The sequence below is a fragment of the Aotus nancymaae genome, unplaced genomic scaffold, assembly GCF_030222135.1.
Source record: "Aotus nancymaae isolate 86718 unplaced genomic scaffold, 86718_ANA_hifiasm-v0.15.2.pri h1tg000048l, whole genome shotgun sequence".
Classification (NCBI taxonomy): Eukaryota; Metazoa; Chordata; class Mammalia; order Primates; family Aotidae; genus Aotus; species Aotus nancymaae.
Window position 1 is genome coordinate 15,734,446 of NW_026988462.1, and position 72,089 is coordinate 15,806,534.

At 34.5% G+C, this 72,089-nt stretch overlaps 1 long non-coding RNA gene across 1 annotated transcript; it reads right to left on the reverse strand.

Annotated features, from left to right (window-relative positions):
- Positions 1-11,039: 11,039 nt before the first annotated feature.
- LOC135268968 (uncharacterized) lies at positions 11,040-40,259 on the reverse strand. The gene is made up of 3 exons (XR_010337299.1): positions 40,174-40,259; positions 33,063-33,268; positions 11,040-11,114 (listed from the first exon to the last, which is right to left on the reverse strand). It is a non-coding gene; the product is annotated as an uncharacterized LOC135268968 (long non-coding RNA).
- Positions 40,260-72,089: the final 31,830 nt, after the last annotated feature.

A 72,089-nucleotide genomic window follows, 5' to 3' on the forward strand; every position in this document is an offset into this window, starting at 1 on the left:
AATCTAACATTTCTTTAAACCGAAAAGTGCCAATAATTTTAGAATGCCTTGCAAAAAAATCTGACATTAAAGACATTGATACTGTGCATTTTAAGTACAACTGCAATTAGGAATTCTTAGAGTTAGATACATACATTTTGAGATTGAATATTTATTATGGAAAATTAGAATAGATGCATTATTTTACAAATAAACCAAGGCCGAGTACAATTTGTAAGATGTAAAATTGCATTTTTTTTGTATCATCTGTGTGCCTATGAACCTACACTAAATATATTTCTTTTTTAACTTTTATTTTAGGTTCAAGACTACATGCTTGGGCTTGTTATACATGTAAATTATGTGATGTGGGGGTATGGAGTATAAATTATTTTGTCACATAGGTAATAAACATGGTACCAATAGGTAGTTTTGCAATCCTCACCTTTCTCCCAGCCTCCACCATCAAATAGGCCCTGGTGTCTATTTTTTATCCATGTGTATTAAATGTTTAGCTCCCACTTATAAGTTAGAACATGCAATATTTGTTTTTCTGTTTCTGCATTAGTTTGCTTAGGTTAATGACCCCCAGCCCTATCCATGTCACTGCAAAGGACATGAGCTCATTCTTTTTTTATGGGTACATAGCACACCATGGTGTACATAACCTACATTCTCTTTATCCAGCCTACCACTGGTGGGCATCTAGGTTGATTCCATGTCTTTGCTATTGTGAATGGGGCTGCAGTGAACATACACATGTATGTGTCTTTACGGTGGTATCATTTATATTTCCTTGGTTATTTACCCAAATAATGGGATTGCTGGGTCAAATGGTAGTTCTAACTTCTTCGAAAAATCACCACACTGCTTTCCAATATGGCTGAACTAATTCACATTCCCACCACAGTGTATAACTGTTCCCTTTTCTCTGTAACTTCACCATCCTTTGTTACTTGTTGATTTTTTAGTAAAAGCCATTCTGACTAGTGTTAAGACAATATTTGTATTTACAGCATGTAGCCCAGACTCTATATCAAAACAGGTGCGCTCGCTCGCTCTCTCTCTTTCTCTCTCTCTCTCTCTCTCTCTCTCTATATATATATATATATATATACACTTTTTTTTTTTTTACTATTAACTAGCTATGCAACATTTAGCAAATACTTTGGTCTAGTAGTTACTTAATTTAATAATCTCTAAACTTAGGAAATTGGTTGGATAAAAACTCAGGTCTGTTTGATATCAGTAATTATGTGTTTTTATACATAATTTAGTCAAAGTTGTCAAAAAGTACATAAGTTGGTTTTAATGACACAATCTGTAGGGGAATATGGATGAGAGTAAATACAGAAAAATCTTGAAAAATTAGAGGCTGGATTAATTAAATTTCATGTAACATTATAATTTGGGGAGTTAGAATTGATTGATAAAATGTTTCAGATAATCATGTTTAACTTTCTGTTATGTAGTAACTATAATTTAACTGATAAAGATATAGAAGTTTTTAAAGTCATTGGCCTACAGTCATGGGTACATCACAGTGAGCAGAGAAAGCAAATGTACTATGTCCCATGAGCTAATAACAAACAAACAAACAAACCAACAAACAACAACAAAAAAAAAATTAGAGAAAGAAACACTCTTGGACACCCTTGCTCAGTTACAACTTACCTCTGTGGTCCCATTTAGTAGGAAGATAGCTGTGATAGATTGTATTTTCTACAAATGACTATATTCTCCAACTCATATATATTTTGAGAATCTTTCTACCATCTCATCAAGCAAAATCTTTCATGAATCTGAGTGGTCCATTGTGACTACCTCCACTAAAAGGGCAAGACACTGTGTGACTTCTGAGGCTAGATCATAATAAAAGATGCTACAGAAGTTGAGTCCTTTGGACTAATGGTGAATAATAACTGTTCTAAATTTATGATGTCAGCTAAAGTACAGGTCTAATAAAGTCACTAAGTAGAAATTTCAGAGAATTGGTTATGGATATAGAGACCAAAATATTTGATAAATAAGCTAGTGCAAATGCTGATATTTACCAAATTATGGTGTGAATATATGTATACACACACACACACACACACACATATATATATATTTTAAAGGGTCAATTTAAATATTAGTACTAGAAAATAAGAAATGAATATACTCTTCTGCTCTGGAATTTAGATAGCATAATAGATAAAACGTATTAATAGGCATTTCATACCCATAGAAACAAATAGAAATATAAAATGTTTTAAATAAATAGGATCAAAAACCATGGTAATATTTTTAAAGTTTTCTATCTCTTAATTTTAATTACTGTTTTTATATTGTACATATGTTGGTTAATAAAACAATTCAAAGTGTTTCTCACTTTTATGACTTTCTATACAAATACAAACATATTCATCCTTGAGAAACAATTTATGTTAAAAGCAGACTCAAAACCATATCATATCTGATCTTCATTTTTTCTATATTTTTACATGAGATTATTTACTACATAAAAGAAATAACTATGTTTTTAAGTAGGATCTCAATTTCTCAATGTTTGCACTGTTAAAATTGTAATGAAAATGGGAGGAAAATAGTAACCTTGATACTACTCAAAAGTTGAGTAATGGTGAAGTATTTATAAAGACGTATAAGGCTTCCTAAGAGGTACATAACACAAACTTAGATGCAAAACTTACTACACTCATATTTTGTGTTTATCAATTTTAAAGAAACATATTCTTGGGGTTCCAATATGGCCAAATGAAAACAGCTCCAGAATGCAGTTCCCGGTAAAAGAGATGCAGAAGCCAAGTGATCTCCACAGTTACAAATGAGGTACCAGGTTCATTTTATGGGTCTGGGTGGACAGTGGGTATAACCCAAAGAGGGCAAATTGAAGCAGGGCGGGGCACTGCCCCACCTGGGAAGTGTGTGCAACTGACTGGATGATCAGGGGCTCTCTCCCTCTGGAACTCCAGTTCAGATACGGTACTTTACCCAAGCCCTCTACAACCCACAGAACAGGAGATCTTCACCAGGCTGAAAAGCACCCATGAGTTGCCTGAACAGGGCTGAGAAGCAACTCTGGCTAGTGCCAGGGTTGTTGGTACAGATCCAAGTGGACATATTGGATAACACTGAGAAAGCCAGCAGGAAGAGACCCGCCCCCCAGAAAGAAGGAGAACTGAAAACAGGGAATCAGGCCATAGGACTAGGCAGGTCCCTTCCTCACAAAGCCAAGCAAACCGAAGCCCTCTTGTTTGAGTTTTGCAGCCAGCATGTCAGTTCGAGCTTGACCAGGAATGATGGAGCTCGGCCGGGAGGAAGGGCAGCTGCCACTGCAGAGGCAGGCCTAATCTTCCTGAGTAAATAAAGGATGCAGGAAATACCCACAGCAGCTCTACTGAATCTGTGGCAGCCCAGAAGCGTCTCTGCAGGCAGAGAAAGGAAAGGCTGCCTCCCCAAGCAGCTACCTGAGATCAAAGCTAGATAAATCCAAGAAGATGGGAAGAAACCAGCACAAAAAGGATGAAACCACTGAAGACCAGAATGCCACTCCCCCACCAAGGGATCACAACTCCTCAACAGCAAGGGAACAAAACAGGTTGGAGAATGAATTTGACGAATTGGCAGAAGCAGGCTTCAGAAGGTGGGTAATAATAAACTTCTCTGAGCTAAAGAAACATAGTCTAACCCAATGCAAAGAAACCTAAAAACTTGAAAAAAGATGAAATGATAACTAAAATAACCAGCTTAGAGAAGAACATAAACGACTTGATGGAGCTAAAAAACAGCACAAGGACTTCATGAAGCATACAAAAGTTTCAATAGCTGAATCTATCAAGCGGAAGAAAGGATATCAGAGATTGAAGCAACTCAATGAAATCAAAGAAGGTAAGAAAACAGAAAAAAGTGAAAAGAAATGAAGAAAGCCTCCAAGAAATATGGGAATATGTGATAAGACCTAATCTACACTTGATCAGTGTACCAGAAGGTGATGGGGAGAATGAATTTAAGCTGGAAAACACTCTTCCGGATGTTATCCAGGAGAACTTCCCCAACCTAGCAAGGCAGGCCAACAGTCAAATACAAGAAATATAGAGAATGCCACAAAGATACTCCTCAAGAAGAGCAACACCAAGGCACATAATTGTCAGATTTACCATGATCAAAATGAAGGAAAAAATGTTAAGGGCAGCCAGAAAGAAGGATTGGGTTACCCACAAAGGGAAGCACATCAGACTCACAGCAGATATCTCGGCAGAAACCCTACAAACCAGAAGAGAGTGGGGGCCAATATTCAACATCCTTAAAGGAAAGAACTTTCAACTCAGAATTTCATATCCAGCCAAACTAAGCTTCATAAGTGAAGGAGAAATAAAATATTTTATGGACAAGCGATTGTTGAGAGATTTTGTCACCACCAGACCTCCTTACAAGAGCTCCTGAAGGAAGCACTAAACATGGAAAGGAACAACCAGTACCAGCCACTGAAAAGAACCAAATAGTAAAGACCAATGATGCAATGAAGAAACTGCACCAACCAAAGGGCAAAACAACCAACCAGTAACAAAAAGGCAGGATCAAATTCACACATAACAATATTAACATTAAATGTAAATGGACTAAATGCCCCAATCAAAAGACATAGACTGGCAAACTGGATAAAATATCAAGACCCATCGGTATGCTATATTCAGGAGACCCATCTCACATGCGAAGACATACAGACTCAAAATAAACGGATGGAAGAAGATTTACCAGGCAAATTGAGAGAGAAAAAAAAAGCAGGAGTTGCAATCCTAGTCTCTGATAAAACAGATTTTAAACCAACAAAGATCTAAAGAGACAAAGAAGGCATTACATAATGGTAAAAGGATCAATAAACCAGAAGAGCTAACTATTCTAAATATAAATGCACCCAATACAGGAGCACCCAGATACATGAAGCAAGTTCTTAATGACCTACAAAGAGACTTAGACTCCCACACAATAATATTGGGAGCTTCAACACTCAACTGTCAATATTAGACAGATCAATGAGACAGAAAATTAAGAAGGCTATCCAGGACGTGAACTCAGATCTGGACCAAGCAAACCTAATAGACATCTACAGAACTCTCCACCCCAAATCCACAGAAAATATATTTTTCTCAGCACCACATCACACTTATTCTAAAATCAGCCACATAATTGGAAGTAAATAACTCCTCTGCAAATGCAAAAGAACAGAAATCATAACAAACAGTCTCTCAGACCACAGCACAATCAAATTAGAACTCAGGATTAAGAAACTAATTCAAAAACAACTTCGTGGAAACTGAACAACTGGCTCCTGAATGTCAACTGGATAAACAATGAAATGAAGGCAGAAATAAAGATGTTCTTTGAAACCAATAAGAACAAAGACACAACGTATCAGAATCTCTGGGACACATTTAAAGCAGTGTCTGGGGGAAATTTATAGCAATAAATTCCCACATGAGAAGCAAGGAAAGATCTAAAATTGATACCCTATCATCAAAATTAAAAGAGATAGAGGCGCAAGATCAAAAAAAAAAAAAAAAAAAAGACTCAAAAGCTAGCAGAAGACAAGAAGTAACTATGATCAGAGTAGAACTGAAGGAGATAGAGACACAAAAAACACAAAAAATCATTAAATCCACAAGCTGTTTTTTTGAAAAGATCAACAAGATAGACCACTAGCCAGATTAATAAAAAAGAGAGAAGAATCAAATAGATGGAATAAAAAAATGATAAAGGTGATATCACCACAGATACCACAGAAATACAAAGTACCCTGAGATTACTACAGACAACTCTATGCACACAAACCACCAAATCTGGAAGAAATGGATAAATTCCTGGACACTTGCCCTCTCCCAAGACTAACCCAGGAAGAAGTTGAAACCCTGAATAGATCAGTAACAAGGGCTGCAGTTGAGGCAGCAATTAATAGCCTACCAACCAAAAAAAGTCCAGGTCCAGATGGGTTCACAGCTGAATTCTACCAGATGTACAAAGAGAAGCTGGTACCATTCCTTCTGAAACTGTTGCAAACAATACAAAAAGAGAGAATCCTACCTAACTCATCTTAACAAGGATCAACATCATTCTGATACCAAAACCTGAGAGAGACTCATTTAAAAAAGAAAACTTAAGGCCAGTATCCATGATGAACATCGATGCAAAAATCTTCAATAAAATACTGGCAAACCGAATGCAACAGCACATTAAATAGCTTATTCATCATGATCAAGTAGGCTTCATCCCAGGATGCAAGGCTGGTTCAAAATAAGCAAGTCTATAAATGTAATCCACCACATAAACAGAACCAAAGACAAAAACCACATGATTATTTCAATTGATGCAGAGAAGGCCTTCAACAAAATTCAACAGCCCTTTATGCTAAAAACCCTCAATAAACTAGGTATTGATGGCACATATCACAAAATAATAAAAGCTATTTACAACAAACCCACAGCCAATATCATACTGAACGGGCAGAAACTGGGAACATTCGCTTTGAAATCTGGTACTAGACAAGGATTCCCTCTGTCACCACTCCTATTCAATATAGTATTGGAAGTTCTAGCCAGAGCAATCAGGCAAGAAAAATAAATGAAGGATATTCAATTGGGAAAGGAAGAAGTCAAATTGTCTCTATTTGCAGACAACATGATTGTGTATTTAGAAGACTTCATCGTATCAGCTCAAAATCTCCTTAAACTGATAAGCAACTTCAGCAAAGTCTCAGGATACAAAATCAATGTGCAGAAATGAGAAGCATTCATATACACCAATAACAGACAGAGAACCAAATCAAGAGCGAACTACCATTCACAATTGCTACAAAGAGAATAAAATACCTAGGAATACAACTAACAAAGGATGTAAAGGACCTCTTCAAGGAGAACTACAAACTACTGCTCAAGGAAATAAGAGAGGACACAAACAGATGAAAAATCATTCCATGCTCATGGTTAGGAAGAATCAATATCATGAAAATGGCCATACTACCCAAAGTAATTTATAGATTCAACTCTATCCCCATCAAGCTACCAATGACCTTCTTCACAGAACTGGGAAAAAAAAACTACCTTAAACTTCATATGGAACCAAAAGAGAGTCTGCATAGCCAAGACAATCCTAGAAACAGAAATTCCATTTGACCCAGCAATCCCATTACTGCGTATATACCCAAAGGATTATACATCTTTTTATTATAAAGACACATGCACACGTATATTCTTTGCGGCACTGTTTACAATAGCAAAAACCTGGAACCAACCCAAATGCCTATCGATGATAGACTGGACAAGGAAAATGTGGCACATATACACCATGGAATACTGTACAGCCATAAAAAATGATAATTTTGTGTCCTTGTAGGGACATGGATGAATCTGGAAACCATCATTCTCAGCAAACTGACACAAGAACAGAAAATCAAACACCGCATATTCTCACTCACAGGCAGGTGTTGAACAATAACACATGGACACAGGGAGGGGAGCATCACATACGGGGGTCTGTTGGGGGTGCTAAGGGAGGGACAGCGGTGGGTGGGAAGGGTGGGGAGGGATAACATGGGGAGAAATGCCAGATATAGGTGATCGGGAATGGAGGCAGCAAACCACATTGCCATGTATGTACCTATGCAACAATCCTGCATGATCTGCACATGTACCCCAGAAGCTAAAGTACAATTTTTTAAAAAATTATATTCTTTAATATTTAATGGAGATCACAATCACATTTTAAAATTATATAATAGTGACTACTTTGGAAAAAGCAGAGTGAGAAAAATTCAATTGTTTTTCAGGCACAATGTCATCTGTTAGGTTATGTGCTGTTTTCCTTCTTTTTTTTACTGAGTGGTATTTTTTCTTTCTAGACTCATTGTTACAATTTGTAGACTGTACCTGTTTGGGGGTAAAAGAATGAATGTTCTCAAAGTTCTAGTTTGGATGAGTACATTTTAACCCAGATTTGCCTAGTCTGATATTTTAGGAAAATATCAACTCTAGTCAATTCTCATCATTCAAATTAGTTGTATTCTATAAATATGCCACAAAACCTCAGTTGGTATATATTGAACCACTGTTCCTGGGGGAAATACAGAGTTAGTTCCACAGTAATTTCTTGTCACAGCATTTTTGTGAAGCATGCAAAACATAATATCGTTTCATGTTTATCTCTCTTAATATATAGTTGATTCATTAGCATTAAACTCATCATTGTGTTATCACCAAGATACCAAAATAGGAGGTCCCAAGCTTCACACCACCCCCCCCCACCAAACAGATATCAACTAGCAATCTGGCATAAACAGAGACATATCAACTGATGGGAGGAAATAGGGAGCCCAGATATGAACCCCCATATCTGTGATCAATGGATTTTGGGCAAAGGTTCCAGGAATATAGAATGGAAAACAGTCTCTTTAATAAATCGTGTTGGGAAACTAGACACCTATATTTAAAAGCATGAAATTAGTCCCTTATCTTACATCACATACAGAAATCAACTCGAAATAGTTTAGAGGCTTAGACATAAGACTGGAAACTATAAAACCATTAGAAGAAAATATAGGGGAAAAACCATACAATATTGGTCTGGCCAGAGTTTCTAAGTTTGATCACAAAGGTGCAAGAAACAAAAGTAAAAATAGAAAGCTTCTGCACAGGAAAGAACATAATTAACAGAATGAAGAGACTAGGCATTTGGAAAAAAATTTGTAAGCCATACATCTGATTAATATTCAAAATATGTAAGAAACTCAACTATGTAGGAAAAAAATCAAATAATCTGATTAAGAAATAGGTAAGAAACCTGAATAAACATTTTTCATAAAAAAGATATCTGAATGAATAGCAGATATATGAAAAAATGTTCAACTTTACTGATCATTAGGGAGATGCAAATTGAAGCCACAATGAGATATCACCTCACACCTGTTAGAACAACTATTATCTAAACTACATAAGATAACAAGTGTTGGTGAAGATGTGGAGAAAAGGGAGTGCTTGTATCCTGTTGGTGGGAATGTAAATTAGTACACCACTATGAAAAACAGTATGGAGGTTCTTCAAAAAAACTAAAAACAAAATCACCATATAATTCAGAAATCACACTCCTGGGCATTTACTCAAAATATTTGAAATTTCTATGTCAGAGATGTCTGCTTTCCTGTGTTAATTGCAGCACTATTTACAATAGTGAAATTATTGAATCAATATTAGTGGCACTCAACAGGCAAATGGATTTTAAAAAATGGGTAAAAAAATGAGAAAGAATTTCTTTCTTATTTAAGGCTAAATAGTATTTCATTGTGTTATATATACACAATGAAAAATATTTAAGGCTAAATAGTATTTCATTATGTATATGTAACACAGTAGTATTTCATTGTGTTATATATACACAATGAAATACTATTTAGCCTTAAAAAAGAAAGAAATTCTTTCATTTGCAACATGAATAAAATTGGAGCATGTTACACTAAGTGAAGCAAGCTAAACACAGAAAGACAAATATTACATGTTCTCAGTTATATATGAAACCTAAAACAACTGAAGTCATAGAAGCAGAGAGTAGAATGGTGGTTACTGGGAGGCTGGGGGTTGGGAGCAATGGGGAAATGATAGACAAAAAGCACAAAGCCTCAGTTAGATAGGAAGAACAAGTTTGTTTCTTTTTTTAAACAAAATATATTGCACAGCACGATAGATATAGATAATAAGTGAGTATTATACATTCCAAAATCACTGAGATTAACTTTAAAATCTTCTCATAACAAAAATGTTAAATATTTGAAGTAATGGATAAACCATAATATTACTTTGTAACCCATAAATATATGCCTCTATAATTTGTCAATATATAATTTAAAATTTAAACTCATAGTCAATAGCACTATAATTCATGCCTAAACAAATCTTACTGAAAAACTTTTTTTTCTCCAGAAGGCATTTCACGGCCTTCTTGTGCTTAGGGATGCTAGACGGCACTTCAACTCTTTGCTTGGAGGCCATTTTAAACAATGATATCACTAACAAAAAGCACAAAAAAGCAAAAGCATGGTATGAAGTACATAAAAAAGGACACATTTTATTATGAGATCTGGAACAAGAAGACAGAGAACCGCCTTGTGCGAAATTAGCCCACAACACGCATATCAGGTGACTCAAAATGTTGCCACTTTGTGCATATCCTAAAATGACCACAAAAGCACCATGAGTATAATTTGGGGACCCCACAGAAATTTTAGTAAGCATGAGAATTTGTAATTATAGACTCTGTGAAAAATGTGGATCCTCTATACTGATTTTACTTATTTTCCCTAGGGGAAAAAAAAGTTTGTGTCTTTGGAAATTGAAATATTTACTTTATTGAATTGCTCTCTTTTCTGTCCCAACTTGATTTTGATGTGGTTGTGTGCTTTGTGGTGATTTGGCCTAGGGAGAAAGTGTTTAAATGAGACTGTAATGAGAAGTCTGTTTCTTACTTTTAAATAGGCTGAAAAAGGGTACCTCATGAGAAAGCACAAAATAATTTCTCAAAATCACCACCAAATGTCTGTCTCCCATAGAGCCTTGAAGTTCAAGAAATTTTCCTATGTAGTTATTGCAATGTCAGTATTACATAGATATTACCACATCAACAATGATATAAACTCAAGAAAAGAATATTTTGGGCAATTATGTAAACTTGAAATAAAAACAACATTTACTAATCTGTCTTTGGACAATTGGCTTACATGTTTGATACCTCTGATTCTAATTATTAAAAAAGCTTCATATATTGAAGTGATCTCCCTAGGATTTAATGAGATGATTCACTTTAAATCATATCTAATGACTGCCACAGAGTAGTCAGTAAATTAATGTCATACATTCTCATATACAATAACTAAGTCTTATACCTATGAAAAGGCATAATACAGAAAAAACTCTCTTGCCACAAAACAAAGTGCATATTTCTAAATGTTAAAATCTTTAACAAAATGATTTACATCTCTTGAGTAAAATTTAAAGGAAAGAAAGAAAGAAGACTCTTACTGTTTATCACTTGTTTTTCCAAATGCAGTGGTTTTATGAGTGAACTCCGTGGTTGTGAGGGATGCTTAACGCCATCTGAAATACATCAAGAAATAGACCAGCTTCTTAACATAAAATGAAATCAAGATAAAGGGTTATTGCTTTAAAAAATGTAAAATTTTAGCAAACTTCAACTCAACTTGGCATAACATTCTGTTAAATCACTAATAGAGAATTTTGTCGAAGGACTCAGTTGACAGGTGTGGCAAAACAACTTTCTGAAAGTGAGAAAGTATGGCCTTGGGCAAACCACCTTGACATGGAAAATTTCGAAAACATCAAACACAACACGAACGTTTTTCACTTTCTTGAGTCACTTTAGTCGAACTATCTGAGCTCTCATCAAGGAGTGCTTTTTGGAATTAACAAGGGTCGCCATGCCTAAAGCCATGTAATAGCAAGCCAGAAAGACAAAAACAAAATCACCAATAGCAACAACAAGAAAGGAAAAACCCAAGGGAAAATGCAGCATTTTTCCTTTTATCTATTAACAACTAAACAACTATGAGATATAGTAAGATTTTTTTTTTCCATAAGAAGTCCAATGGAAAAAAATGAGATTTTTTCTGATAATTAATATTTGAAAAGAGATTTTTCCAAGACTTCATTGTAATGTCTTATAATGCAGAAACATATTAACAGAGAATAGTTAACAATGGATTGATTAAAATAAAATGAATTTTCTGACCTAATCTTTCAAAAGGCAGTGAAACTGGCATTTACCATAATTCTAGTCTAACATAATTCACTCATTTGGAAGAAACACCAGGAAAGTTTAAGAGATTTTGAGATGTAGCGTATTGTACCTTAACAACAATGAAAGAAACACTGCATCTGTTTTAGTAAGAAGTAACAATTTTATGGGTAGTATACAAATATATTTAATTAAATGAAATGCAAATGAATTATAACAGAAACATTTGTTGTTGTATTTTTGGGAAAAAGAGTTATTAAATTAGAAGCATGAGGTTTATTTTAACTGATTCTTTATCACTGCAAACATCCATCTTCCCTGAAAAAAAATGAAAATTGAAAGTAAATGGTTTGATTAGTTCAGTCAATGCAAGCACCGTCTTTATTATTTTGTATGGTTCAGATCCGAGAAATGATGGGGAAAGAAGGGGTATTTCGGGGCAAGCATAATAATTCCATATATGACAAATGAAAAAAATGTGATGGAAATAGAACAACACCAGTATAATAGAATCTGTGTACTCTTTTATTTTTTTTAAATCCAAGGGAGTAAATTTCAGGAATAATCAAATATTAACTAATTTAAAGATTTATATTCTAGAAGACATTAAACAACAAAGACAGCAATGGCTCTATTTCCATCTCAAACTGGAATGTTTCCTCTTAACCTGCTTTAGCTTTTCAATGCAGCATGGAAAGATTACTTCCAACTCCTGTTCACCTTTTTAAAGTGCACCTGAAAAATGAAGTTTCATAAAGATTTTCTTGGTTCTTTCAAGTTTTACCTTTTCAAGAATCTGTGTTGGACATCACTGCCTTTATGTCAGGTAGCTTGTGGCTACAGCAAAATAGAAACTGCTGATGGAATTGCTGACCTGAGTTAAATTTTTGTTCACTGAGCCTCAGAGAGCTATATTGGCACACATACTGGGTTTTCATATCAGTCTGATATGCTTTACTGAGCCTTTTTGTTTATTTGCTATCCTCTCTCTGACTTACTCTGAACTATGTTTCACTCAGATGATAGAAAGTAGTTTGGAGCTAAGCAGCGATTTCGGTAAAATTGAAATGGTTTCTGTCCTTGGAGCACTTTTTGAAGCTGGGCTAATAATTCATATTGCAAAATTCCTCCATTTGGTGCCACTTTAGTCCCTTGGATCTAGTCAAGAAAGTCAGGCTAAGTGCTTGTGTTAAAATAAATGCTCTGTCGTTTCCCCAATTCCCTTCTGAACCATAGCTATTTGAAGGGACTTCTCAATAGGAGAAATCCACAAAAATCAGAATCCAAGCAGAGGCATCTTTTTTATGATCCTTTAAAGAGGCAGTTCCCATGTTAGAAAATGTGACTGACCCAAGGCTGCCTCCTCTGCTTAACCCTAAGAATGTCTCTGCTACCAAAAATATTATGTAGGAATTGAAATAAACTTACTAGACTAGTAGAAATGGTTTTAATGTTTACTTTTAAGGTGTCCTAAAATGGCAAACAATGTGGCATTTTCTGAGGAAGAAAGTAAATGACATTTTAAAAATCACTAGATTGAAGTATTACTTTCTTAAAATAAAAATATTTCATATTGAAAATTCTTGATGTGTTGGCTATGAAAGCTGATGTAAATGTAAAAAAATGATAAGCATGTAAATGTGGATATTTAGGGACATGGAGGAATAGGCAAGATTTTTAAATTATATCTTTTCCTGTATTATAATTTAAGGATTATAGGATGCCAATATCAGAAGTATAATAAACAATGTTCACATGTTAATGCAAAAAACTTGGACTAATACCTTTTTAAAAAATTTGAATCAAATACAGTTTTAATCATGTTTTCTTAACATATTAGGCTAACAATTTGTTTTCAGGACCTTAAGTTTATCTTTCTGTGAAAAAAGGACAATATATTTTAATATTCTGCCAATTAAAGTCTTGTAGAGACAAAATTGAAGTGACTTCATGTCAATGTACTTTTAAATTATAGATGCATATTAACATAAAAGATGAAATTAGAGTCCTCTCTCTGTTCTCTCTGTCTCTGTTTCTCTCTGTTCTCTGTCTCTCTCTCTGTTTCTTTCTCTCACTCTGTCTCTGTCTTTCCCTCTTTGGTTTCTTTCTTCATAATGATGCTAATGTAGCAGAAGGCCCCATAGAGTAAGCTGGACTATTGTATTAAAAAACACATTTTGGCACTTAAGTGATTTGCAAGTAAAAGAACATAATTTTTTTTTTTTTATTAATGATGCCACTGAAAAGCAAGTTTTGATGCTGTGTAATAATACTCAAATTTTGGTTAGAATAAGAACCCTTACACAGTTACCTAAGGACATGTTGTTTTCAAAATATAAAGTAAATAATTTGCCAACTTAGATTTAACACAGTCAGAACATTTGGTATCAAATTAAAATCTTGAATTCTGCCTAGTCATGAATGCATTAATAGGATTGATTGCCAAAATTAAAGCTAATCTATAAAAAGACAGATAATTAAGGTAATTAATTCTATAACAAAGTGCTCTACAAAGTAGGCTTTAATTTCATTCTCTCAGGAGAAAGCAAGAAAATCACTTGAGAATTCATTTTGAAGGCCCATGTTTGCTACTTGGGAAATAATTTAAAAATATGTTACAGTATTCTTGTTTAAACTATTAGCTTTCATTTTTTTAAATATTTTATTCTTAACATTGATATTTGTGACTGTTTTATCTTGGCTAAAGAGAGTGTAAGACATGTATAAAGTTACCCTAATGTCTGAAAAAAGAGGACAAGGTCATCCGTTTAAGCGTGAAAAATATGTATCAATATATAACACTAACGTCTTTAAACTCAAATTGTAAAATATAACTTTCAACTAACCTGTCATGGACTGGATGTTTATGCCACTCCATAATTCAAATATTAAATCCCTAATCCCAAATGTGATGATAAGTGGAAGTGGTGCCATTGGGAGGTAGGTTTAGAGGAGATCATGAGAGTGGAGCCCATGATGAAAACAGTGGCTTTAAGAGAAGAGCAAGAGACGTGTGTGTGTGTGTGTGTGTGTGTGTGTGTGTGTGTGTGTCTGTCACTCTCTCTCTCTGCCACGTGAAGGCACAGCAAGAAGACAGCCACCTGCAAGCCAGGAAGAGACCTCTCATCAGGTACCAAATCAGCTGGTACCTTAAACCTGGACTCCAGAAATGTCAGAAATACATTTCTGTTGTTTAAGACATCCAGTGTACAGTATTTGGTTATAGCAGCCCAAGGTAACTAAGATACAAGCTAATACTCTTTTTTTTAATAACTTCGTTTTAGAATTCAGGGCAGGAGCTGGGCGCGGTGGCTCATGCCTGTAATCCCAGCACTTTGGGAGGCCGAGGCGGGTGGCTCACGAGGTCAAGAGATCGAGACCATCCTGGTCAACATGGTGAAACCCCGTCTCTACTAAAAATTCAAAAAATTAGCTGGGCATGGTGGCGCGTGCCTGTAATCCCAGCTACTCAGGAGGCTGAGGCAGGAGAATTGCCTGAACCTGGGAGGCGGAGGTTGCGGTGAGCCGAGATCGCGCCATTGCACTCCAGCCTGGGTAACAAGAGCGAAACTCCGTCTCAAAAAAAAAAAGAATTCAGGGCAGGAAATATTTACCTTTTCCTGCTAATAATTAAAAAAAAAACAAAACAAAAACTGTCACTTAAAATTGCAGATACATATTCGGTTTCAATCTGATCTTTCCTAAAATTCCAATAACGTAAGATAAAGGAGGTATTAAAACAGTAGGCTGAGGAGGGGGGCAAAATTTACAAAGGCAAAGAGACAAGAAAAATAAGTATCATAAACAAAATCCTGGAAGCTGGTGATAAATGCACAAATGGTAATTCATTTAAGCTGGCAGGGAAAAAGTCTGCATTGCAGTATCCCAGAAATTCACAGAAATTTCTGCCACCAATAATCTTGAAAATGTGGACATATGTGAATTAAAACTTCCTTGCCTGGTGCATTTAGGTTGGAGGTTTATTCTCCGGAGAATTTGAACAGCAGGTATCCTGCTGAAGACACTAAACACTGCTGATGGCAGCAACGCAGGCTGAAAACAGGGAAATTAGAAAAGAGTCACACCATGAAAGTTGAGGGGCCAAGCATTTTTGTGCTCAGCTCCGTCCAGTACTAGACACCCAACTCTTCACCCACAGGGAGGTCAATGGAGGAATTCTCTTCAGGAAATTAATGAGAGATAATGAATCACAGCTAGTTTTAGTCAGGGTCCAGTCCAGGAAGATTAGTCTTTACAAGTGTTCACCTATACTCACACAGAGTCTCTGGAAAATTTTAGAGTTCTTCATTTGCAACTATGGGCAGAGAACCAGGAATCACTGGCCAATTGAAAAAAGCCTCTAAAATGAAAAAACAATTAACACAAGGAAAGAACACTGAGGAAACAGATAATGTATGAAGCAGAAAAACAAAGGGTAAAAAATACTTAATTTCCTCAAAAAGGAGGGATATTAAAGGCTCTATAGAGTAAAACATTCAGAGAACATTTAAAGATGTCTTTGAAAGTGAAACATGATCGGAGTAATGAAAAAACGTGAAGATAGTGGTTGGCACATAAAGTTGAGAATATATGCCACACTAGAGAATAAAACTACAAAGAAATTTAAAAGAGGAGTGAGGAGACAAGAAAATTAGGGAACAGGTGCAGGAGTTATATCATGTCATTAATAAGAAATCCAGAAAGACAGAGCGAAGAACATGATAGAGAAGGCATTTTCAAGAAATCTTGTTTTATTACTGCAATTAAAAGACATATGTTTTTGAATAAAATTGCCCACCACTAAGTGTCAAGCAAATGAATAAACAAAGAAAAACCTACACTAATGGAAAATGTGACAACATTAGAACAAAACTAAACTCATCCAAGTTTTGAGAGAAATCCCTAAAGTCTGTCAGATTAGGGGTAAAAGTAGCACATTGTGCTACTTCCTACCAACACTAAAAGTAAAGAAACAGTGAAACATATTCTTTAAAATTTCTATGGGCAATTATTTTCAGTCTATAGAGAGGCAATCTATCAATCTAATTTACTGACTCATTTATGCAGTTAGCCAAGTATTCTTGAAAACCTTTTATGCCTCAGGCATTCTTCTATGTACCAAAGAGGTGACAGATTCTAAAATAGAGAAAAAGAAAAACCCCACTTTAAGTAGCTTATATTCTAATAATGGTGACAAAGTAAACAGAAAACATTAAGTGAAAATATCAAATTTTAGATCTTAATAAGTGCCAAGGAGAACAAATAAAGTAGACCAAAGAGACCAGGTGCTAACATTTTAACTTCAAATATTTGATCTGCAATGTGTTTGTAAGCAGTTTCTCTCTGTACAATTATCAAAATTTTTCCCTATTAGGAACCAGCAACTTATTTTTTATGTCTATTTTTCTTTTGAAGTAAGAACTGGACAAGATACTGAGACCTCATCTCAAAAAAAAAAAAAAAGTCGGCCAAAGAAATATAAATTATGTAGGTGAAGGGGCTTGAGGGTTTAGATAGGGTGTCTGAGAGAGTCTTCCCAGAGAGTGGGTTTCTGAGTTAAAAAAATGAAGAAGATAATCTAATAATAGAGTGTTTGGAATAAGAGCATTTCAAGGAGACCTTTTCGTAGGTCTCAACAACCTTGAAGTTGTAACACATTTAGCATATTCAAGGTAGAGTCAGAAGCCAGTATGCTTGAAGCAATTGAATGAATGAGAGAGGATAAAGAAGAAATCAGGAAACTAAGAAGAGGAGGGTGGGTAATGTTCCATATTGAAGATCACAGAAAAAACTTCAAGTAAACTCTAAGTGAAATGGACAGCCAGAAGAAATGTTTTAAGAATTTTTAGACAGAATATGACATAATTACTATGACAAGGACAAAATCAAGAAGATCAGGTAAGAGGCTATGGCAACGATTCAGGCTAGAATAAAGGTGTCATGACTAAGTGGTGGAAATGTGGGCGAAGAGGAATGGATGAATCCTCGCTATTGTAAAGCTAAGGTTTTCAGAATTTGCTTATAAAGTGAATGTAGACTCTGAAAACAAGAAACTTGTCAAGAATAATGCCAAGATTTTTAACCTGAATAACTGAAATAATAGGGTTGCCCTTTAGTGAAATGGAAAACTCAAGAGAGTAGAAGAAAAATAAAATAGTACCTAAAGGAAAAAATAAAATCAGAATAATTATACATATTATATATAACATATGATATGTATAATTATATATTACAGTTTAATATATATTTCATTTATACACACATATATACAGGCATTTATGCACACACATAATTTTGGAAGTAGTTGAATAATCCTTCTATTTATCTTCATGAATTAGTGAAACTTTAGTAGTAGATAACACTGCAATTTATAAAGCCTCTGCTGAATGTAACATACTATGAAACATGATTCAGTGCAGAAAACCCAACAAAGTTAACTAGATAATCATATAATAAAATATAGAACTAATGACTTAAATATAATAGGACTAAATCATACCATATCAAATATAACCAAATTTGACCCACTGATTTTTCCAACATATTTTCAAAAATTTTTCTCAAAAACATACTATTAAAATCATTTAAATCTGAATGTATCTCAGAAAACCAAAACACAAAGCCAGAGTTGTACATTCATAAAGTATATCTCTATTATTACAAAGTTTTTTGATTGTTTATGAAGATATTTTTGATATATCTTTAATGTATTTTCTTTAGCTATAACCATTAACCATAAAAATTCTAGTATCTTATTTAAATGCAAAATGGTAGTAATAGGTTTAAAACAGGTAAAACATTAAGCTTCCTTATCACAGTCAGTTTTGGACTTTGGCATCCAAGTAAAAGTAGAGACATCACTGCTCCCTAATAAGCAGTAGAAGTGTTTAAAATATGTTTTAAAAATTATCTTATAGCCTGTCTGCTCTTCTACTGGGTGGAGGTAAACAATCAAAAGCAGTTTGCAGAGATGATGATACACCCTACTATATGGTGGCTGCCAATCAGGTGAACTGGAAACTAGCTCTTATTAATCCCCACCTAGGTAATGGGAACAATTTAGAGTAGTATGGAGAGTCATATAATCCCTCTGACCTAAAATCAAGACCTCCATTTAGGCCATGTTCTCAATAGGACACAAATTCCAAAAAATCTTGCAGAACTGTGGAAAACAAAACTTGCACATTTGAATTTTTGCTCCTTGTGGAACAGAGCTTATGAGAATATGTACTGAAGGTTTCCTGGAGGATTCAGAATCACAATTCCTCATTTATGTCAGGTATGAAAGCCAAAATTCATACTTCCTGTGTGAGCTGAGACATCCCAGTTCAAAAAGTTATAAATAAACTCTTAATTTGTGAGAGCACAGACACCAGGCAGAAGCAGTCAAACACCCTCCATTCACTTTCATAAAACAACTCTTAAATGATTTTTTAAACTATTGTTTCAAGAAAAATAGTATTAAAAATTATAAAATACCTAAGGAAAAATCCATCATTAATGATTAGCCACTCTGTTAAAAAAATCAATGCAACATTAAAATACTAGAAGAATATCAGAAATGGAATCTATATTTCTGTTATATATATTAAGATTTAAGGATATGTCAAATAAAAACAAATCTGGGCTTAAAGAGAAATCTTATTTGAAAAAGTATTTCAGTAGGGGAAGGAAGGCTCATGTAATAATGAGGCATTTATACTGTAAGCCAGCAATGTCTCAGGGAATGGGTGGGTATGGGCTGAGCTTTTATGAGTAGAGAGCTTGGAAAGATGGTTGTAGAAAGAGTAAGGGAAATGCTGAAGACTATCCAGGGAGCTCCTTGAAACATAAAACAACTGTTAAATATTGCAATCAGAAAAGTGTGTGATTAGGTACAGGGTACTACGCCTGAGATGAAGTCTGTGTCTGAGATGGACCAAACAAATATTAATGTGGCAAGTTCACATGAATTCCAAGGCTCAACTGTCCTACTCAAGCCAGCTGAAAATTATGTCAAGCACAAAGTTTAATCAGGCTAGTCAGAGGAGTTTAAAACTTTGGGGAAATTATAAAAGATTATCAAATTTGATGTGTAAGTTTATAAAGAATTAGAAAGTACTTCTATAAATGAATGACACATTTAAAAATATTTAAAGAGCAGAATAGACACTTCTGAAAAGAGTGTTAACTAGAAAATAGAGAATTAGAAAGAAACAGAAAGCAAAAATATATTAAATGGGTAAGGGTCATGGTGAATAAAGTGAGAAATTTTAACTTACATTTAACTGGTATTCTCTAATGTAAAAATAAAGAGAATGGGTGAGAAACAGAACTTGAAAAGATACTACCTGAGAATTTGACTCAAATGGTAAACAAGACAAATCCTAAATTCCAGAAAACACAAAAAGAAGCAGAATAAAAATATCAATTCCTAGATATATCTCTCTATCTGCTAAACAGTTAATACATCTAGAAAGTCATATAAGAAAGAAATAACAGATTACCTGGAAGGAAATACCAATTAGGTTAGTAGGTAATTCACAACAACAAGAACAGCAGAAAAGCAGAAAATGCTTAATAAAAAATCCATTAGAAAAAAAATCATATTCAACCTGTAGTTCATTAGCTAACTAAATAAAAACAAAGGTAGAGGTAAGATATTTTGAAATTAATGAAAATCTAAGTTTACTACCAATACTCATTTAAAATATGTCTAAACATAAGATTCAAAAATAAGAAAAATACTTACAAAAGAACTTCTGAGATATAATAAATATTTAAGAAAATGAAAATTACAGGTATGTCTAAGTAATTATTGGATATATAAAAAGTGATAAATATCTAAATAAGAGGGTTAAGGATATATACAAACTGATAACAAATATCTAAATAAGAGGATTAATCAAAATAGCCTTAAAAACAATAAAACAAAATAGTCTTAAAATGCTAGATAATAATAGTATACATTTAGTAAAATCTTAACTGTAGAATAAAATATGCATCAAATTTAGGCTTTTAAATATATGTATATTCAATTTCTGGAGGAATCATTAGAAGAGTAGAATGTAAAAATTCAAATAAACTAGCAAAGAATGAACTTTTTGATCCATCTAACAGATAGTAAGAAAAGTAAATGTAATAATGTCATGACAGTTTCATCACCAAAATTTAGCAGATAGCGAGGGAAGTTGCAATGGAAAACTAATGATTCACTGGGCAAAAAACACTAAGCTTTTAAAGTTACAGGAACAAGGATTGTACTTAGCCAAGTACTGAGTCTCAAAGGAAATAAAAACTTGTTAGTGCATCTCTGGTTGCCCTTTTCAGTTCTGTTTTGTGCTCAGATATTATTAGATCATACTTCATCATACTTATCAAGTGACTTCATACAATGTTGATAGCCTTTGAAATTGTTTATCTTCACAAGGTAACACTGTCTCTTTTCCATTAGGGTAAAGCCAATTCTCAATTAAAAAGTCAGACACCATTTGTGTCTTTGCTTGTTTGTTTTGTGCTGTTGTGTTTTCTCAGCTCTTTCTCTTTTTAATTACAATTTAAACTAAGATTAGCTCCTCGTGAGGCTTGTTATGTGGATCTACAATGAAAACAGATGCATAGGAAGATCTTGAACATCAGAAAACAAATTTCATAGACTTACAAATCAATATAAATGTACTAACTTCTTGAAATAAAAGATAAAGATGCCAGCTGAACTCAAAAACTAAGTTTTTCATTGCTTAGAGTGAAGCTACTAAAATTATAAAAACACATAGAGTCAAATAACAATAAGTAAAAGAAAAATTATACCAAGAAAATACTGATACTAACCAAAGAATGCTGGAAAATTAATGATGAAAAATAGGTGTTGGTATAAAAGCATTATTTGAGAGACAATGAGTCATTAGTTTCCTAATAGAACTTTCAAGTTAACAGAAAGATATAGTAATAGCAAATTTGTAAATTCTAATAGCATTGTTTGAAAATATACAAATAAAAAATCCAGAAACATAGATTCCCCAAATATCACTTCATCCAATCTTCAAGATGCTTCTTCATCTAAATAGTTTTCTATGCTATTCTTAATGTATGGACTAATTAACATAAATTGCAACTAAAAGCAGGTTTCTAACAACTAAAAATGAGATGTTGACAGTGGGAGGCAAAATATTTGGTAAAATTATTACCTGTAATAAGCGGATACACATGCCATGTGTCTGCTAAGCTAGAAGCTCTGGGGAAGGTGGTAAAACTGAACCTTAGAGGCCGGGCACTGTGGCTCACGCCTGTAATCCCAGCACTTTGGGAGGCCCAGGAAGGCAGATCACTTGAAGTTGAGAAAAGTTTGAGACTAGCCTGGCCAACATGGTGAAACCCCCTCTCTACTAAAAATACAAAAAATTAGCTGGGCGTGATGATGGGTGCCTGTAATCCCAGCTAATTGGGAGGCTGAGGCAGGAGAATAGCTTTAACCCAGGAAGTGAAGGTTGCAGTGAGCCAAGATCACGTCACTGCACTCCAGCCTGGGAAACAGCAAGACTTTGTCTCAGGGGGAAAAAAAAACCCAAAAAACAAAAATACTGAACCTTAGTGTGATGTATTGGTTGTGTTGATTGCTTTGGTCAATTACAGAGAAAAGATAATTCAGCCAGTTTTTGAGGATAAATAAAAAGAAATTAGTGTTTTGTAACACTATGTGCTGAGAATATGAGTTAACCTGATAAATGATTTAAAGGCTAATTTAAATGATTTAGAAGAGCGTGTGCTGGAAAGAAATGGTGTATGTTCTATCAAATGTTTGTACTATTTAAAGTGAGAATAATAAAGAATTTGACCCTAAATTTATTAAATTTATGAGGTCCTAAAAGAAGTACAACTTTTGGGTAAGAAATACTAAAGGCTAAAGCAACTGAATGACCCTTAACTCTTCCTAACCTTGGAAGGCTCTTTAACTAAAACTAATCTCTATAAGAAATTTCTCTGGATTTCTTTAAATTTTAATTTCTGTGGGTACATAGTATGTGTATATATTTATAGGGTGCATGAGATGTTTTGATACAGTCATGCAATATATAACAATCACATCTTATAAAACGGGGTATCCTTTTTTGGATTTTTAACAGACAAATGCAAGAGAGATTTATATCAGATTTTAATTATTTGTCATTTAACATTTTGAACTTTAACCTGCTTTGGTTTGGACTTCTTTTTTTTTTTTTTTTTTTTTTTTTTGCCATAGAGTATCTCAATATACAGCATGACTGTATGAATGGCATTTTTGCAAAACTGATGATGATGATGTCCTTTGGTCTTACTTGCAGAATGTTATTACAGGCCATAGTGGACAATTTGATAATAATTTGAGGAGGGAATAATTCTGGGTGAATTTTCAATCTTGAGTAATATGTAATTTGGAGTGGATTTAATTAATTCAATCTTCTGACTCATGCAGAGACCTCTAGCACTAAAATCCACACTGTCTACTATAAGATTCTATTTTTTCCCTTGTTTATTACCTCATCAATTTCTCCAACTCATACAAAGGAATTAACTACCATGTGGAGAGAAAGGATGATATCCATTGACTCACATCTCTGAAAACAGCTAATTCAGAAACACACCTGGACATAGGAAATTCAATCAATTATTTTCTCCTTCCTCCAACTAAATAAAAAAAAATGAATTGTGTTTTTTTGCATACTCTGCATTTCCCATTAATGGGGTATTCTGTGTAGACCGTTAGTATGATTAGGGAGATCTCAGGCTCATTTGACATTTATCAAACTGTGTCTTCTGGTCTAGCTTTATCAGTCATAGAAATGATCTCTTGGCATTTTATCTGCAGAATCTGCTATTTTACTTCTCAATTTATTCATAACTTGAATAAGGAAGAGGAAAGTTATTTAATGGTTTCTTAGATAAAGACATATATAATGTGAGCTTTAGGTAATCATGTAAATCTTCTATCTTAAGACCTAATCTTTAGGCTGGTAGTTCTGATTTATATTTTACTTGCCATTTGCTCTCTTCTATGCTCTAACTGCATTTCTATAAGTATTTATGGGACATCATCTACACAGATGTCTCATAAACAGTTCAACCTTAATACTTTCAAAATTAAATTCATTCTTTAATGTTTATCACCGTCTATTCCCTGTCTTGCTCATAATCTTCAAAGCATCTAATTAGAGGTTATAGAAAACAATGAGATCTATTGGAACTAGGGCTATTACAAGCATATTCTGTCATAGACCTAAGAGATTTTAGAATTTCAAAGACATGCAAATTCACAATCCAAGTATGATAGGCTGATATAAAATTATTTGGTAATGAATAAATTTGAAGAGATTTTCTTATCAATGAACACCCTCCTTGCACATGTCTTTAAGTTTTTGCATTTGTCTTTAAATTTTAATTTCCTACTAGAATAAGTACCAAGAAAAAGAGGAGTCTATTATTTCATTTGAGATGTACTTCAAAACCTCATCTTAAGACGCTAACATTGTCAGTAAGGAATGATGTTAAGGGTCAAATGCAAGAGTTTCAAAGGAAGCAGAGTTGTGGAGGATGAGGTGAACAATACAGACACTTTATATTGGGTAGAGAAGTGGAGAAAGGAAAAAATACTCCTTATCACATGAAAAAGTCTGGGTTTAGCACAGACAAACATGTAGCCTATGTTATTGCCTTACCATGGCCTCACATGTGAATGATCAAAATATATTCAATTAAGTAATGAGGGAAATATTCGGGGTCATAACTTCCCTTCCACTTAAAAGAAATTTAAATGGAATTTTTTTATTTCTATAATATACCGATATTTGACTTAATTCCTCAAAGGAATAAGACCTCTACCAACTATCCAATCAAACATGCCGAATTGTCTACATGCAGAGAACCATAGGTAGAAGGTTCTTCAATTTGCTTAAGAACTTCTCCAGTGAAGAAAACTAGATAATATTGTGCTTCAAGTATCTTTCATTTATCTTTCCTAAACGTATGTTTCTCATTTTCTAGAATTAATGTTATTCTCTTGAAGTGGTTCTCTCATTCCAGATATCACAGTAGACTCAATGTTAAAGGTTAGCATTGTTAGAACTTGATCTACTCTCAACAAATTCATGGTTTCTTTTTCCTTTGGCATCCAAAAGGCCATTTAGGTTTCAAGCATTCTCTGTTTTCCCCAAAAGTACAAATAAATGAAGGATAATGCCAACTAGCTCTGAAGATTTGTTTTCATTATAGGCGTACTTTTTCTTCATTGAAAGTCTAGGTAGCATAACGGATGATAGTAGAGGCTCTGCACCCAGACAACCTGGGTTCAAACCTGACTCAGCAACTTCCCTTATGTTCTCCAGGAAGCTCTTAAAACCCTTCTCCTTTCTAACATGTAAAGATAATACCAACATTTATTCCATAGGCTTACTAAATACTAAAAAAAAATCTTTTAATATATTAATATTCTGAATGTAATCAGAATCATATAAGTATTTGTTATTATTATAAAGTATTATACTAGAATTAAATGAACATGCTTGAAAAGCAAATTTGGACCAATATTTTTCTGATGAGCATATATTTTGTGATAACCAATAATTTGAGTTATGTAAATAACTATGGCAAAAATTCACATCTCTCATGGAAGTTATGTGGAAAGTTTACTTATGTCACACTGGTTTTATAGGTTGAGCATTACAAATCTAAAAATCCCAAATCTGAAATGCTCCAAATTTGAAACATTTTGTGCACCGACATGATGCCCAGAGAAAATGCTCATTGGAGTATTTCAGATTTTAGATTTTCAAAAATGGGATGCTCAGTCAGCCTTGTATAATGCAAATATTAAAAAATCTAAAATCTGAAACACTTTTTGGTCCCAAGCATTTTGGAAAAGTGATGCTAAACTTGTAATATATTCTGGGCCAATTTAAGTTTGAGGATGACACCTTCTGTATCTTATCTATGTCTCTCAATTTTTAATGACATTGCTAGAAGGTCAGGACTGCCTGTACAGTTAAAGTCACATCTTTGCTGGAACACTTCAAAACATCCAGACCAAAAAAAAAAAAAAGGCTTTTGTTGTTTTGTTTTGTTTTTCAGGAAAGGGGCAGAGAGGTAGGGAAATGCTTAGCAGGTTTGAAGCTCCTTGGTAAAATAATATAAATTTTCTAGAACAATTCATTGGAAATTTTCTAGTGAGCATTATATATTTATTATATTCTAGTTCTGATAATCAATGCTATTAAAATCATTAAGCAAATATTCATGTAACGAATTATAATAGTGACTAGACACTCTTCTTTCATTTATTGACAGAGCTGGCTAAATACATAATGGAATTATTTAGGATTGTTGACTTTACAGTTTGAACATTTAATTAATCTTTGAATAATATACAGAAGAAAAAGGAGGACCCAAATTCCATCCCACTGCCATCTGGCTTGAGAGGATAAATGTCACATGAAATTGGCATACTCTTGCTTAAGATAAATCTCTACCCTTTTTGTAAATTCTAAACCATGTTGTCTTCATAAGCACAGAGTGAAGAATGATCTTCAAAATATATTTTTAGAACAGAGAATGCCAGACTAGATAAATCACCAGTGTTATACCAAATGACATAGTCTATCTTCCCAAGTAACAGGGTAATAGGTGATATTTTAATGTTCTCACTGAGGGAAATGAGCAAATGCTACCTATCCAGCCTCAAGTGTTTATTATTCTAGAAGGATGAGTCAGAATGTTAGTGGAACAAAACTCACATAAAGGTGATTTTTTAGTTATTTGATATGCCTAAAGTTGTATTTTATTTATATATTTTGAAACATTTTATATTACAATTCAGAATACATTGTTAAATTATGTAATTATATTTTTAGAATCATCCAAACATTTCTATATGTGATTCTATAATACTGTACATAGTATATATACAGTATTATAGAGCATGAAAGTATAATCAAAATTTTAAATTAGCAAAATATCTACCTTTTAATTAATATGTATTTTTATTGCCCATATCAATCTATATCTTTCTTAATATATTTTATAGATAAGATTGCACAGCTCTTTCAAAACCTGAATTTAAAAGAATATTTAATGGATTAAAAAAGTACAATCCACTGATAGTAGCATACTTATAACAATATAAGGATTTATGTACATATATATATAGATATACTCAGAAAATAAAATCACATATAACCCAGGTTTATAGAAGTATCTTGTGAGTTTATCACTCAGAGGTAAGTATAATGTATACTTTTATGTGTTTACATAATATAGGTAAAGAATATCTATAGAATATATTCACATACACACAGTATAAATATATGTATACAAAAATTATAACATACTGTATTTTTTCTCATCAGTTAGCATATTTTGGATTTCTTTTTATTTATTAGTATCTGTAGAATGTTTTCATTATTTTTACTAGTCTTAAAATTTCATTATTTCATCATCATTTGTTGAGTAGGGAATTACATATAATTAATATTATTTTCTTGATATGTAGCCATTTACATATTTAGATATAAAGTGTAAAGTGTTAGTGAAATGTAGCACAAAGTGAGTGCATGAAATAATAAAGATTGTGCTAGGTTATTGCCCTATTTGTAGTGTTCATTGCCTTCAAAGAAAAACAAAGAAGGAATGAAGCCATTATTTTATTGTTCTTTTAATGGCTAAAATATAGCTGTCAGACATAAAACTTTCCACAATGGATACTCTGGTTTCAGGTAGTTTAAAACTCTATATTGTCAATAAACAAAAGTACTTTTTTGACAAGAGAGAAAATATAGAGGAGGAGATAATGGATAAAAGAGTCAGAAAGAAGATAAATAGTTATGCTTACAATGAGGATTGAACTTTAAAAGTCCTAAGGACTAAGAATACATCACATTGATATTTTGGTCATTTTCTTAGGATCTTCCACCATAGTTTTTCTTCTGGGTTGTCCCCAAGCAGCCATAATTTCTGTCTAATTCAGTCCTATTGTCAGCATCTCCATCACTTTACTTCCTTCATTTATCCTTTCATTCCAAAAAAGAACACTCAAAGTCCTGTTAGACTCTCAGTAACATTTCAGAGTGTTCAATATCTTCCCAAATATTACAGTTTTGTGAAAAAAATGGAAAATGGTAACATCAAATAAAGAATTGCAGTTTTCTTGCTAATTCTTCATTGAAAATGAACAGAGTTACATCTGGTTTTTAGCAAATTGTTCCTTCCTTTCAAAGAAAAGTTACTTGTAATGAGTCACAATTTTAGTTAGCTCCAAACGGAGTAAACAAAAACCAAAAAAGAAAAGAAAAAGAAAGCAAAATGGTATTATAGACAACAAAACTCAGCATTCTGACATCTGATTCAAGGCAAAACACTAGTTACCTTCCACCTTCCACATCACTCTCACACACATACAAAAACACACAGAATTTATTACTAATTCCTTTCTAATAGGTGGCCTTAAAATCCCCTGGGCCAAAGAAATTATCAAAATGAGAAACATACTATGCAGCCAGGTTGGCAGTCCAAGGGAGTCAAATAATTGGTCTGGATACTTGAAGTTATCATGTACATTGTTATCCACCTAAAACAGGAAATATTATGTCTTGCACCATTGACCAATCTACTATATTTTTTTCTCTATATAATTTTGATTCTAAACAGAAGCTAAATTTAGGGTATTGTGTAATGATTGTTTCATGATTATTGGGAGTGATCCATATTCAGCAGAATAAAAATGTCATACTTGTATAAAAATGAGAATACACCAATGAAAATCTGGAAGTCACCTTAGTATAACAGACAGAGAAGAGTGGTTTCATATGATGGCCCATGTATGGAACAGCTTGATCAGATTTTATGTGCCCACCCAAAAGTGGAAGGAATGCTCCTGACATTTTACTTGTGATAGTGATATTTCGATAAAATATTTTATTATTAAAATTGCATATTTGGGATATGAGAATGTGCACAGTGGTCAATAAAGAGATGTAATATCATGAAAACTTAGTCCTATTTTTCTGGCAACTGTGCTGTCTACATAGGGAGGTTTCTTCAGCATCACTCTTCACACTGCATGCCTTTCATACCTTTATTCTCTGATGACTGAATGACTGAATGAGAAATGCATCTGATCTAATCCTGAGACAGTCAAGTTTGGGAATTTGAAATGGGATTTACCAGACAGCAATTTGGGCTTAGCACGTGATAAGCAGGAACCAAAATACGCACATTAAAGAAGGTGAGGATATTTACCCAAATGGGAATCAAAAGGCAGAAAAACTATCCAAATAAGGGAAAACCTTAAGCAAATTGTCATCAAAATTTTAGTAAGAAATGTAGCTTTTATATCTATCTATCTGTCTAAATGGAGATATATACTTATGTATAAACCTCTATCTATCCATTCTCTTGGTAGCTCTGTGTGTTAGGCTGTTCTTATGATGCTATAAAGGAATACCTGAGATTGAGTAATGTATAAAGAAAAGAGGTTTAATTGGATTGTTTTTCTGCAGGCTTTATAGGAAGCACAGTCCTGGAATCTACTCGGACATCTAAGAAAGCCTACAATCACACTGGAAGGCAAAGGGGGAGCCAGCGTATCACACGGAGAGAGCAGGAGAAACGGTGTGGGAGAAGTGTCACACACTCTAAACAACCAGATCTCACGGCTAACTCACCCACTATCTCAAGGACAGCACAAAGGGGATGGTGCTAAACCATTCATAAGAAATTCACCCCCATGAGCCAATCACCTTCTAATAGGACCCATCTCCAAAAATGGATATTACATTTTCACACAGGATTTGGAGGGGACATCCAAACTAGATCACTCTGTAATTCCTGGGCCTAATCTATTAAATATCTCTTGTTCTATTATTATTCATGACTCCCAGTATAACATAACACAGTAAGTGATTTTTTTTTTCTAAAGATGCCTTATGTTATTTTGAGCAAGTCACAACTAATTTTCTTTGGTTTCCTCAATTGTGATATAGGTATAATAACTAGTATACACATATTTTTTTACAATGCAGAAGATAACATGTAAAAATGCCTCACAATTTATAACACTATTTCAGGTTGTGTAACAACTGATTAAACATTTAAAATCAAATAATAAATTTTGAGTTCTACGTTGTACCATGGTTACTAACATATAAATAAATATTGGATTAATTTGAGAAAACAATTAAGTATGGCATAATAAAAGCCTAACCATAAACAGGACTATGATTAAAATTTATTGTAGAAAAGGAAAAAGGAAAAACTAAAATTAGGAAATACTGTGGTTAGGAGACTAGTGTCTGGCATCTGATCTCCTTTTTAATTTTTTTTTTTTTAGGTTCAAATTTGGTGACATTGAGCATATAGGTCATTTACTCTTTTTTAAGATTCCATTTTTATCTGTAGAATATGGATGATAACTGAATCTACCTCATAGGACAGGTTATAAGTTTAAGTGAGAATATATATAAAAAGCCTTTAACCAGTTTCTCAGTTAAGTCCTCAATAACTGTATTCAGAATAGAAATACATGACATTCCCATTACACTTGCTATCACCATGATGCATCCTAGCTTTGAGATCATCTGCCACAGGATCATGGCACACAGCAATATGTCTTTATGCCAAGTCAGCAGTTCTATCATCTTTTACTCAAGTAACTAGTATGAGTCAGACCCAGCCACTATGAAGCACTAGTATTTCATATGTAAGTCAAATTGTTGATCCCCACCTGGCTCAGTTGGTTAAGAAAGACAGTTAAATAACAAACTAACAACAAAATCTGTATTTTCTCTTCCCTGTGGTGAATGTAGCTCTCATATTCCACTGTTATATGTATATCCAACCTCTTATAAAATTGTTTTATTTTTCTTTTCCCTCTTTCCCTGGTCTCTATATTTTTCAGACCAGGAACCATGTACTTTTTCCTTTTAGTCTCACCAATATGTGGCAAAAAAAAAGCTTTAAATAATAAGCAATATAATAGAGATAAGTCTAGGGCCATTGTGTAATATAGAGGAATTTAAAAAAATGAAATCAATTTCTGTAAGTAAACAAAAATAATTTAAATTATATGTATATCAAATAAAGTCAGAAAATAGAAACATATCAAAGTTACAATATATAAAAACAATGAAAATCAGTAAATCTGTTTTTCTAATAAATTCTCAATTATAATTTATAACATTAATATAGTACCTTTTCTATTTTAATACAAGAAATATATTTAGAATTTTTCCTTAATAAAATAACTTCACTGAATCTATCTTTCCTCCTTTAGAGTGGCATCTTTAAAAGAATCTCTGTGGTCATTCACAAACCAGAGTGAGTTGCCTGTGTTAGGTTTTTATGCCTCATCAGAGAAATGGACCCATCTACTATATCTATGAAGATCAATGACCTTTCCCTAGCAGCTCTTAGCTGATTTACATGGAGCAGAAAGAAACAAAAATCCTCCTTTTGACTGTAGAACTCAAATGAGCAAGCATTTGAGCTCCAAAGACAGGTCAAACACTGCTGTGAACTGAGATTATCAAGATAAAATACTTCAGTCTCTGTCAATAAGGGAAAAATCTAATGTCTAGTATCTCCTAGGGAAATTAATAAACAAACAAATAACATATCATTTTTCAAAGCCACCCCATGAAAGAACATAGTATATTCTGAGTTCTCTTCTTACAGCTGCTTCTGTAATAAAAGAATCATCACACCCCCACAGAATTCCACGTGCATCCCCCTCCCTAAAAGGTTTTTATGTACAGTCATCAATTTATATACTTTGATGAACATTAAATATCAATTGTGTTTGCAATCATTTTTCATATTATTGTTACATGAGATGATGTAGTTCTAATTCCTCCCTACAATATCCCATTTAGTCAATAATATCTCTGATTATTTTATTGTTCTCATAAAAACATAAATCCAAAAAATTTTACCCAGCAACAATTTTTCAAGTAAGTGTACACAGATCCTGTATTAGAACTTTTCAAATATATCTCTTCTCAATGCAATGGTAACATTGAAGATCATGGACTTTCATATAGAACCGTTAGCTTATGTATATATTCTAGGTTGATGAAAGAGACTGGGAACATAGTGGACACACAAGCACTCAAAATAAAAAGAAATGGAGTATCTCATGGGGTGTATGGCAGAGATAGATAATTAACGGAACGCTTAAGGTCTGTGCACCTTTATACAGAGTAAAATTGCTGGTGAGCAGCTGCTACCTATTTCCATTAATGTGAGGCCAGCTCTGGTGAATGGAAATGTAAAGTTAAAATGATGTGGATTGCAGTGTTCCTTCCTCATACTCTTTCACCTCTCCTTGAGGCATTAAAGCCCCCATGTTAGTGATGATGATATCATAAGTTGGAGGAAGCCTGGATTCCTGAATCACTCCTTGGAGGCCAGCCATGAGCTGCTCAATTGAGTACAACTGAAATGAACTCTTTATAAGAAAGAAATCAACTTTTATTAAGCCACTGGGATTTTTCACTTGTTTGTAATAAATCCTTCTTTAGTTGCCCAAACTAAGGTAATGGTAAAGGAGAAGATATGATTTTAGTCAATCGACAGGCAGGGACTAGAATTAATGAGAATCTTACTTTGCTCTGCTATTTATTCCTCTTTTTACAAGTTACGCCAGGTGTGTCCCATCTTTTCGCCTCCTTGGCCACATTGGAAGAATAATTAACTCGGGCCACATACAGAATACATTAACACTAATGATAGCTGATGAGCCAAAAATAAAAATAAAATCGCAAAAAATAAAACCTCATAATGTTTTAAGAAAGTTTATGAGCTTGTGTTGGGCCAAATTCAAAGCTGTCCAGGGCCTCGTACTTTACACCGTTTCTACGTTTTGCCCTTGTTACCTCCTCTAAAACTTGATGCTCAGGAGAACTAGATAGGATGGGAGTATAGAACAGCATGGCTGTAAGAGGACAAGAAAAGAAAAGATAGAAGAACAATCTCTTCTTTTCACCTTTGCTCATCTTTCTAACATTTAGTATGGGAGGCAAGAGTAAGAAGGAATGAAGGAGAAGGCCTGTGTTTTGTGTGACGGAAAATAGCAATAAAACAGGCTTCCCCCCGTTTCTTTCTCCTTTCATATTTGGCTCTACAGTTACAGACCAGAATCAAAGCTGCAATTTTAAATCTGTTCAGAGAAGAACCAAGCAACATAAGAGTTTTCCTACGGCTCTCAATTTCAGTGGGTGAGAAAAAACACAGCTACAGAGTATCGCAGTATTAAAGCGAAGTCATGAAAGTACTAATAAAGCCATACTCACAGGTATTGTTCATGACGACTGCTTATCCTAACACTGGGAAGTCTTCAAAATTTTCTTAAAATTGGAAAGGCTTCAAGATCGCTGACTAGAGGCGTATGGCACTTGCCTCCTCCTCGAAGAACCAACAGAATGAGTAGGTAATTACACTTTAAATAGGCCATCTAAGAAAGAACACGGGAATTCACGAGAGAAGTGACAGGAAACACCTGGGGCAAACAAGGAGCGAGAGTCAGAATAGCCTGCTGAACTGGGATAGGCTAGTACCCCAGATAAGCCCCCTGGTTTGGGAAAAGGGTAAAGTGAAAAACCCCCAACAATCCACATACGCCTCAGGGACTCCTGCAATCCCACCCATGGGAGAGCCTCTTGACCCTTGCATACGCTGAGATAACATAAACAGCTTCCTGGAGACAGCATGACAGCTCTGTTCCAGAGAAAGGGCTCATGCTGAGTCCCACACACCTGGTGAGTCCTAAGCAGCTGTAGCAAGGAACCATTTTTTAGATACCAGCCTGCATCCTACCTGGAGCCCAACACTGCCTGCATTCACATCCCTGGAGCCCTATTGATAAATCCCACTGGCAGCCACTGCTGTTGTTGGCTGCTGCCACTAGGGCCAAAGTGCAAGCCATTAGCAGTGACCCCACCATCCCCAGCAGTGGGGCTGCAGCTCATCCTCTGCCATTGCCCCAGAGCATTCCACCAGGTGCCTGGGAATCAACTCACTCCTGCCCACAACAGTTCACACCTGCATGTACCACCAGGGGGCTTGAGGACAGATCTCGGGCCTGACAGACCCAGCTTCACTCCTCACCCCTCCCTAGTACCCGAATAAGTGCCTGGGGTTCCCGGGCTCACACAGCCCCATCCATGAATGTTGGCACCTAAGCACTCCTCCTGGGGGCCTGAGGTCAGGCCAACTCAATCTACCAAAACCAGCATAGTTGTACATCCCATTTGCAGACCAGGTGACTGTCCCACCTAGCCCATTGCTGTCACTGCCAACACCAGCATGAACTGCTAGGGAGTCAGAAGCATGTCCCACCACTGCTACTGCTGTCTCTTAAGCCGTACCTGTTGCTGAGAGTCCCGAGTACCTGTCCACCTGCCTAGCCCATCACTGCCACTGTCAGTACTGAGCAAGCTTCATAAAGGCCCATGAATTGGCCCACCTGGACCTGCTAACCCTGGTGCCAGCTATACTTAAATCATATAAAAGAGACTTTAAGTCAAAAACTAAAACATTACATAATGATAAAGGGATAAATTTAGCAAGAGAATATAACAATTTTAAACATGTATACAACCAAAACTGGGGTACCAGATACACAAAACAAATATTATTAGATCTAAAGATAGAGGTAAACTATTAATAATTTGGGATCCTTCCCAGCTACTCAGGAGGCTGAGGCAGGAGAATTGCTTGAACCTGGGAGGTGGAGGTTGCAGTGAGCCGAGATTGTGCCACTGCACTCCAGCCTGGTGCCTGGCAACAGAATGAGACTCTGTCTCAAAAAAAAAAAAAAAAAAAAAAAAAATTTGGGATCTTAACATCTCACTGTCAGCTTCAGACAGATCCTCTAGACAGAAAATTAACAAAGAAATATTGGATCTAAATATTGAACTGTGCTTTAGGTCAAATGGACCTAACAGACAGCTACAGAACATTTCATTCAGCAAGTACACATTCTTCTCATAAGCACATGAAATATTTCCCAGAAGAGACCATATGTTAGGACATAATACAAATCTCAACAAATTTAAAAAATCTGAAATCGGGCCGGGAGTGTGGGCTTATGCCTGTAATCCCACACTTTGGGAAGCCGAGGAGGGCAGATCACCTGACGTCAGGAGTTCAAGACCAGCCTGACTAACATGGTGAAACCCCAACTCTACTAAAAAATACAAAAATTAGCCGGGTGTAGTGGTGGGCACTTGTAATCCCAGCTAGGGAGGCTGAGGCAGGAGAATTGCTTGAACCCAGGAGATGGAGGTTTCAGTGAGCTGACACAGTGCCACTGCACTCCAGCCTGGGTGACAGAATGAGACTCCATCTCAAAAAAAAAAAAAAAAAAAATCTAAAATCATATGAAGTATCTTCTTTGACCACAATACAATAAAACTAGAGATCAATAACAAAACTATGGAAACAGTACAAATACATGGGAAATACTCAACATACTCCTGATGACCATTGTGTCAAGAAATAAATTAAGGAGGATATTAAAAACAAAATTTGAAGGGTGGGTACAGTGGCTCAGCCCTGTAATCCCAGCATATTTGGAGGCAGAGGGGGCCAATGAGTTCAAGACCAGCCTGGCCAACATGGCCAAACCTTGTCTCTATAATAAATACAAAAATTAGCCGGGCATGGCAGCACAGGCCTGTAGACCCAGTTATTTGGGAGACTGAGGCAGGAGGATTGCTTGAGATTGGGAGGTGAGGTTGCAGTGAGCCGAGATCATGTCATTGCACTCCAGCCTGGGTGACAGAGCGACACTGTCAAAAACGAAACAAAACAAAACAAAAAACCTCGGAAACTCAGCAAAAGCAGAGCTACGAAGGAAGTTTATAGCAATAAACATCTACATCAAAAAAAATGTATCTATCGATGTACCTGATGAAAAAGCAAGAACAAACCAAATTCAAAATGAGTAGAAGAAATAATAAAGATGAGAGCAGAACTAAACAAAATAGAGACTAAAAAACAATTTGAAGAATGTACTAAGTGAAAAGTTGGTTTCTGAAAAGATTAAAAAAATTATGAATTGCTAGCTAGACTAATCCAGTTAAAATGACAGAAAACCCAAGTTACAATCAGAAATGAAAAAGGAGACATTGCAACTGATATCAAATAAATACAAAAGATTATCAGAACAACTATAAGCTAACAAACTGGAAAACCTAGAGAAAATAGATAAACTCATGGACACATACAACCTACCAAGAGTGAATCAGGAAGACATAGAAAACCTAAACAGACCAATAGCAAGTCATGAGATTACTTGACTTCAAAATATATTACAAGGCTATAGTAATGAAAAAGAATGGTATTGATGTAAAAACAGACAAAAGCCAATGGAACAGAATGGGGCACCTAGAAATAAATCCATCAATATACAACCAATTGATTTTCAACAAAGGTGCTAAGACTATAATTGGGGAAAGGACGTCCTCTTCTAAAAATGATACTGGGAAAACTGGATACTCGTATTCAGGATAATGAAACTGGACCCCTATCTCTGACCATATAAAAAAATCAATTCCAGATTGATTAAACACTTACATGTAACACTCAAAGTTATAAAACTACTAAAAAAATCATAGAGGAAATGCCTTTGGACATTGGTCCAGGCAAAAATTTTATGGCTAAGACCTCAAAAGCCCAGGCAAAAAAACAAAAATAAACAAATCAGACTTCATCAAATTAAAAACCTTCTACATAGCAAAAGAAACAATGAACAAAGTGAAGAGACAATTGGTTGAATGCGAAGAAATATTTGCAAACTATTCATCCCACAATGCATTAATATTAGGAATATAGAAAGAGCTCAAACAACTCAATAGTAAAAATACAAATAATCCCACTAAAAAGTAGGCAAAGGACATGAACAGATATTTCTCAAAAAAAGTCATACAAATGGCCTACAGATATATTCAGAGATGCCCAACATTACTAATCACCAAGAGAATACAAATTAAATCCACACTGAGATACCATTTTAACCCAAGATGATAATAGAACGACTATCATTAAAAAGACAAAAAGTAACAGATCTTGGCAAGGAGGTGGAGAAAAGGGAACTCTTAAACACTGTCGATGGGAATGTAAATGTATAGCTGCTATGGAAAACAATATGGAAATTTTGCAAAAAAAAAAAAAAAAATGACAAATAGAACTACCATACTATTCAGCAGTCCTATCACTGTGTATCTATCCAAAAGACAGAAAGTCAGTATATCAAATGAATACCTGCACTCCTGTTTATTGCATCCCAATGTTTATTGCAGCACTGTTCACAATAACGAAGAGATGGAATCAAACTAAGCATCCATTGGTGGACAAATGGATAAAGTGTGCTTTATACGTACAGTGGCATACTATTTGGCCATAAAAAAATAAAATCCTGTGATTTTCAGAAACCTGGATCGAACTGTAGATCATTATGTTAAATGAAATAAGTCAAGCATAGAAAGACAAATATCATGTATTCCTATTCATATGTGAAAGCTAAAAAATTCATCTCATAGATGTAAAAAGTAGAATGATAGATACAAGAGGCTGGGAAGGGTGTGTGGGTAGACAGGGTATGGATGGTTAGATAAAGAGGGGATGGTTAATGTGTACAAACATACAGTTAGATTAAAATAATAAATTCTAATGCTAGATAGCAGAGTAGGGTGATTACAGTCAACGACAGTGTATTGTATACTAAAAGATACACTCTTGTTTACCTGTTCTTATACCTATTAATATATCAGCAGGATGAACAGATGAACAAGAATGTACTTATTAATATACAACACACTATTACTTTGTACAATTAACAGGTACAAATTAAAAGGTACAAGAATGGATGAACAAGAATGAAGTCTGTATGTCTCATATAAAAAGTAACAAAAGTAACAAAATAGCTAGAAGAGACATTTTCCAAAATGTTGAAGTAATAAATACTCAAAGGGATTTACACCCTAAATACCTATCATTACAATTTCTATGCATGTAAAAAAAAATCACATGTACTCAATAAATATATAAAAATATTATTTATCCATAAAAAGTTGAAACATTTAAATGATTCAAACCCTTTATGTTTAATTTAATAATGTGTTGAATGTAAATACAGCTGACCCTTGAACAACTTGGGGAGGGAAATTTACTTTATCCTTACAATAAAGTCATCAAGAGAAAAAAGTTGTTAAAAGTCATAATCAAAATATATTTACTATTCATTTATTGGAATTGAATCATCACAAAGGTCTTTATCCTCATCATTTTCATGTTGAGTAGGCTGAGAAAGCAAGGAAGAGGAAGGGTTGGCCTTTCTGCTTCAGAGATGGCAGAAGTCAAAAAAAATCTGCATATAAGTGGACCCACACAGTTAAAACTTGTGTTATCCAAGGGTCAACTGTACTTTGCTTAATCTAAGATGAAGAGGATTGAGTTAATCAAACCTAGTTCTCTCCCTAATGTGTGTGTGTGCACATGTGCATGTGTGTGTGTGTGTATGTTTGTGTTTTGAGTCAAGGTCTCATTCTGTCACCCAGCCTGGAGCACAGTGGTATGATTATAGTTGACTGTAGCCTCGACATTCTGGGCTCAAACAATCCCCTGCCTCAACTTCCCGAGTGGCTGTGAATACAGGTATGTGCCACCACATCTGACTAATTTAGTTTTCTTTTCTTTTTGTGGAGACGGTGTCTCACTATGTTGCTGAGGTTGGTCCGGAACTCCTGGTCTCAATCAATCCTCCCACCTTGGCCTCCCAAAGGGTTGGCATTATAAGCATTGTGAGCCACTGCACCCAGCCCTTAGAATATGTACTTTTTAAATTTTTTCATTTGTATGAGTTTTTTTGGGGATTGTATAAGATTCTATTGGGGAATATGATAGATTTTTCCAGAGTCCAAAAAGCATAATTAGCATCAACATGTAATATTAATTTACGATAGAATTAAAGTGACACACTGTGCCACTTTAAATAGATGTTCTCAAGCATTATTCCTAGAAAATATGTGAATATTGGACCACAAATGCTACCAAATTAAAATCAGGTCATGACAATGTCTCAAAATTTGCAAACATACAAACATAGAATACGCATATATGTATACATGAATGAGTTTGAACTACCATAGAATATACTGCAGACTGTTATTTAAACAACAGAAACTTATTGGGATCTGAAAATTTAATGATCAAGATTCCATCAGGATTCAGTTTCAGATTGGGGCTCTCTCCCTTGCTTGCAATGGTCTCCTGCTTGTGTGCTTACATGGTTGACAAAAACAGAGAGAGAGAAAGAGAGATTAAGATATTTCTCTCTTTCACTTTTTAATAAGGTCAGCAATCCTTTCAGACCAGGGACCCAGGCTTATGACCTCATTTAGGCTTCATTGCTTCCTTAAAGCCCTATCTCTAAATATAAGCACTTGAGGAGTTAGGGCTTCAACATACACATTTTAGGAAGACACAATTAAATCCATAGCAATGTATATGGCACAGATACATAAAGACACACACAAGGCAGATAATTTTCTCAATTTGTAAATTTTTAAATCAGAAAGTTTGTGTCTATTCTCATCTCTCTAGATAATGTAATATCTGATGCCATTCACTAATTAAATCAATAAGGACTTTTTAAAAAACCTACTATACATGAGACACTGTTTCTACAGTGTAATATGTGAAGACAGATGATTAGCAAGAAATAAAAATCAAAAGTAAATAACACAGTATGTTAGAAGCTGAAATATGCTAAAGAAAAATGTAAGAAAGTTAATAGATATCAGAATGGATGAGCAAGAATGAAGGGTCTGTATGCCACACAGAAAAGGAACATTTGGGCAAAATTTAAAGGAGGTTTGACAATAATTGGTCATAAAAATAACTGAGGAAATTATATCCTAGGCAAGGGAACTGTGAGGATAAAATGCCTAAGAGAAGTTATTTAAAGCAGCAACAGGACAGTGTGGCTAGTGAAGGTAATTAAGAAAGAGAGAAATGGAAATGGGTTAGAAGCCAGATTGCATAGAATTGCACAGGCAGTTAGCTGTAAACTCTTTATTAAAACTGTAAGTGAAAATTGGAATCATTAGAGCATTTGAACAGGAGTATTCTAATTTAAGGAAATTTTTTAAAGAATTTATATTGCTGCTATATTGAGAATTGAAGAGGATAGATAACAAAAGAGGAATCAGAGACCAGTTAGGTGGCTATTAAAATAATACAGGTAAGAGGCATCTAACTGTGTTTCTGACCAGGGTGGTAGCACTGGTTAGTAAGGGCTTCTGAATTCCTCTTGAAAGTATTGGTATTAGTCTGTTCTTACATCGCCATGAAGAACTACCTGAGACTGGATAATTCATAAAGAAAAGAGGTTTAACTCACCCACGGTTCTGCAGGCTTAACAGGAAGCATGACTGGGAAGCCTCAGGAAACTTACAATCATAGCAGAAGGTGAAGGGGGAGCAAGCACATCTTACCATGGCAGAGCAGGATAGAGAGAGAGAGATGGGGAGAGAGGGAGAGAGACAGAGAGAGAGAGAGGCAGGGTAAGTACCACACTTTTAAACCATCAGATCTCGTGAGAACTCGCTATTACAGAAACAGCATGGGGAAAATTCACCCCCATGATCCAATTACCTCCCACCAGGTCCTTTCCCTGACACATGGGGATTACAATTTGATGTGAGATTTGGGTAGGGACACAGGCTAAACCATATCAGTAGTGTTCAAGAAAGATACACTTATGGTTTGCATGTAGGTGATTTAACATCAAAGGACATGGTTAATTTATATTCGTTATATTTTTATCACTATATTTTACTGGAAACAGCAACAAGACTTTTATCAAGTCCCAAACCTAGTTCTAAAATTAATATTCTGGAATGCAAAAATGTTTCAACGAAAGTAGGCTATAGATAGATTTAACATAGACTAGCTTGACATATTAAGTACATTAGAAATCACTGGAGCTTAGTGAAAAGCTAAATTTAGAGTAGGTAAAATGGTTATTTATTCAAGCAATGCTATTCCTTTCTTTAGGTATCATAACAACTTAATAAAATCTTCAAATATGTTCAGTTCTATGTAGACAATAGCATGATACATTCTGTTGGCTAAAGGTCCTGAAAATGCCTACTTGTTTATGGTTTCAGGAGTCTCTCTAAAGGCATAGCTGGAAAATTTTAGCCCTGGATGCTGTCACACTTCTGACTTCAGTCTGGTTTGAGGCTGATACTATAGTAGCTGAAGGTCTCTGCTAATTAGAATCAAATCTCTTTATATGCCAGCTATTACTAATTCATTTCTGCTCTCAGATTTCAACATCAGCTTCTGGCTCCATATATGAGATTTGTCTGCATCAAAAGGGAAGTCTGCATATGTCTTAGTTTGTATGTGAACAGCCTAAGAGTCATGAGGTCACAGAAGTACAGAATTGCCTTTCAGAAGTTCTTGGGAGATCAAATTCCAGTTTTCATATTTGGTTATTGTTAAAGACACACAATCCTGGAGTGGCACAGTCCAATGCTACTGGCTCATCCCTGCTAACATGTGGGCTTCTAGGTCCTGTTTCTAATATATGATTGTTTATCTGTGGCACTTTCAGTATAATGCTGGTTCCATAAAATAAACTAACAGTCACTTTAACATCCTTTTGCTAGGTGTAAAAATGTAGGGGCAATTTTATGGATTTTTAATTTTTAAAAAAGTAAAAATTAAATACAATATGCAAGCCAGATGCAGTGGCATGCATCTGTATACCCATCTACTCAGAAGCATGAGGTGGGATAATCGCTTGAGCCCAGGAGTTCAAATTCAGCCTAGCTGACACAAGATCTTGTCTCTAATATATATATATTATTGTGTGTATAAATATATAAATAATAAATATGACATTGTGTATATAAATAAATATATGTATATGTACACACAATATCAAATCAATATTTCTGTAAGAAATGCTTAAGAAAAAAAACTGTGCTTAAGAAAAAAAACTTAATCTAGAGAGCTGTGCCATGCTGGCAGGTGTCTGAATGCTCTTTGCTGAGATAGACAAAGCTTTGTCCTGTTATGCAGGATATATCTTGTATCCTAGCTGTTTATTTCTGAAAACTCAGTCCACAAAGGACAACTGGGCTAAGAAATCTATTTTAACAAGATAGTGCAGAGAATAGAACATCTTAGTAAGTGACTGAAAAGTTATTGCTTCAACCTCTAGACTATGTCCAAAGATTTTACCCCAGTTGTTTTTTGTTACCTGCCTACAAGCAGAGAAGCTTGACATAGGTCAGGACCCCTGTCAGTGTCATAGTAATGCAAGTGCTATTGAGGGTACCAGAACCACGGGAAGTATCAAAAGGAATGCAGAGGGGAGAATGTGCACATCATGAGTGTATCTCTCAATTGCCCGGAGACCCTGATTTCTCAGTTACTAGTTTGAAAAAGAAGACGCCAAAATGGCCACATACAGGGGGACTTCAAAAAGTTCATGGGAAAATAGAATTAAAAGATAAAAATATAAACTTTATTTCTCAACATAAGCTCCAGAAAGTTCAAGACACTTTTGCAAGTGATGATACTAGCCATGTAGTTCATCCCTAAAGAACTGAGGGTCCTTGGAATTTAACCCTGTCAATATAATCTTTTTTTACATTATTACCTGAAGAAAAATTGGTACTCTTTATATTTTTTTTAAGATTAAGTAGCAAAAAGAAGTCAGAAGGAGCCAAATTAGGACTGCAAGGTGGATGTCTAATGATTTCACATTGAGACTCGCACAAAATTGCCTATGTTCGGTGGGAACATTGTTGTGGTAGAGAAGGATCTCTGATAAACGTTTCCCCAGGCAGTATTTTGCCAGAGTTTTGGTTAACTCTCAAAACACTCTCATAAGTGGATATCATCGTTCTTTGGTCTTCCAGAAAGTCAACAGGCAAAATGTATTTAGCATGCTAAAATAACTGTCCCTGCGATCCTTGCTCTCAACGAGTCCACTTTTGTTTTGACTGGACTGCTTTCACCTCTTGACAGTCATTGCTTTGATTGTGTTTTGTCCTCAAGACTGTAGTGGTAAAGTCACTTTTCACCTCCTATTACAATTCTTTTATATTTTTTTATTTTTGAGACAATGTCTTGCTCTCCCACCTAGGCTGGAGTGCAGTGGCACCTTTGTAGCTTACTGCAGCCTTGAAATCCTGGGATCAAGTAATTCTCCTGCCTCAGCCTCACAAGGAGATGGGACTACTGACATACACCACCATACCTGTCTACTTAAAAAAAAAATTAGAGAGATGGGGGTCTTGCTATGTTCCCCAGGCTGGAATTGAACTCCTGGCCTCAGGAGATCCTTCTACATCAGCCTCCCAAAATGCTAGGATTACAGGCATTAGCCACAATCCCTGACCCTTCTGTTACAATCTCTTTAAAAAAATTAAAATTGTAAAAAGCTTCAGAATCTTGATCCCAGTTGTTGGGAATTTTCATTGAAAACTCTGACCTTGTCTGCATCTGATCTGGATACAATGGTTTTGCCACCCCTTGAGAAAAAAGTTTGCTTAACGTTCATTTTTTCAGTCAAAATTGTGTAACCCAAATCAATTTAGATGTCCATGGTGTTGACTATTGTTTCTACTCTCAATTGTTGGTACTCTTCAATTAGTGTATATTAGTCTACTCTCACACTACTATAAAGAACTACCTGAGACTCGGTGATTTTTAAAGAATAGAGATTGAATTGGCTCTCAGTTTTGCAGGCTGTACAGGAAGCATGGCTGGAGAGGCTTCAGGAAACTTTCAATCATGATGGAGGAGGAAGCAGGCACATCCTACATGGCTGGAGCAGGGGGAAGAAAGAGGGAAGGGGGAGGTACTGCACACTTTTAAATGACCAGATGTATGAGAACTCACTATCAGGAGAACAGCAAGGGGGAAATCCACCCCCATGATCCAATCACCTCTCACCAGGCCCCTCCTCCAACATTGGAGATTACAATTCCACAGGAGATTTGGGAAGGGACACAAATCCATGCCGGATCATAGAGGATGAAAATTAATTTTTATATTGCAAACTGACATGAATGGTGTGCTTTTGCGGGTTTCATATTCAACATTTCCTTTGTTCTTCCTGAAATGAATTATCTGTTTGTCAGCTGCTGATTTATTGGGGACATTGTCCCCATATGCTCTTTGTGAAGTGTCAATGATTTTACCATTTGTATTATTAGTCTGTTGCTGCACTGCTATAAAGAACTGCCCAGGACTGGGTAATTTATAAAGAATAGAGGTTTAACTAACTCACAGTTCCTTATGGCTGGGGAGGCCTTAGGAAACTTCCAATCATGGCAGAAGGCAAAGGGGAAGCAAAGACTTCCTTTGCACGGTGGCAGGAAAGAGAGCTAGCAAGGGCAGGAAAAATTGCCTTATAAAACCACCAAATCTCATGAGAACTCACTCACTAGCATGAGAACAGCATCGGGGCAACAGCCTCCATGATCAAATTACCTCCCATTAGATCCTGTCCTTGACACATGGGGATTGTGAGTATCACAATTCAAGATGAGATTTGGGTGGGAACACAAAGCCCATCCACATGAGCATTCTTTCACCCCAGCTTCACCATACATTTGATGTTTGGTCTTGCTTCAATTTTAATAGAACTCATGTTGCTCTAATAGTGGTTTGTTTCAAACTGGTATCTTTCTTAGTGCTTCAAACTAGATCCTGTTCAGACATTTTATAAAATTTTAATGCATTTACTTTGGTGCAGAAACATTTTGAATTCCATGCATAGTTTTTTATAGTATACATTTTCCATGAACATTTGAAGCCCCCACCTGTCTGCCTTATCTCATTATGAAGCACTATTTTACATTTGTATGAAAGGTATCATCAGCTAGTTTACCTTTTACAAGTATCTGTCTCAAGAAGTGAAGAAAGAGCAAAGACTTGCTGAGAAGAATCAAGGCATGGAGTGCACATACATTCTGAGGAGCTAGTTTTTCCATTTTGAAGCAAGCCTTTTTAAAAGGAAAAGTGTGGCTTGATTACCATCCTATTCCACTATCTAACTGTAGGTGCTATGAGCTATAGACTAAAGATTTGGCTACAGTGTAGACTAGTCTACTAAGTATATCCTGCATCTATTTTCTCTCCAAACTCTAACATCAACATATCACTTGGCTGTGAGCATCTCTCTCATAGATTTACTTCTACCCAACTTTAGAAGCAGGTGGCATGATTTACCCAATATAGTCTGTGGATTTTCTTCTTAAATATAACTAAACATTATTTGTTCAAGATAACATCAATTTTGTTATTAAGGTAGTTAGAAAGCAAATCTCTAACGCATTTGCTTGCCTTTTAAAGATATCTAAGCTTTAAAATTGATATGATCATGTCTTTAAAATTGCATTTAGCTGGGCATGGTGGTTCACACCTGTAACCCCAGCACTTTGGGAGGCCGAGGTAGGCAGATCATCTGAGGTCGGGAGTTTGAGATCAGCCTGACCAACATAGAGAAGCCCTGTATCTTAATACACAATTAGCCTGGCCTGGTGGCGCATGCCTGTAGTCCGAGCTACTCAGGAGGCAGAGGCAGGAGAATTGCTTGAACCCAGGAGGCAAAGGTTGCAGTGAGCCGAGACTAAAAAAAAAAAAGAGAAACTGCATTAAAAAGAAGTCCAAATAAAATTCAAAGAAACAGACAAAGTAGATCCAAAACAGATTCCCAAACATTTAAAATGGGATAAAGGATGCTCAGTCTGCTAACAGAGGTTTTAAATAAACCAGGAAATTTCTAATAAATTTAAATTAGATGAATTCTTTTGGTCCAATTTATAAACAAAATTTGGCTCAGCAAAATTTAGTAAACTATGTCAAAAATGTTTTGCAATGAAGTGGAATATGATGTGTCCTCTACAGTAATCTGATAACCATTAATATGTCCTTCAGTCTATCAAACTTGTTTATAGTTTCATTGTTTGAAATAGAGATGATTAACATTTTGGTAGAATAAACAATAAATCAAAGCTAAGTGACAGAAGAGGATTTTGACCTATGCTTCATAATTAGAACTTCATTTATGTTTCATCATCATAAATAAAATCATTTAAAAGAAAAACATGCATTCCATTACAAAGTACTAGAAAATAGATTATGAACCTAAGAATATTTAAAAGATTTAGAAACTTTAGTAGTGTAGATATAAACTATCTATCTTTATATAGGAAAATGCAAGAATACAATAAACCACATTCTGACTGAAGATTTTATGTGTGAAATAAGCAAAAAGAAAGTATGTCGCTGTCTTGATAACAGCATATCAGAAAAGTAAAGCCATTTTGTCATTTTAAATTCCATTTTCTTTAAGTTTAATTGAGCTTCCAAATGCTGAACCAGCAAAAAGTAATGTAAAATTTATATTAGCCAAAAAAAAAAAAAAGAGTTGGCAACAATGTAAATCATTTGGAAACTCTATTTTGGATATGCCTTTAGGCTTTAGAATTAGTCATAACAGCGTCAATTTTTATTCCATAGATAGATATTCCCATTGGTAATCACCTTCTGTCTGGTAAATATAGCACTATTAAGAGAAAGAGAAATTGCTTAAGACTTTGACATGTTTATCAGTCAACAGCGTGCTTGTTATTTATTTTTTTGGAAAGTATATACAATGTATTTTGATTCAACTAGCCCACCCTTATGTGACTGAAATCACTTTAAATATAGTTAGAGTTATCTACTATATAGAGTTATAGCTAGTTACTTGGTGAACCTATTAGAAGGTTATTCTAGTCATGTGTGATGTGACATCAGAATCTCTAATGATACTTCTAATAAAATCAACTTTTTACTATAAAAATTTATTAAATCCTTTATGATTTCTAAAGAACTCTAATGACGATATTAATTATTTATTATAAATATAAAATTTTCTGTCTCCCTATTAGGGTCATGATTTTAGTAGTCACACAAATATTTATAATCCTCGGATCATGTGGCTAGAAATAAATGAGAGGTTCAGGTGAGGTGAGATGGATTCAAAATAATGAACAAGGGACAGAAACAAATATTTATGTCAGAAAACATGGGAACATTGGGGAAAAAACGAAAAGCAGTTCTTAAAATAGAGAAGACAATAAAGAAAAAAGTAGCAGGGTCAAGGAGATAGGTATTTAAGCATTTGGAAGAGAAAAGGAAATGATATTCAAGATATAAAAGAAACTGAGAACATAATTTAACAAGTTTTCCTAACATATGCATTTATATAACCTCGTTGTTTTTGAAATCTACAGTTCATTAAAGAGCACACAGTCAGAGCTAGCTTCCTGTTTGAAGAAAAAGAAAAGAGTCCCTTGTTCAAGTATATAATTCACAAAAATCTCATCATGTTTTTCATTTTTCTCTAGTATAAATTTATGTTAATTGCATGCCGCTTAAATGTGGTTTTACATATTTACTCTCAGCAGCTCACTTTTAGAGCTACATTTATTTTCCCACAAATGAGTCTTTCAAATCTTCAATAAATGCTCTTTCAATATTTGATATGGTGGTATATATGCATTTGCTGTCTTATCCTAAATTAAATGTTTATTTGAGACACTTCATTTAAAGTGTTTTCATTTTCAACTCATTTTAGTTGGAAAAGCAATCATGCAGTCTCATTGAAGCTATCTCTCCTCTGCCATTATTGTTCTTGTTAGTTGTGAAGTAACCTGAAAGGGGGGAAAAATAAAGCAAAATGAGAAACACATGCAAACAAATTGTAGCTTCCATTCTTTACAATGGATATACGGCACACACACTAAAAAAAGGCTTAGCAATAATCTCTAGCTGTGCCAATTCATTTCACAAAAACCTATTCATTCATTCATAACAACAAAATAATACAAAATGAATGTCACTAGGGGGAAAATCCTTTACTTAATAACCACATCAACAGCAGGTACATTTTTTATTTTTGTATATTAGAACATGGGGACAAAAGGCTTGCATTATAAATAAGGAATTTGCGGTTTATATGTGAGAAAATAGCTGAATAGCAAAAAAAACTATTTTTCTTATTGATCACAATTGCAGACAAAATGTCACGAAGTCTGTGAACAAACTATATTACTTCATTTTTTTTCTTTCCACTGATGATTTTCAATATATTAGTATATGCTTCTATTATTTCTAATGCTCACACCATAGGCATAACTTTACCCCTCTTTCTCATGTTAAGGATAAAACCTATGATTCCCTACCTCCTTATTTTCCCCTTGCTATTTAGGAAGTAGATGATTCATCTACTAGGGTGTAAACCAAAAGGTATTGGAGACAGGTCTCAATCAATTTACCCATTTATTTTGTCAAGGTTAAAGACATGCCTACCAGAAGAAATAAACACGAAATCACAGGAACAGTCTGTAGTCTGTTCCTTTTGCCAAAGATAATTTTGAGGGCTTCAATATTTAAAGGGGAAAATTGAGCTGGTGGGGAAATAAGGAAGGTGTGGTAATCCACATGTTGGAAAAGAAAGGAGCAGGTAGGGTAATAATCAATTACGAATTCACCTAGCACTCAATAAGCGGGCACTTTACATAAGATAAGGTGAACTTAGAGTAGCTATCTGGGGACATATTTAATCTTTAAATATTTAATCTGTAGCTATCTGCTTAGGAACAAAAAGAAAGGCAGTTTCTTTCATGACTCAGTTTTCAGCTTAATTTTTTTCATAGTGAATTGAGGTCCAGAGATTTTCTTTTCTTTTCACAAAGGTATAGTCACAGGTTCTGAACCAGTGTATTTATTTCAGCTTGAAGTAAATAGAAAAACATGTATTTAGAACTTAAGGTAAGATCACATAATCTCTTCAGTTGTTGGAATACCAGACTTAGCAAATTAAAATTGTGTGCCCAGTTAAAATTTGAACTTCAGATAAACAACATGTATCTTTTTAGGACGTGAAAGGAAAATAAATCTTGAGGCCATAACTCACCAAGCCAGAGGGAAAAGTCAATCTGGGAACTGGGTCACACAAGTCTGCTGCCCCTTTGGTTCCTCAATAAGATAGTTACAAAGATAAAAAACTACATACCTCCCTCACAATTTGCCCACAAGGAAATTCCTTCTGGGTCCTAAGATTTTACTCTAAAACAGCTATGTTGAATTTATAGCTTATCTTCACAGGTGAGGAACAAAGAATAGAACTCAAAGTCAACCCTTTGCTCACCTGAGAAAAATGCATATCTGATTGCTTCCTCTGCCCTATTCTTTATGTTATCAAATGTAAAAATGCAGATTCATGGAACCAGACTAAGGCATAAATAATTACACCTCTACTCACCTCTTACATGTTATAAGTAAAATTTTGATGCTGCAAAAGAAATAGCACTCAAAGATAAATTCTCTCAGCAAGGCAGTTTACTTCTATAGAAGGATGGAGCAATGGTTGGCTGCATGCTTGGACAAAGGGGGAAGGGGTACTTATGCCTGATGGGTGTCATCCCTACTGCTGTGTCATTCCCTTATTGGCTAGAGTTAGACTACACAAACTAGACTAATCCTGATTGGCTATTTTAAAGAGAGTAGGGGTCCAAGCTGGAGGGGCAGGGTGGGTGTTTTGGCAGGAAGGATGGTTACGGGCGGGTCAGAGCAGGTAGCTAGGGTGACCTAGGTCAAAGAAGGTGACCAGAGCAGGTGACTGGAGAAGGTGACCAGGATGAGTCAGGATGGAACCTGGGGAACACATGTGAACTGATTAGAACAGGTGGAGAAGGTTGTTTACTGAAATTACAAGGAAAATAAACTTTAAAATAGAGAATTAAAGAGTAAGAGAGCTGAACACACTGACATTCTTTGAAGAGAAACATTGGGTTCACTATAACACACATGTATATTGTTTACCTGGTGAAAGGATCAAGGACTCAAAAGAATGCAACAGTTTGTCTCTTATCTACCCACATCTTTTAAAAATTTATTTCTCTTTTGCAAATATCTGCCCTTTCTCTTTAAGTATTAAAGCCCTCAAAATCATCTTTGGCAAAAGGCACAGACCTGTCTCTTGGACATGGATCCTTAACTTTGGCAAATAAACCCCCTAAAACGATGGAGACTCATCTCAGTAATTTTCATTGATTTTGAAGTATTTTTATCAAATACAATGCTTGGGACATACATATATTAAAAAAACCTAATTGTTGTTTATTTGAAATTCAAATTTCATTGAGCTTTCTCTATTTTATCTGGCAACCCTATTTGGGAGAAATATTACGCTCCCAGCTATAGAGCTTTATTCCTTAATTTTTCCTCTGTCGTTCCAGTAGTAAGAAATACTAAATTATACAGTTTCTCCTCCATTATTATGGTAAGTTACTAAAGACTGAAATAAAACAAAAAATTACTTAAATAAAATTCATCAATTTAATCATCCTATTAAATGAAAATATTGAACTTATTCCCTTTATGTTTACTAAGTGAATCTGATTGAAACAATATTCATTCCCTATTCATTAATCCTATTTATTATTTTGTATTAGTTTAAATTTTGTGGTGCTATTTTGTGTACTTCAAGTCACAGATTACTTCACCAGAATACTATGTATATTGCCTGCCTGGCATTTATTTTATAATCTGATAAGAAATTTTTTTGCTGTACATGAGTATTTGAGAAATAGTACTATTTCAACTTTTTGTCTACATTTTCTTCAACGCTCTCTGGAGAAAGATGGAAAAGGAAGACAGAGACAATGAGAGAGAGAATGCAAGGTTCCTTCTTGATAACTTTTAAACTTTCTTTCAATGCATAGCTTTTTTTAAAAAAAAAAAAGAATTTTCAAAGACAATGATCCTATCACCTCTATTTACATAAATCTCAAATAGAAGATTTTGCTAACCAATGTCTTTCACTTTTCTCACAGGTCTAACCCTCCTTAGCAACTTAGTAACAATGAGGTATAGAATGAATATAGAAAGCTTTGAGTTACTGCAGGTGACATTATCTATGGTCTTTAAAAGTAACACATAAATTTGGTGGTTAAATGTTAAAACAAACAAAAAGGTCTGCTCTCTTTGTTGCTGGCTTTTCTTTTTATCTACTTTCTTATCAAATCTTAACTATTTACCTTAGTGCGTTTAAACTCCAGTAAAAGCATCTTTGAAATATAGAAGTTATCTTCAACAAAGATAGAAAAAGTCAATATATACATATATATGCACATATATATTTGATTTTCACCAATTGCATGAGTGTGAATCTCTGTATGCACATTGCTTTAAGTTAATGCTGTCTGGGAGTATGAATTTTTTCCTTTTATCCTATAGAAATAGGTTCTTCTGAACTCCATATGTGAGAAACTGTATGTCACCTTGACTTAATGAGCTCTGTGAGGTCTGACTGCGACGTGGATGGTATGGCGACCCCTGTGACCTGCACGTACAGCTCTGGAGGGCCTTCTGGAGTTAGAAAATCTGAACTAGCTGGAAAATAACGAAAAACGGAAGGACGATCAACCCCTGTGGCACCTAACTGACCTGAGACATTCTTCTATTGTTTCTTATTCCAGCCTCAATTGACAAAGCCATTGGACTTTGTAACTGATGTTGGTCACCCTCGTGACTCCACACCCTACGACCCCCTCTCAGCTTGCAAAAACCTCCCAAACCTATAAAACCAACTCCTATTCCACCGCCCTCTGCTGACTCTTTTCAGACTCAGCTCACCCCCACCTGGGTGAATAAATAGCCATGTTGCTCACACAAAAGCTGTTTGCCGGGGTTGTCTCTTCATTCAGAGCGGGCGTTTTAACAAGCTCCTTCTAATGCTCCTTTCTTTTTTACCAAAATTTCAGCAAGTCCAATGGTAGGCGTCTTCATTTCTAGAGCTGGCATTAGTATTGTTTTGTTGCAAATGCCTAGGAATGCCCTTTTATTATAAGTTACTTAGGATAAAAATCCTTGAAAATTATTGGCCCCCTGCCTATTTGACTTTTAGAAATTTCCCTAGAGTTATGCAAAGAACAGTAACACAAATCACAAAGATATTAATAATTATAATAGTAGAAAAATGTCAAGTTTAACTGCCTAGATAATCACACTATAAAAAGGTAGGATTTAATTAAGAGAAGAATTTATTTGGGAGGCCTAGACTGGTGTATGCCCCTTAAAATGGATTTATTTGTTGTAAGTTTACCAGATGGTTCAAAATTCATAGCACAGCACATCATATGCTTAAAAGAGGAATTTGAGACCTATCCATTTTGCAATGAGTAAACATTTAAAGACTTTTCTAAAGTTTTTGGTTGATACTGTAAGATTTAACTTTACATTAGTAAATAAGAGTGCTAATTTTAGAAACACTTAAGATTAAGCATATTAAATCATCCCCTTATTCATGCTATATCATTCATGACATATGAGATATCATGAATTTTCCTCCACAGTAACAACTTTCAAATGCAGTCTGGAAAAATAGCGATCTCTAACGTGATTTATTATGTTATGTCATCACCTTCAAATAATTTATGTGACTATGTTTATGTGGTGCAACATCCATCACATGTCAGTAATACTATAAATTTGAGCTATCCTTTGCATATTTGCCTTTATTTTTAATTCCTGTTCATGCTTGGAGGGCTTTAAAGTAAAAATTCAAAAAGTTATGACACATAAATACTTTAAAAAAAAATCTCACCCAAGCATGCAGAATCATTTTAATAGTCTAGGCAAATTCATTTAAATGAAGAAATATTTAAAAATGAATAATCTGCTATAGAGCTACTTACATTAATTCTTCTTAAAATGAAGTGTTTAAAAGTTCATTTACTCATAATAATGCAACTGAACAGTTTTCTCTGTTTAATTAGCTGTTATTTCTATCAACTATATAAAAATACCCCACATTCAGCAAATCTTCATTATCTGAGCCTGAGATTGGCCAGGTGTGCCAAAACAAATTTAAGATAAAATGCACCTATATGTAAATTCTAGACCTAAACAAATCAATATGCAAAATATCTTATATCCAATGATCCATTCTGAGAAGAATGAAAAAATGTGTCACTCTCAAGTGGCATGAAAATTAAGTTTGTCTTAGGAAAATAAAATATCTTTGGAAAAATACCAAACATATAATAATATCTGAGTGGATAATTTGACAAAAGTCTATATAATTTTTCATACTTATAAAATGATTTTATAGCATGTACTCGTCTTTTTGAAAAACAAAATAAAGCAACTTTTCTCAGGAGACCCCCTACCATAATAAATATTTGGATAAGAGCCAGAAGAACAGACCTGGTGTTCTAGGCCCACCTTCCCCTTTACTTTTACAGTAATCTTTAACAGGATATGTAACATGCTATGTGTTCAGTGCCATTTTCTATGAAATGAAGTAATTATATTTAAACTCTGTAAAATATATAAAGTCCTACAAATATATAATTTGACAACTTAAAGTTGTCTTCCAGCTTTTCTTTTCTCTTTAACAAAATGAAAGGTCCATATAACCTATGAGATTTTAATATTCTCAAGATTTGATTCTCTGAATATTTTGAAGTTACTGGTTAATGATGTTATTAAATTTATTATATTAAGTAGCTAAGTGTGTTAGGAACTCTTCATCTCATGTTTAAAAAATGTAATCAATTCCAATTTTTAGTCTGATAACAGATCATCACAATCTAAATATAACCCTGTTCATAAGATTAACAAAGATTATTAGTGAATTTTATATCAATGTATTATGCGCCATAAGCATTGAAATGTGGGCTTTCTTTTTTCACTTTGATATCATTAGCGTTAATAATGTGACTCACCCTGAGAATTCTCAGAGATAGGGTATGAAAAGAGGATAAACTAAGGAAAATATAGACGAGGAAGAGGTAGAAATAAGAAAGAATGAAAAAAAAAGCCCATAATGTGTATTAAAAGTAGATTCAAAGCCTGAACCAAAACTAATTACTGTAAAATGGATTGTAAGCTTTCCTTGCCAAGCCAGTTTGAACATTGTGATAAGATTAAAATCCTGGTAGATTTATACTGAATATTGAATATTTTGATGTAAAATAATTACGTAAATGCTCAGCATTATGGCTAGCACATAGGGAATTCAATTACTTTGTTTTTTTACTACAAATCTGATTACAAACCTATGAGTTGCATAACTGTTTAGTTATTATTTTCATTCAATTCACATTAATACTTCCAGTATTAAATTTTTTTCATATTTTCTATTTTTACAGATCATTAACTCCAACAAATTTATTTGTTTGGATATATTAGGTAGGAAAAAGAATAGGGTAGTGAGTAGGACTCTGACTCTATATTATAACCTCTATAAGCTTATAATATAGTATGAGATGGCAAAAAGAGATTAAGGAATAAAACACGGTAGTATATTGTAGGTTAATTTTTTTAAAATATGCAATAATTAAAACAAGAATTAATATATAGCAGCAAGCAGCAAAAAAGAACAGTTCTAACAAATAGGGAAGTAGGAAAAGCTAAAAAATTCATATTTGATTTGGGTCTTTAAAATAAATTTTAATCAGATTTCATGCATTTATTGATAAAGATAACCTATCTAAATTAAATTTGAGTGGCCAGGCCTGGTGGATCATGCTTCTAATCCCAGCACTTTGGGAGGCTGAGGAGGGCCCACCATGAGGTCAGGAGATCGAGACCATCCTGGCTAACACGGTGAAACCTGGTCTCTGCTAAAAATACAAAAATTAGCTGGGTGTGGTGGCACGCATCTGTAGTCCCAGCTACTTGAGAGGCTGAGGCAGGAGAATCGCTTGAAACCAGGAGGTAGAGGTTGCAGTGAGCCAAGATCACACCACTGCACTCCAGCCTGGCAACAGAGTGATACTCCATCTCAATCGATCAATCAATCAATCAATAAATGTGAGTGTATTGAATGGCATCAATTGTGAATTTATTAATACAAAATAATTGTTGAAATAGACTTCAAGCATGGGTTTTGCTTTCAAAACTGATCTGCATTTATTTTGTACCTAAGAAATTTTTAAAAAAATATTGTGTTTAAAATAATATAATTGACTCTTTCTGAATTACCATCGACACATATCTGCTTTTGTGTTTTTAGACAGGACTGTGGGTTAAAAGTACTTTGGGAAATAGCTTCCGTATTGCCAACAAGTGAGATGTCTTCAAGTAGCACTAAGGGAGCTATTGTTCTAAAATTTATGCTCTAAATGTGTATAGAAATTGCTGTTTATCAAAAATTAATATGCTCACAGATCCCTCTAAAATATGTAAAATATTAATGTTTCATATGAAATTTATAGTTGAAACATAAAACTCAGGAGAAAAAGTGCAATATTCACTCATTTCCATATGTAGATCATTATACATGCATTATATTAGGACAATGAAACAGATGCTAAACCAGATTTCCTTCTCACACAAATACACAATATTATTGACTCATTCATCAACAATGTGATCAATATTCCCGACATGGTACTAGGTTCTGGGCTTATTGTTGAAAACATAAAGGACAAGATTCTTAACTTACTCATGCTCAGATTGTTATCTGAGATGGATACATGGCGAAGCCACACTGAATTTTGTCATGAGATAATGATTCCCTACAGTTTAGATCTATGTTTAGTATTTTATCTTTTAAGTAATTCAATGTGATAGCATCTTATATGCATGAATAGGACATTTTAGGCCCCTGAATTTCTGGTATGTTTCTTTCTCTAAAGAATAGAGCCCTTTCTCTAACGATTTAAAGAAAAGGAGATCTTTACAAGTAACAGGCAGACAGAGGTAGTGCCCAAACGCCTCAACCCACTGGTGGAGGGGTAAGGATAGTCTTATCTGTCTCTAAAATAAGCCTTTTTCTCCTTTACCAAGGTATTAAGTAGTAGCCAGGTCAGAGTAGATCCATCTTTTCACATTATTTGAGAGTCTTTTAACTTTAGTACATTTCAGAGTTGCTTTGCTGGCATTTCTTAGGCTTAATTTTGATTAGCCTGAATACGTAAGAAGGAACCTGCAGTGATTTCCCATCACATATACAGTAAAAAAGAGTAATTTTGGCATTGCTCTTTGAGCTCATTTTCCAAAACTTCAGCATCTCATCCCTATCCACACCCCACTGGGGCAGAACATCCCTCTTTACACCTGGAATAGAGGAAAAGACAAGCTAACTACAGATAGACTAGTTTCCAGGAAAGAAAAGGATAGAGAGACACATTACCAGTGCATGCACACCATCTTCTGCTAAACCAATCAATCAGAAGAAGAATTCCTGTTGTTCCTGCCTGCTTAGGTCACAAGGGGCACAGAGCAGAGGGCAGTAGGAAGCCAGGATCTCCCACTGCTGGCAGAAAACAGGAGTGGAAAAGTAGCTCCCCTCCCACCCAGTAATGCCCATTTTGCCCATAGGCAAGGTAGATGATCTGACCTTCTACTATTCTGCCCCTTCAGCTACATTGAACTCCTGATTTTTGCTCTAAGGTTGTAAGCATGTTCCCATTTTAAGGAACTCTAGTCTCACAACTTAAAATGTCCTTTTTTTTTTTCCTGGATTCCCTGTAGTTTGTGACCTTGTTTCATTTGAGTATCTTTTTAAATGGTACCTTATCTGAAAGGCCTGCCCAGACCACCCTTTTTAAGACAGACTAATGCTTTATTTGGTTCATAGACATGGTGACTATTCAACATTACAGAAAATAATTACATTGTAGAAAATCACTACATTATAGAAAATAATTTGTATTATTTTCTATTTCTACAACTGGACCTTAAGTTTTGCAAGGATTCTGTTAAATACATTTCCTGCAGTATCTGCTCCTCCTGTAAAGTGACTAATAAATCGTAGATGTTCAATATTCGTTAAATAAAGAAAAAGACTAAGTGGCCTCTTTATATCTAATGGGGAAATCACAAAATACTGATTTTATTCTCCTTTGGAGCACACATAGATTTAAGATAATTGCAAATCAAATAATTTTCACAAAGCCAAGATTAGCAATGAGATTTAAGCTTTTTTGTTGTATCAAGAAATTAATTTTAGCCATCTTGAATCAATTAAGATAGGCAGTTTTAATTTGCAAGTTATTTATAATACCTCCAGAAAACTTAAGTTTAATCATATGTAAAAAGTTAAGCAGATTGATTAGACAGATTTAGGTTTTTAAGTCAGATAGATTTGGGATAAAATCTCTATTTAATCACACAGTCTATGACCTCAAATAGGACACTTTTTTTTTTTTTCAAATCTTAAGACTTCATTTTAAGACAGGTAATATTGATCCGCAATGAATTGCTTATATATATTATTTATAGTTTACAAAACAATATATGACATAAATTAAATGCTTAATAAATAGTACTTACATAACAACATTACAAAACATTAATTATATGAAAACAATCTAAAATATAATGTTTATATACAATTGTGCAGAAGTATAATAATCCAATTATTGATATAAAAAAAGTACTGCGTCATCTCTGATGATCTACATCAGTTGGAAACTGGAATGTCAATAGGAGTTAGGCAGGTAACCTGCAAATGAAGCTGGATATAGGAGTACTGTGGTAATCTGGAACTCATGCTTCATCTAAAGGCGCAGCTGAAGCTCATCTCTGGCCAATTACTGCCAAGAGATAAAACTGGACCTATTGTAGGTCTATTGTTGTTGCTTTTTCATTTTGTGTGGATTTTTTTTTTTGAGAAATGTATGATTTAAAAATATTGACCATTCTGCATGTCAAACAGCACACATCTTCCTGATGTTTTCCTATTTGTTAACATCTAGAGTAGATATCACATTTCCATGTATGAAGACTGCAATTGAGTGTGTAAAAGTCATTAGGATTTAAACCTATTATAAACTGGATCCACTTGTTACATTGGTATCAACACTGGATCGTATCTCTGTTGTTTCTATTCTACTGTGAGCACAGGCTAAGCAAGGACCATGTCTTGATCATGCATGTATCACAGTACCTGTTGCAATGGTAAGTCCGTGGAAGCCATTATTCTAGTGTTATCACTGAATAACTCCTGATAGAAGGCCTGAACTTCTATACAATTACACCTGAGGTTGCTTGGAATAATTGCAGCCCTCAAAACAGTTAGTGAAATTCTTAGATCAGCACAACCAAGAGAGGGAGGATCATAAGAGACGAAGGATAGAATCATTCAACTGAGAATGTTATGTATCATTTGAGTTTTCCCACGCTACTGGAATTTGAAGGTGAAAATGTTCCTTTTTGAAGAAGCTGTCTTGCTTATTGCAAGACATAAAAGATCTCTGACCTCTGTCCACTAAATGCCATCAAACCATCCTGATCATTATGAGAAGCAACACTACATTCTGCCCCTTGTTGAAAACCACAGAAAGTAGAGGGTATTAGAAGTGAGTAGAGTCACTGGCCAATGTAGTGTAGGAATAGAACAATGCTACTCTTTGGCTCCTCTACAATTGCAGCCAAAGACCTAAGCTTTCTGAATCCCATTCACACTAAGTAGAGCATTCCTGAGTAAAGACCTGGTTCAGTCATGGGCCATTAAAGAAAGAACAATTCAAAATGTAATCTTTTAAGGAAAGAAAATTTTAAATATAAAAAATACCAACTTGAAATATCTGATCCAAATGGCTAAAGACAGACCAATTTCAGAGCAGCCAAGAGTGCAAAATCATGAAAGGATACGCTTGAAAAAAAAAGTAAGGAAGAAATACTTTGCAAAATTGCTTAACAATATCCACTTCCTACCTTTATCTCTTTAAGCTAATTGTGTTTAATTAAGTAAAAGGGCTACCATTCATTAGAATGGCAGAGACAAAGGAATTATTCTTTCTCAATCCCTGTGTCTACAACAGCACCTACACATATAAATAAATATTTTTTGCACAAATAAGTTAACAAAGCAGCAGTCAAATAAGTGTTGAAATCAGAGAGGTGAATTCTTTCTTGACTCTCTTCTTTACACATTCACCCTCTGATGCCACTCAATCCATTAGTAAATTCTTTATAAGGAAAGGTATGCAAATTCAATATATTTTAACATACTGGTAGGGTAGTTTTCCTTTTCCTTCCTTCCTTCCTTCCTTCCTTTCTTTCTTTCTTTCTTTCTTTCTTTCTTTCTTTCTTTCTTTCTTTCTTTCTTTCTTTCTTTCTTTCTTTCTTTCTTTCTTTCTTTTTCTTTTCTACTCTGCTTTCTTTCACTGTGGTAAATGCGATACACATTTTGGAGATCCGAACAAGGCCAAGACTAACAACTTTCTCATTTCTCGTGTTTCATTTCTTTTTCAGTTGCTAATGCCATGAAATTTTGTTGTTGTTGTTGTTGTTATTTTTTGTTTTTAATGGATTATTGATTTGCTTTTTAGAGAATTTATTATGACAAAAAGGGCACGTGATGAGAAAAGTGGTAAGGACTTGAAGGAGAGAGAAATAGAAGTTAGTAGGCCTCTGGGTAAATTAGAATTGGAGAATGTAGCCTGGAGGTACCAGTCAAATAGCTTCAAAAAGGGACCATTGATAAGAGCACTGTTTAAATATCTTGGGGCATTGTTGAATCAGGCTTTCTTCTATTGCTTGCATATAAAACTTTAGTGCATCTGCTGTCTGTAAGGGTAAAACTCCACCATGGCACCCTGCTGACCTTCAGCACTTCTGAATAGGCCACATAGGTAAAGGCTTGAGCCACTGCCAATTTGAGTCTTGGAAGAAAGTCTTATGATCATGTTCCAGGAAAAACACAACAGGATGGCAGGCTTGCAAAGATCTGATAAGGCCTTTCCTCACTTACTTCCATATCTTCCACTGGAGACTGTCAAAGACAGTTTTCTGTGCCTCCTAGGTTCTGAGAGGTATGAGGCTTCCAGCATTGCCTCCCTTATATTAGAGTTACAGAATATAAAACCACCTAGTAGCAGTCTAAAAGTGGCTCCACAGCAAAAGGGTATTCTCCAGTTTGTAATGCAGTCATATTGGCCCTCTTACTTTGTTTCAGTGTTATCATTTTTGGTGAATGAAACAAAAATCAGGAGGAGCAGGCACTTTTTTGCTTATTCTTCTCTTCACTGTGTATATACACTGTAAAATTTGAAATTCTAATGTTGGCTTAGTTTATCTGGTCTAGTTGAGTTCATCAGGTCTTGGCCTTGCTTCATCTTTTATATGTGAGCTTAGACACTATCCAATGATCATGCAAGGAGATAACTCTGAAACATCTGCACTTAGAATTCTCACCAGTAAATCATTCAGAGAACTCCATGCCAAGTCTTTGTGCACTACAATTCTTGTTCCTCATTGTATCAGGCAACCCTAGGAAGACTGCACTGCATAACACCTCTAAGAAAACTCAGTAACTTCTAAGAAAACTGGGTGATTCAGACATACAGAGCATTGGTTGACAGGAACAAAAGTACCTGTTATTGAGCTTGTTCTCAAGTTGAGAGAAGAGGCAGGTTAATGAAGTGTGACACTAGCTTTTCTGCGAGACTCTATTTCTAAATATATGTTGATTTTATTCTCATGTCTACAAACCTACTGTCACCAAATTAAACTAGTACGAAGATTCTTTAGCAAGCAGCCAGAAAACAAGAAATAGATAAAAGAAAACAAAAACAAAAATATTCTGATGGCAGAATAAATAAACCTTCTCATGAATTTGGTAAGTGATTTGCTGTCTCTTCATTTATGAATTGGAAAAGATAAAGAACTTGGCTGAGTGTGGTGGCTTATGCTTGTTTGTCATCCCAGCACTTTGGGAGGCCGAGGCTGGTGGATCATTTGAGGTCAGGAGTTGGAGACCAGTCTGGCCAACAATGCAAAACCCCATCTCTACTGAAAATACAAAAAAAATTAGCCTGGTGTGGTGACACATGCCTGTAATCCCAGTTACTGGGGAGGCCGAGGCAGGAGAATCACTTGAACCTGGGAGGTGGAGGTTGCAGTGAGCCAAGATCACACCACTGCACTCCACCGTGGGCAATACAGCAAGACTCTGTCTCAAAAAAAAAACAACAAAAAACTAAGAGTAATGCTAGGGCCAAGATAGGGTCATCAAGAAATGCAAGTCACAAGAAAGTATATTAATGATTATTGATACATTATTCATTTTATATCAGATCTGAAAGTTCCAGAGAATGATGACCCAATAAGATAAAATAAGTTACAAAGAATAGATGAATTGACCCAATAAATAATTTAAAAAATGAAAATAATCAAAAACAATAAGTTAGAAAAAATATTTTAATTTACATTGTTTTTTATTATAGGGCAAAGTAACAAAATGCTCAATAAAATAATCCAATCAAATAGATTACATTTAGGTAGAATCTTGTAAGAAAAGTAAATATAAATATTGAATAAAAGATAAATGTAAATATTTAAAATTGCAGCCAAATAACATTTTTTTAGGTATTTTTAAGTGAATGACGATTAGTATAAAATGACTTTAGATTCTGTTGGTTATATTTGTTAAAGAATGGTTTAATTTTATAATGTAAATGGTCTAATTTTAAAATGTCATAATTTATAATATAGTAAAAATTACTTTTAGCAATACTTACATTTCTGATAAAATTACTTAAAATATAATTTGAAAATGTGCAAAGCAGTATATTATTTTTCAAAAAATTTTGTAAAAGTTTTGAAAAAAATGAAAATTTACTAACCATTGTTGTTATATAGCTTCATGTGAAGAACTTGGCAGAATTATTTCCATAGTGTAGACTCCTGATCAATCTTTTGGATGCTAATCCACCACTCCAGGAATGAGAATTATGGATTTACACACTATAGTTGTTAAGTAAACTAATATCTACCCTTCCATTTTATAGTGTAATGTTAATTTACACACACACACACACACACACACACAATCACTTTGTCAGTATTTTCAAAGCATAGTACACACACAGTAGCAGACTTTTACGTAAGTGACAATGTGATTCTTCTAAAATATAAATCTGACCTTATCAATCACCGGATTCAAACCACCCCATGACTCTCTATGTTCCTGAGAATAAAATGTAAATTTCTTAATATGATCTGTAAGGCACTCCATGATTTCTTCTCATTACCTTTTCAAAATTATTTCCAATTACTCTCTTCTTTACTGTGTTGCAGATACAGTCATGTGTGTATTATAGACAGGAATATATTCAAAGAAATGTGTTGCTAGATAATTTTGACATTGTGGGAACATCATAGAGTATATTTACACAAATCTAGATGGCATAGACTACTATACACCTCAGCTATATGGTATAGCCTACTGCTCCTAGGCCACAAACATATACAGCATGTTACTATACTAAATAGTGTAGACAATTATAACAAAATGATATTTGTGTATCTAAACCTGTCTAAATGTAAAAAGGTACAGAAAAAATGTTGTACTGTAATCTTATAGGACCATATTGTACATGTTGTGTCATCGACCTAAACATCAGTAGCTGGTGCATGGCTGTAATTAGTTAGCTTTAAACTCCTATAGCACCCAAACTCTTGTTCATTTTAGACCTTTACATTTGCTGTTCCCCCACCCTTTTTTTTAGGTTGCTCCAAATTCATTGTGTTTTTAAGGTTTAATTTCCATAGTTTTTGAGGAACAGGTAGTTTTTGGTTACATGGATAAGATTTTGGTGCACCCATCACCCAAAGAGTATACACTGAATCCAATATGTAGTCATTTTTCCCTCATCTCACTCTCACGCTTTCCCCACAGAGTTCCCAAAGTTGATTATATCATTCTTATGCATTTGTGTTCTGATAGCTTACCTTCCACTTAGAAGTGAGAACACATGCTATTCAGATTTCCATTCCTGAGTTACTTAGAATTAATGGCTTCCAACTCCATCCAAGTTTCTGCAAAAGCCCATTCCCCTTTCCTTACATTACTGGCTTTTCTTCATTCTTTGATTCTTATTTTAATCATTTTTTGTCTTCTCTGACTTCTGTTAGCCTTCATTTCTCTAAGAAGATTTTCCTTCCCTCACCCTGCTAATCTCTACCTCAGCATTTCCCATTTTTAATCAAGGTATTTATAACAATTTTTAAAGACATACTTTTTTGTCACAGACTTACATGCTCTTTATTTGTCTGCCCATCCTCAGTTCCATCAAACTGTATAAGAGAACAGATTATGCTTGTTTCATTCACCAATGTATACTCATAATATGGCCTCATGTCTGAAGCTCTTTAATGTATCTGGAAAGCAAACATATTTGTGGTATTTCATAGTTTTTTTGTGCCGGCAGTAATAATCTTTCTTTCTATCAGTCAGGCTGTAAAGCCAATGTTTGTGCTTCGGGAAATGCTAATCCTAAACCTGCTGGATATTTCATTAAAACAGTAATGTCTGGTATACATTGTGTTAGAGTCTCCTAAAGAATTAGTTTTAAACAAAAAGCCATTCGGATATAACTGAGTCAGGAATATGGACATAGAACTTCTAAACTACCTGTTATATCAATTTAATCATTTCTTGCCTTCTTAAGATTATCTTCATCTTGCCCCAATTTAGCATCCAGTCTTTTTGATAATAAAGTTGATACGTTTCCAAAATGCTCACTACATAGCAAACTCTGTCATCTTTAATTTATGTATATTATTTAATTAAATCATTATGGCAATTCACTGGAGTAGGCATTATCATCTCTGTTTTATCTAGGAGGATATTGAGGCACAGAGATGTAAAATAGCTTACCAAAGAATAAAGACTGAAATTTCAATCCATGTTTGTGTGCTAAAGGGATACTATTGAAACCTTGATAAGAATTTATTAAACATTTAGTTTTACTTTCAACTTTAGAGAAAATTTATGCCACTTCAAAACACATGAGCATACTAAAACAAAGCCTCCTTAACATGACAAAATTTTTCAAAACAACCTCAAAATATAGACCTATTCTATTGCTGGAGGCACCATGCTTATAGAAAAAGTGTGATTTTTTTTTTGATAGAGTAGAAGTTATCTTTCCTTTTTTTAATGGCAGAAAAATATTCTAGCAATCTGACAGGAAAAAAATACATAACTGAAAAATAACTGAAAACAAGAAAACAAACATAAAGAACAAAATACCTCTTGTAAAAATCACAGAAGGTTTATGTTATCTGGAAGAAAAGAACTTGCATGCCATACTTCATTTTTCATTTTGTTTTGCTTCTTAGTTCAAGGTTAGAAATGTGAAATCCAGTAAACTACAAGTTACAGTCGACACAGCCTATCTGACAAGCACAAAATACTGCAGAAATTTTCTTTTTTTTTTAAATTTTATCCTGACTTTAAAACTTGTCTGATAGCCAAATTATAAAAATGATTAGAAATCATTACTGTAATTTCATTTGTAGTGTTTTTGATGTTTTCTACATATGAGTAGAAAACATATCTAACTCAATTATGGTTTTCTTTATAATTGTGATTATCTAGACTCCTTAATTTTATATGAAAATCCGTATAATTGTAGAAAATAAAAAATGCATAATTTAGCTTTAATGTTAAAAACCCTCCTCCTACCTTTACCAGTTTTCAAAGAAACAGCAGGCTTTGAAATTTATATGAGCAAATCCCATCAGCAGAGGGCAGAAGAGATGACAATCTCCACGTAAAATATAAAACTGCTTTTTAAGTAAAACTATGCACACTTTTAAGCCTTAATTTCTTTTGAGCCATCTGTAGTCTAATATACATTTAAAGAGTGCTGCCAGCAAGGAAAACAAACAAACAAGCAAACAAAAAACCTCACCAGAAATTCATAGTGAAAGAAGCAACTATCACAGAAGATATTTACCCATTTTATGGAGACAAAAGTCTAGATAAGGGTTGTATATGCTGTTTCTCTGTAAGTCCAAGGATACTCGAATGATCCTTTTAATTCCATAGACAAGTAGTTTTTGTGAACTTCTATAAGATTCAGGGCCAATAATGATACTGTCTCAAGATGATTATTTTTATACTTTGCTTTGTTCCTTCTTTCCTAATATCAATCAGAGACATTATGTGGGTTTTAGACACATGTATTAAAATGTTCTTAGTAGTGGTCACATCTGTTCTCTTCTATACAGAGAAACTTAGTTATTTGATATATACTTTAGTGCCCTTTATATCTGCTTCTCATTATTTGATTTGCAGAGGACTTTTGATATTTGCACTCTACTATTTCTAATTTGCTAGCAAATGAAACAGTGGTCTTGTATAACGATATGTGTATGATTATTATATACCTTATAATTGTGTGGAGGTTATATTCACATGAATAAATCACATGTATCCCCAGCTTTTATTCTATTTTTCTGACCCCATTTAGAACAAAATCCCACAGAAATATTTCATTATTCTCCTCACTCTTTTCCTTCTTTCCTGAATTTAGATAATGGCTAGCATGAATGTTATGAATGAAAAGTTATCAAGTCAGAGGATCAGTACATTTGTTAGATATATATTTTTCTATTTTCTTAAATCAGTTAACTAAGGCTACACACCACCTGGCTTCCACAGCACCACTGTTAATAGCCATACCACCTCTCAGTCACTAATACATGTCAACAGAGTCCTATATTCTCACATTAAATCCCATTACCACGTCTTTGGTCTTCTCACATCTACTGCAAGAGTCAAAAAAGGCCTCTGGGACTAAGAGTGCTCTTGACAAGGCATATGTCCCAATACCACTACACTTATATCTCATCAAATTTTCAACTTTAAGATCACCAAATCTCATCACATTTTGTTCTTTCTTCTAGGTTATTTCAACAACCACAAGAAGTCTAAGACTCAGGTCACCTCTCATCTCACGTAGTCAAACCCCCATGAGGCTTTGCCTTTCCTCTTTCTGACCCCATTGACTTCTTTTCCTAAACTCTGAACTCTTTATACCATGCTTATTGGGACTGATAATCAATTATCTGCAAGATCACCTCTATTCTGAACTTCTGTCCTAAATGTTTTCTTTGGCTTCTTAGTCTAACTTGAAAATGTCTCTCTCTTGGCAACACACATTTTCTCTCTGCTCTCAAAACCCTTAGCTACTTTCTCTTCACATATTTCACATGACTGGGCCAAGAAACGTGCTAAGTGTTCTTCACGCTGCTTTCCGATACTGTTTTGTTTTCTTTTTTCTCTTTCTCCATTAAGCACTTCCAACTTTAAGTCATGTGATAGCATACCATAGTACCCACAGAAATGTTGCATTATTATTTCATAGTACCCAGAATGCCTGATTGTTACAAACTTTCCAGGTTAATTGCCTTCACTCATCAATAATCTATCTTCTGTCTCTCTGTTACTCTCTAATATTACTCCTATTGTAAGTATGCATAGTTTCAGTAACAACTTCGATTGTTCTTCCAAAGCCCTTGATTTTCCATTTCTTGACTTCATCAATTTTAATTATTTTGTTCTCTACCTAACATTAGTCACTTAATCCCATAGTTGTAATACAGAATCTCTAATCACAGCAACCCCCTCATTATTTTAATCTCAGTATCTTTCTATTCTATCCAAAGAGTACTGCAATTATATAATTTTTATATTTCTCTTCTCAGCAAGAACCTAAAATTAGTTTAGATGACTTATTTTCACTCTTCATTTCTACATTTTCATCTTATATAGATTAAATTATCTGTTAGAGCATTATAATCAGTCCTTTGTATACAGCTTTAATTCTCATGCCTTCTATTTCTTCCTAGTCTTTTGAGAAAACCCCAATCTTGTTTAAATGATGTCTGTACCCACTCCGATTCTATAACTAGACAGTGATACAAAGCACAAAAAGTCTACAGTCTAACTTAAAAAATTTATGGCTACTAAAGTGATCACTAAATGCTGCCCAGTCATTATATCAGTGTTTCTTAATCTATTCATGCTGCTCTTCCAGAAGACAATTGCATTTTCCCCTCTGGCCTCAAGTCCCACATTTCCCATTGCCTCATTTATGCCTTATCACACGTTGTCTTTTACTGGCTTCCATTGCCCTTCTATTGAGCAAAATATCCACCTATCTGTCAGCATCACTAGCCATATTCTCTTCCTTTCTTCTTGCAACTGAAGATGAACGATCTCTGTTCCTTCCTGGGGCTATCCTGATTCCTTATGCACTGAACTCATCCTCTCTTGCCTATTCAATATTACTCTGGCAATTCAATCTCTCTCTCTCTCTTGCTTTTTCACTGTCTCCCTTAATCATTTTCCTTATTCAACAGTATCATTTCATGCAACATGCAACTGCAGAAATTTATCTTGTATTAAACACACACATAAACATACATATAGTAGTATCTATAAAAACTAAGCATGACTAAGCCCAAAAGGTCAATTCTTAGCCCTCATCTTGCATAACCATTGGATAACAATTTTTCTCTTAAATATTTTATTTATTTAATGTATTTTTGTTTATTTGTTCGTTTTGAGATGGAGTCTCCATCTGTCACCCAGGCTAAAGTGCAGTGGCATGATCTTGGCTCACTGCAACCTCTGCCTCCCAGGTTCAAACAATTCTCTCTGCTTCAGCTTCTGGAGTAGCTGGGATTACAGTGCCTACCACCATTTCTGGCTAATTTTTGTGTTATCTTTTTAGAATAGATGGGGTTTTGCCATGTTGGCCAGGCTGGTCTTGAACTCCTGACTTCAGGTGATTTACCCTACTAGGCCTCCCAAAGTGCTGGAATTACAGGCATGTGTCAGCGGGCCTGGCCTTATAGTTTTAATATAGAAGAATGTGCTTTTATGACCAAATAGTGATGGTCATGTGATGTCAGTAAAACAGTGCTTACCTCAAAATATGCCTCTTGGAGAATATCTGTTCAGAGTTGAGAAAAAGAAACTCTGAAAATCTATTAATAGTATGGTTGAAACCAAAGAGATCAGGGCCTTCTGATTCCAACATAAACAGAAATAGTAATAGTTAAATGTAGAACAAAAGGAAGGAAGGAGGTAGTCAGAGAGAGAGAGAGAGAGAGGGAAAGGTAAGAAGGAAAGAAATAGGGAAAGCAGGAAGGAATGGAGAACAATTGCTAATTGATATGATTTTACTCAAATCTCATCTAGAATCGTACTCCCCACGTGTCAAGGGAGGGAGGTAATTGGATCATGGGAGCAGTTTCCCCAATGCTGGTCTTGTGATGTGAGTGAGTTCTCATGAGATCTGATGGCTTTGTAAGTATTAGGAAGTTCCTCCTTCACTCTTCTCTCTCCTGCCACCTTGAGGAGAATGTACCTACTTCCCTTTCTGCCAGGATTGTAAGCTTCCTGAGGCTTCTCCAGGCATGCGGAACTGTGAGTCAATTAAATCTTTTTCCTTTATAAATTACCCAGTCTCTGGTAGTATCTTTATAGCAATGTGAAAACAGACTAATACACTAAATTATTAGGGCATTTTCCTATATTCCAGTTCATTCTAAACTTCAACTGGAAGTCACTTTTAATGAGGTCCAGGGTTTTAAACGACGGATAAAATAAGCTTTCATCTTACATATTTAAAGTGTACAATTTCAGTTTTTGAAATACCAGTGCTCTTTATATGACATAAACAACCTATCAATGCATTCACACTCTGCACTAGAATACTCATAAACTGCGACACAAGTACTTAGCAGAGATAAGTTGAAGTAAACCAAGCTGCATGGGTCCTTACACACATGGCCTGCTGCAGGAACACTCAGCCCCAATTCAGTATGGTTTTGTATTGACTTGACTACTCTGTAAGTAATTTCAAAAGATACAAGAAATGTTGGTTATTGCATTAGTATTAATGTCATATACATTCTATCAGGAAAATGGTATAAGTCATAAATGAGGCTAAATTGTAAGCACTAGTTACACAGTTAATTTGTTATTTGTTAATAACACAGATAGGAATGTTACATCCTGTTACTGTCAGGAGCAGCAGTCACCATGCTCCCTCATATGTAAAGGCAATTATGAATGAGCAATTCAAGGTCTAGTCTAATAATTGTATATAGTTTCTTAGTGAAGAGTTTTAACCATTATCTAGTAGCACCTAAAAACTGCAGTGTTTTTTAAAGTTTGTATTTTGAATAAAGGCTTATTTTAACTTATTAACCTATTAATGATGCAGTCTGTTTAGCTTCAACAACCGGCCAGTAAATTTCCATTCCTAAGGTGGTTCCAAGATGTTATGATGAAACAGGCCATGATTCGTTAAAAAATAAAGTTAGTCCTTATGTACATGGAATGTTACAATAATAATTGTTTCCTTAATGCAATTTTCTCATTGCTTCATAGATCTGATTATCTACCTAATGAATATTATCTATTATCTACAAAGAAGGAGTAGGAAGATCTGTATGATCCAAAATATATTATAAAATAACTAGAGCAGTGCAGGGAGAGAAAGAACAAATTAATTAGATGAGCATCAATTATATTTTCCTTAAGTTTCTTTGGGATCAATTTATATTATTAACCAGGTGCTTTCTTACTTCTCTTTTATTATCTTCTTTGTCTTTTAAGAACATCTTTTTGTTATATGGAAAGAATCCTGTCTTGTAGGTATTGACCCATCTTTTTACATGTGAAATACTCTTTTAAATATGAAATAATCTTAATTTCTCATTCAAACATGGTGTTTCAAAAATGAGATGATCAAAAGCAATGTCAAAAATCTCCGTGAAAAAGCTAATTTATGTAGACAATTCTAATAATTTTATGTACTTCATATGTATAGAATATTGCGAATGTGTAAAGTTTTCAATATACAAGAATACGTTCTGAAAATCTCAGGCAATTGTCACTGTCATATAGAATAAATAGTATTACCTAATAAATACGTTACTGGGAAGTAAAGAAAGAATAAAATAGTTATAAAAGAATTAAAAGTTGTCACACTTTAGGCAAAATGCATTTTTAAATGTTTTCTTTGCATCCTCCCATCCATATCATATTAGAAACCTCTTAGGTATTAATGATGTTTGGAGTACTCTTGGTGAAATCACTACTAAAACTTGCTAGAAAGAGATTCTTTGCTGATGCTTTGAAATTTAATAATAAGTTGCTGCAATACACCTAGATAGACTCCTCCTATAATGCACTGTGAAATATGTGTGGTATCATTTTTTAGATCTTGTTAACTCTGATTCATAAAATGTGACATTTCTTATGCCATTTGCAAGGCAGTTAATTTATCCAGCAAATCTCATGATATTCTCTACACTCGAAAAGCTTTACTATTTAGTAATAAAAGCTGTTTTGGAAGAAGTAGAAGTGATATAGATGTATAATGTGATAAATATGAGATTGTGTTATAAACTGTAAAGTAACCCACTCTAGAATACTGAAATATTAACTTCCAGATCAACAAGGTGAAAAACAACTACAATAAAATGTTAACTATCAACTTGGCACAATATTTTTTATGCAGCTGTATCAAAGTTTTAGTATCTAACCTTTTAATTGTACATATTTCTCTGAAAAGTGTCTCTGCAGAAAATTGTGCTATTGGTAAAAAATAATATCATAGAAACAAGTTGCATGAAGTATTTGTCTTCTGTTTTTACTTTTATAGATAAATGTTGAAAATATACTAATTAGTCATTTGTCCCACGTCAAATGCTGTTATCTAAATATTAAATTTCATACCTTTAGCAGTTTTAAAATGCCAGGAAACACAATGACTCATCTTTTCAGAGTATCTTGAAGTAAGGAAGATTCTAATGTAACTCATATTTGGAAAATAGTGTATAATATGATATATCCTGTAGAAAGTCAATAAACATAAAGAACAGAAAAAATATTACCTGTCAATCATAAATTTAACTATGTCATTATATTGTGTAATTGCTTGGCTACGCACTTATAATTTGACTATAACTAAAGAAAAAATATTAAAATATTACTTATATCATTCTCTTTTTAAAATAATGGTAATAAATCTTTAAATAAAGCTATGAAATCATTGTGGTTTATAGTATTTTTAAGTGGCTACAGCTTCTTTAGAAAATAATAGATTTGTACAATTCTAAAGTATTTGCAGTTGTCTGTAACCTAGAAACATTGTAACTGCTCACTTCTTAAAAATATGTATGAATTTTAAAATATTCCCATAAACAATAATTGATGTAACTGCAGAATGAATGGGTAAGCTCAAGTACACAATGCAATTTTTCAATCGTTAAAATCACCATGAAACATGTAAGCACTGTAGATCTTCTCTCATCAGTCATAATCATCCTTACATTGTTACAAATCATCTACTAATATTTAATGGAAACTTTCTTGGTATACAGCATTTTCTTAACTAATAAGGAGGTTTTGAATGAGATAGTTTGTGGAGCAAAGAAATTTATGTAGAAAGTATGAGATAATATTTCTGGCAACTCAAAAAGAAAGAAAAGGGTTTTGGTATTTAGTTGTACAGCAAGATGGATGACTTAATCACCAGATTTCCAATAGGATCTACTTCACAAGAAAAAAAAAGCAGTCAGCAAAAAGAAAGAAAATGATTCCCGAGAGTCTGCTTGCAGTGAGAATGTGCAATAGTTAGGAGTGTTAGTATTTGGAAAGCAATAATGTCTAACCAATTGTAAGCAGAGGAGGGACAGAATGAGGAATTGGAAGAAATAGGAGTGAGAGTGAAAGAGAGAGGAAGTAAAGGTAAGAGACAGAAAATTAAGGGACAGAAGAGAAACATTTTAGCAGCAGCAGAGTGTGAAAGTAATTTTACAGATTTTTTTCACCTAGGGTTTGCTTTCAAAAAACCCCACTAATTTCTGCATTGTCTTTTAAAGATTTAACGCAGATTTTTTAAAACTGTAATAATGCCCTGAGGAAATCCCATATTTATGAAATACATTTTCAGGCTTTTAATAATATTTTGGTTAAGGTACAATGAATACCCAGGTGCAACTTAGGTTAAATTTTTAGCCTAGGTAGACAAGATCACATTTTCCCCACTTGAGTATAGTCTTATCATCAGACTTCTGACTCAAAGGGCTGTCAGTGGTCAGACCTATACTTTAAAATCATGGGAAACAGTAAATACAATTGTGGTTTGGGAGAAAATATGCTATTTGAAATTGGATATGCTAGAATGAAAATCAAATTTTAAAGAAAGTTTACTATATAAATGAAATGGAATAAAAACTACCATAAACTTACAACCTGGAAGTATATCATTAGCCAACTATTAGAGTCTGAATGTTTGTGTTGTTCCCTTGCAAATTCATATGTTGAAATCCTAACACACAATGTAATGAGATGAGGACATAGGCTCTTTGGGAGGTAATTAGGTCATGAGATTGGAGCCAAGTAACAGAAATACCAGTCTGCAACCTAGAAGAGGGTCCTCACCAGCACACAACCATGCTGG